Source organism: Cupressus sempervirens, chromosome 6 (assembly GCF_028749045.1).
Source record: "Cupressus sempervirens isolate cs-2001-9-10 chromosome 6, ASM2874904v1, whole genome shotgun sequence".
In the NCBI taxonomy this organism is placed as follows: Eukaryota; Viridiplantae; Streptophyta; class Pinopsida; order Cupressales; family Cupressaceae; genus Cupressus; species Cupressus sempervirens.
Genome location: NC_143123.1, coordinates 152,656,944 through 152,729,032, shown reverse-complemented (window position 1 = coordinate 152,729,032; position 72,089 = coordinate 152,656,944).

The following is a 72,089-nucleotide window of genomic DNA, read 5'->3' as shown; positions in this document are numbered from 1 at the left end:
TGGAAAATTCTTGCTAATATGACTAGTCTTCAAGCAACTAAAACATGTAGTTTGACTTAACCATCTGTTGTAGTTCCCTCTAAAATGTGTTCTTATGCAATTTTCAAGAATGTGTCCATATTCCTGATAGTAATGATAGCTATACTTGATGTTGTAATTCCAATTGTGATGATGACCATAGTTACCTTCCCTTTTTGCCTAATTTGATGTCCACATAGGCTTTGATCTACACTCAAAAGCTCTATGTCCATACTTCTTGCAATTGTAGCAGTGACCTTCAAATTTTGGAGTCCTAATAGTCCTACTCCTGTATTCATGTTCTTGATGTCCTTGCTTCTTGCACTTATGATAGTAGCTTGCATTCTTAGGCTTATCATGCTGATAGGAATTCTTGCTCCTACATACATTAGAAGTATGTCCCTTTTTAGCATAGAAATGACAAGTAGGTTTAGTGTTCTTACCTTTTTTACTCCTTCCTTCTATAGTCTTGGATGATTCTCCTTGTTCAGTGTTGGTGTAACCAAGTCCTGAAGTATCATTACTAGCCCTTGGTGATTTTAGTAGCTGCTCAAAGTATTTGATAGCCTCATTTGGTTTGTTGAAACTTTTTGCAACTTCCTTCTCTCTTTTTATGCCATTTTGTAGTTGTTCATTTTATATCTTCAGTGTAAAAATCTCAATGTCTTTTATATTCAACTCATGATGTGCATTCATCATCTGACTTAAGGTTTCTAGTTGCATTTTTGAGATTCTTTCAAACTCATTTTTTCTTCTCCTCCAATCTATTGTTAAGATTTCTCTTGTCATATTCTATCATGGCCTTTTCTTCAATAGCTCTTTTCTTTTGTTCAGTCACTGTACAAAGCATTATGGCTTGTGATTCTTGTTCAAGCTTGAGTATTCTAATTTCTTCTACTTGAGCTCTGTTATTCTTCATCAATTTTGCTATTGCTGCATCAAACTCTTTGGAATCTCCATTGGCAAACACTTTTGTGGTATCAATCTCCTTGTAGTGTGTGTCATTTCAGATATGGCTATATCCTTCCTTCTTTTCAAGGATTTTCTTAATTCTTCTTTGGCTTCCTCCAAGTTGTGTAGGGCGAAGTGTACATCAATCACTTGATTCTCTATGATCTTCCCAAGTTTGAAGACTTCCATCTTCAGATCTTTTCTCTAAGTTGTTAGGCTTCTCCTTGTGAGAACCTTTGCTCTTATACCAATTGTTGGAATAATCAAATGGGAAGAATACTTCTGAGAGGAGGGGTGAATCAAAAATATCACACTTTAACCTTAAAAACTTTTAATCTAAAAATAAACTTCATGCATGTAAACATATCAAATAAGCATAAAGAAAACACATGCATCACAACACATAACACCAAATTTGGTAACCTAAAAACCCTCCAAAATGAGAAGGTAAAATTGGGGTGGGGATGATACCCACAAAATCACTTCAGCAATAATGTTTGACCACTTTTGATGGTCTGCCCTATTAAAGGCCTGCCCTGTTAAAGGCTTTACATTGTATTAATAGTGACCTATTTAAAGGATTTACAAACACTTTACATGAAGTGCCACCTTGTTAAAGGATTTTATCACCTCTTCAAAGGATCTACAACCTATCTCTTAAGCTAACCTATCAACATAGGATTTTCCTTCTAATACAATTGCTAGAGAGTATTAGATTCATAAAACAAATTGATTACAATCTCAAATTGCTAATTTTAGGCACTAGTTCTGCTCATTCTGATCTTGATCCTCTGAGATCTAATATCTATTCAATATTTTGATACTTTGTTCTTCATCAACTAGATGCTACAATGCTGCTCTATTCCTCTAAGTCTTTTCACTCTTCTCATTGAATTTTTCTATAGTTTACCCATACACTTCATTCATCCATGCATACAATAAGGTTTTGTCCTCCTTTTAAAGATGTCAAAGACTTAGGGTTAGGTATGGATCTACAATCCATATTGAATCTTTATTTCCCACTCATTCCTTAAACTTTTCTTATTGGTTGCTTGCCTTCTCCATTTTTCTTATTGGCTGCATTTTGATTGCATAGGAAATATAAAAAATTCATTCTTATCTTTATTATCCTTCGAGATTCTTCTATGTTAGCCAAAAAAATGGTTTACAGCTGAGTTTGTGAAGGCACAAAATCATATGTTGATTCTGTGTTACTCAACACATACTGGATTACCAGTGCTTGGTACATCTATGATTCTAGTTTTCTCGACATCTATAGCATTTTGGCTTGCTCGACACATATAGAATTCTGGCTTGCTAGGCATCAACTGTGACTCAACACCTGAATATCACTCAGCTCATATGGTTCACTTGGCACCTGAAGTCACTTGGTACCTGTATCATGCTCAACACCTATTAGAATTTTGGCTCGACACATACTTTAGCTTGGCATATATAGTGTACTTTAGCTTCTATATATAGTGTACTTGAGCCTAGTTTATGTTTTTTAACATTGTTTGCCTGCAGGGTAATTGAAGTATGGATATTCGGCAATTAAAATCTCTTGACTGGGAATCCATCATGGGTTGAAAATTTGCAGTGTGATAGAGTATGCAGGATTGAACACTCATGCCAATTTTCATGGCTTGGTTACTTGATTGAGTTAGTTTTTATGGCCACCTGCGGGCCTTCAGACACAAATTTCACACTAGTGCGGAAATGATTTAAAATGAAAATTTAAATTGATTGTTTTACATCCAATCATTACAATGCTTCACTGTAGTCATTGCCATTATCTTAGTTCAATAAATGTATGAGATTGGACTTTTTCTCAATGATAAAAGAATCAAATAAATGCGAAGGGCTATTTGTTTTGACAATATAATGTTTTATCACAAGAAGAAAACTAAGAAAATGTGCAGATGCATTGAGCAAAATAGAGAGTTTTCATGCCATAACAGAGGCATCACCAGGAAAGGAGTCATTCATCCACAGGCAAGGAAGAAGGGAAGCACCAGCTAAGAGTCTCACGTTTTAAATAAGATAACCAGCAAGGAACTCCATGTGTTGGAGAAAATCACAGAGCAGCCCACGTTTTTGGGGCATCCATATGTTGCAGGGCATCCAAAGAGAAGAATAAAGCTTACAAAGGGAAATTCCACTATCTAAGGTAATAGGAACAGCAAAAGGCTCCACGTTTTGGCATAGGGACCATGAAAAATGCATCTCACACACTGAATGGAGCCCCACAATTAAAAGACAAGTCCATGGCAGCAAATAATGCAACAATGCACATTTTTGAGAGGGGCCATGTGAGGATAAGTTCAGGAATTTACACAATGGGGAGGCCCATCAGAGATGGCACATGATCCATGTATGAACAAGGGAGCTATTCACTACAGCAAAAAAGCATTGAAGTTTTTTTATCCCATATTCATTGTGGGAAAGAAGTTTTGATTATTTAAATACAAATCTTGATGCATTTGAAAAAACATTTGTAAGATATTTCTCCTTCAGCTGAAATAACTTGATCAGTGCCTAATCCATTGGGGTTCATAGTCTATAGCAAATTCTTAGATCTAATCTGTTGCCTTACAACAAATTCTATCAGCAATTCTTATTAGAACTTATCATTCAAAAATCCTTTTCAATACTTAAGGAATCTTATCGCATTCATCAAAGCCTTTATTTAATCCATTGAATTAATAGCAATGATAAATGGATATACAACCTAACTAGATTGCATTCAATTGCACAAGCTTTTAATCATACAACATCAAGGTAGCTAAGTATTAAAAAGGAGATAAAATTCAGAAAGAACTGATATGGGGACAGTTCATAATTTGTATTCATTTCTTTTGAAAATGGTATATCCTTTACAGTAGACTCGGAATGGCCTTCAGAAAGAAACACAGCTCATTCTATATTCATGTATTCTCAAAGAATTTGATAGAAAAATACATTACAAACTTGCTTTCAAAATTTGGACCAAAAACCAGACTAAGCACAATACTTAGGAGAAATAGAATCCGGACCCTTCTTTAGCCTTGGGATCTCACTTAAATAGTGTGAGATGCAACAAGCTTCAGGCTAAAGACAAATGACAGGTGTCCTTTTAAAAGGCACTCACATACACTTCTGTCAAAAGGACAAGAACAAAATAACAGAAAGGCTTATTACATCAAACAATTCTTTGGTGGGTCCCTTTCTGTTATGCTTCTCAGTTGTTGAGACAAGAAATATGATCTAATCTTACAATCATTCTTCATCCTCGGATTACATAGCCATGAGGTCTGAAAGTGATGTATCATCTTCAGTTACCTGCAAACTCACTTTAACCTGGGGATCTTCCATGTCTTCATTACTAACTACAAGGGTAACTGTTACTTTTGCATCTTCCTCCTCATCATCTCCTGACATCTGTTCCAAAAACTGATTTTTCCATTTATTAAAAGCATCATCATCTGGCCAATCAAAACTTAGAGCTTCTCTTTGTATCTTTATTAAAGAATTTGCACTTTCTTCTAAATCATCAAATTCTTTTGTCATAGCAGTATAAAATAACTGTATTTTTACTAGCTCTTCATTTGTCTTTGCCCAGAACCAGTGGCCAGTCTCACTCATGATGTTTATTATTCTTTCATTAAATAACTCATCCAACTCCCTTTTCCACTTTTCCTTTTCCTTTATTGTATCAACAGATTCTAAAGCACAAGGAAATAAAGTGAATTTTTCAGCCATATACTGGGAAAAATAGAGTGTTAATCTTCTCTATAAAGAATCTCTTTCATCATCAAAATTCTCTAGTTTATTTAATAAATCAAAAATCTTCTCAACTTGATGATAAGGCATTTGGACTGGAGATATACATATGATTGTAATATCATTATTTCTCTCCCTCCATTTCTGTGCAAGAAGAGTCAGTTTATCCCTATCTCTATTCAATTCAACCATGAGGGTTACAATTCTTGTCAACTGATCATAAAAAGTTGACCATTGTATTTTATCCCTCAAATATACCACACCCTGCTTCAATTTTTCTTCTTGTTGATTTCTAAATTCTATCTGCGACTCATGTAATTTGGTTTTTTCTGCTTCAAAGTCCTCTGCAGTATAGAATTGGGGTCTTTCAGGGGTATCGGGTATTTCAATGATAGGGGCTGATCCAACAAATGACTGTGGAGGGTATGCAATTCTAAGTGTACTAGATTCTCCCACCTTTCTTTTTCCAAGTATCTTCTCCAATTGAGATACCTTATTTTCTAGCTCAATTCTCTTTTTTACTTCTTGATTGTAGGCATCCACCACTATTTTATACTTACTCTGCATATTAGTCATTTCCTTTTCTTCTCTTTCTGCAATGGCCAAGGGAAATTTAGAATAGTCTACATTCATGTGGGCTGCCTGTACATGTGAAGTATCAGGACCCTCCTCACAATGATATTCCCTGTTAGTCCTGAATCATCAGGCTATAATGGAGTAGTCCTAGATCCTCTTCTTAATGACCACATAAAAAGGGTAGCTTGATCATTACTGAATGCTATTCCCAAGAATTCCTCTTTATCTGGATCCTGTAATCTAAATTATTTGACATAGAATTAAAAATTAAGGCATCAGCAATATCCCAATTGGGCAATAATAAAATATTTGCATTTTTCACCATCTGTCTACCCTCGTCAGGGGTTATATTCTGGAACTCTTGTATCATTTGTTCCTTTATTTGATTCTGAATGGAGGCTTCATCCATTTTTGGATGCTCTGTTTTCATATTCCTACATCTTTGTTCAAAAATGTGCATGTTTGCCCTCTATGCAAACTGATGGAAAGCCCTAGATTTTACAAAATTGTTATCAAACAAAAATTGCTGACTGGCTTGTTCCAAAACAGGGTCTAATTCCCTTCCTCTAAAATCTGCTACAATCAATTCAAAACTCGGCACAGGAGGCTCCTGGGGGTTCCCTTCATCAATTTCTACTTGAGTAACGAAAACTCCTCCTTGTGACCCCATTTGTTCAATTTGCTCATTGGTGAGCTGCTCTTCCTCAATTCTCATTGGAGTTTGGGAAGGTGAGTAACCTTCATCACGGGATTCCTCTTCCCTTATTATTTTTCTTCTTTTGGGAGACGGTTCAGGGGGTCTTTCTTCAAGGACAGTACTAGTAGATTCAATTATCTATTTTTCTTTGTTTACAATGGGCATCTGATCCTGAATAACAGTATATCCTGTCCTTTTTCGCACAACCAGTGGACCTACTCCTATGTTAGGGGTGAAACCCAATTTCCTCATAACTTCTCTGGCTTTATCTGGAAAAGAATCAATAAAATGTTGTTTCTTCTCATTCATTACCTCCATTATTTCTGAGAATGTACTCATGAGCTTACTTATTCTATCTGCATTAGTTGTAGCATTACTAAGAGGACTGTAATCTTTGTCAAAACAATTAATAAACTCCAAAACTTTTGAATAGGCTCTCCATTTCTCTTTCTTTTTTTCTTGCTCCTGGAGAGAATATTCATTCCTTATTATATCTTCAGGGAAATAGAATTCATGCTAACTTGGACGAAGCTTGATCCTATGTCTAAGAGTAGAATTAAAGAAACCTTCTATGTCACAAAAACGAGCATGAGATAATGCCATCTTATACTGATCCAAAAATTTGTAGAGGAAGATCCACCCTTCTTTAGTTATTACAAACTGGCAGGCTACAGTGCAAGTAGGGAAAATTGATCCTGTTCCCCTTTTGTGCAAAAAGGTCTCCTCCACTCCTCCCAACCGCCATAAAAATTCAGCTACTCCTACCTTTAAAGGCACCTAATAGGGTGGTACATGGGATGTCCCTTTGAATCCATAAATCCTAATGACAGTTGAGACTGGATATGGGATGATATCTCCCCAATTATGTGAAACTTTTAGACTATGGGGTCTGTCCATAGGCCTAATAAGGTGCATTAGTGCCTTAGGAATTCTGGGATTGTCACTTAATATGAGGCATCTTAATTTAGAAGCAAAGTGCCTATCAAATCTAACAAAACTAGCATTTTCTACTTCCCCAATCATGTCTGCACTCCATAATTGAACTGGTAGTGCTTCCCCCTCCTGTTCCCTGTTTAAAACCATTTCTTTACCAAAATATGTAACCCCTTTAAAAAGAAACATATGCATCAATAGGGAGTACTGACCCCAAACCTTTTCCACCTTGCCCTTTGCAAATCCCACCAATCCATTGTGAATCTCATTAGCCAGGTAAGATGCAAAATCAAAAATTATTTCTACACCAAAAGAGGAGATTTGGGTGATCATATACATGAAGCTCACAGGAATAAAATCTTCTTCACCCTCTCCGAAGACTCTGCACAGGGTCCTGTATATCTCTACTGCCCTGGCATTAAAGCATGATTTCTTAAAAGGTTCTTTAGAAGATGATGTTATTGCTGGTAGGTTTCCAATTCTGCCTATGTGGGCCTTCAGTGCACCTTGTCTAACTACATCCCTTTTGGACATATATTCTTTTTCTAACTCTATCAAATCAATGGGCACATGATACCTAGTGAGAGGTCCCAGACTGAAAACTTCCCTAATTTCTTCTGGACTGATGGTAATTAAAACCTCACCATCCATTCTTCTCACGACCTTAGTAGCCCAATCATAACTTTTTGCTATAGCTTCAAGAAGGTCATAATCCATAAACACACTAGAAACAACTAGCTTTCCAAGATCAAAATTCCATATATTGGCATGAGGGGCATATAATTTTCTCTCTGCAAACCACTTTTTGAACAAACTCAAACCAGTTTGAGAAGTTTGAGCATCCTGGACCCAATTACCCTTATCATACAATCCATCAGCTATCCTTAGCCTAGGGTTCAAAGAGGTTAACCTTTTAACTTGCACTATCTCTACAATAGACTCAGGAAGCAACTCAAGCAAATCATCATGCACATTTCTATCCAAATAGTTTATTTGACCTGAAAATCCCTTCTTCGGAGGCATCTTGGACTATTTTTTATAGAACTGAAAAGCCTACAAAGATTATGGTAGTACTACTTACTTGAATTCTATCTTTGTTTTCCTCTGTATTTCTGCAAACTTTCCGTGAATAGACAACTTCACAATTTCTACTAGACTTCGGCACACTTTCCTTCAGTAATTACTTCTGCACAAGAATGGCTCCAAATCTTTGCTCGCGTAAGATGAAGCTGATGAAATCTCTCTGTATTATACTCTATTTTTCTCATGGACGATGCTTTCATGTATAATTAATACAGAGAGTGGCACTACATTCTGTGTTTAAAACTGCACCGTCGATTTTCAAAGATCCTACGATCATGTGATACAGAGAGAACAACTAGGAGTTGCATTTGACACGTCGGTCAATTCATCCAATGAGAACTTACCACGTATATAATTCTTTCCTTGATGGCGCTTATATCCAGACCCACTGACAACTGAGGACACGTGTCAGCATGTCGCTACTTCGTTATGCATAAAGAACGAGCACCTTGCCATAGCGAAGCAACGACAACCGTCAATCTGATCCGAAATTGATCAAATGATATGTTACCGGGCTTGCTTAGAAAGAAGGCGATGGGCCCTATTCGCTATGTCTCTATAAGTATCTCCCTCGCAACTCTTCATAGCGAGAAGACGATGGCCATTGATCATATACTCAATCAAGGGTGAGGAAACTACACGGAGTCTTTTGATTCATATTCGCTATGTCGCATAGCTTAATAAGCATGCAAATTTTCAAAGCGAGGTAGCGAGGATTGTTGATTCCGTTCCAATCTGATGCTTAGGATATCTTTGTACATTTGATCAGAAGGGCATTGATGAAATACAGAATTCTGCATAGCTGGCGCCTGTCAAGATTTTACTGCAGTCCTAATTATCATCCCACGTCACCAAAGGTCCCACTGACTTTTCAATTTCACAGGGCCTCGCTACTTCGCTAACGGCGAAGTGTCTAATTTTTCCAATAGCAAGGTAGCAAACTCTGGCACTTTAATGAATTCATAAAACAAATTGATTACAATCTCAAATTGCTGATTTTAGGCACTAGTTCTGCTCATTCTAATCTTGACCCTCTGAGATCTAATATCTATTCAATATTTTGATACTTTGTTCTTCATCAACTAGATGCTACAATACCGCTCTATTCCTCTAAGTCTTTTCACTCTTCTCATTGAATTTTGCTATAGTTTACCCATACACTTCATTCATCCATGCATACAATAAGGTTTTGTCCTCCTTTTAAAGATATCAAAGACTTAGGGTTAGGTATGGATCTACAATCCATATTGAATCTTTATTTCCCACTCATTCCTTAAACTTTTCTTATTGGTTGCTTGCCTTCTCCATTTTTCTTATTGGCTGCATTTTGATTGCATAGGAAATATAAAAGATTTGTTCTTATCTTTATTATCCTTCGAGATTCTTCTATGTTAACCAAAAAAATGGTTTACAGCTGAGTTTGTGAAGGCACAAACTCATATGTTGATTCTATGTTACTCAACACATACTGGATTACCAGTGCTTGGTACATATATGATTCTAGTTTGCTTGGCATCTATAGCATTTTGGCTTGCTCAACACATATAGAATTCTGGCTTGCTAGGCATCAACTATGACTCAACACCTGAATATCACTCGGCTCATATGGTTCACTTGGCACCTAAAGTCACTTGGTACTTGTATCATGCTCAACACCTATTAGAATTTTGGCTCGACACATACTTTAGCTTGGCATATACAGTGTACTTAGCTTCTATATGAAAATTGGTTAAGTGTGTTGACACTCAGTTGTCAAAACCAATCTGAGACAAACATATTTTTATGAAATTGGTTTACAAATGAATTATCAAGTTTATGAAATAAATAAATAGAATAAGGTGTGTTGGGACTAAAAATTGCATGGTCAATTTTGAGAACCATTGAAAAAAATCAAGCCGTTAAATGCTTTTAAATGAGATTGTACTTGGTTGTCAATCTGAGGCCTAAGAGGTGTTTAATGTTTCTAACACTTTTCATTTGGTGTGTCTATGTGTTCTATGAAGTTAAACTGACATTTCAAACCATTCTGCGAAGTCCAATTTTGAGCTAGTGTCAAAATTTGCAATTCTGTCCAAGTCTCAAATAGCGATTAGAGGCCCAGTTTGAATTTGAATCCTTTTTACCTAGGAATGTGTCATGGATCACCACTTTGGTGATGTTTAGTATGCATATCAAAGAACCTATTTTTCAATTTTCAAGTCATTTTGAATCTGTTTGACTAGGTTTTACACCCCCCAAAGTTGGTCATTTACTGTTTTGTGCATTTGATTAGTTCACAATTCTGGGAAGCCCTGTTCGACCAATCATATCTTTGACCTAGTTGACCCAAATGAAAAAATTCTTTTTTCATTGTGTTCCAAGGGTCAAACACTTCATATGTTCCAATTTTGAGATCATGACGAATCCATTTGATCAATTTGGTAACATGATTAAAAACCCAGTTTATATTATTTTGTTACGGCTAAGGTATCTTGATTGATCCGTACCCCTGTTCGGCACGTTATAACTTTGATCTTGTGATTGGTAAGCCTAAGTGAATTGTACCATTATGTTGTGTCCTGAAAATCCTTGAAGCATGCCAGTTCTTAAGTCATGACGAATCCTTCTACATACTTTCACATGTCTGTACATTTGCTAAAAATTACTTTTTGACACATTTCTCAGTTAAAATTTCCAAGTGCCTGTTTTTGGAAATTCACCAAATATGCCCTGTGATTTTTCATGAGCCCAAAACATGGAATCATATTCTCTCCATGGCAAAGAACTTATATCCTAGTTTTCAAAACCCCAAGTGATCAATAACCCAGTTTATAGAGCCGAACTTGAGCCTAGTTTATGTTTTTTTAACATTGTTTGCCTGCAGGGTAATTGAAGTATGGATATTCGGTAATTAAAATCTCTTGACTGGGAATCCATCATGGGTTGAAAATTTGCAGTGTGATAAAGTATGCAGGATTGAACACTCATGCCAATTTTCATGGCCTGGTTACTTGATTGAGTTAGTTTTTAGGGCCACCTGGCGGGCCTTCAGAGACAAATTTCACACTAGTGCGAAAATGATTTAAAATGAAATTTTAAATTGATTGTTTTACATCCAATCATTACAATGCTTCACTGTAGTCATTGCCATTATCTTAGTTCACTAAATGTATGAGATTGGACTTTTTCTCAATGATAAAAGAATCAAATAAATGTGAAGGGCTATTTGTTTTGACAATATAATGTTTTATCACAAGAAGAAAACCAAGGAAATGTGCAGATGCATTGAGCAAAATAGAGGGTTTTCATGCCATAACAGAGGCATCACCAGGAAAGGAGTCATTCATCCACAGGCAAGGAAGAAGGGAAGCACCAACTGAGAGTCTCACGTTTTAAATAAGATAACCAGCAAGGAACTCCATGTGTTGGAGCAAATCATAAAGCAGCCCACGTTTTTGGGGCATCCATATGTTGCAGGGCGTCCAAAGAGAAAAATAAAGCTTACAAAGGGAAATGCCACTGTTTGAGGCAATAGAAACAACAAAAGGCTCCATGTTTTGGCATAGGGACCATGAAAAATGCATCTCACACACTGAATGGAGCCCCACAATTAAAAGGCAAGTCCATGGCAGCAAATAATGCAGCAATGCACGTTTTTGAGAGGGGCCATGTGAGGATAAGTGCAGGAATTTACACAATGGGGAGGCCCATCAGAGATGGCACATGATCCATGTATGAACAAGGGAGCTATTCACTACAGCAAAAAAGCATTGAAGTTGTTTTATCCCATATTCATTGTGGGAAAGAAGTTTTGATTATTTAAATACAAATCTTTACCAATGCTTACTGTCAACAAGACAAAGGCTTTTGTAAAGCCAAAGCTAGTGCATGTGGGCTCGTAGTTGGCCGGAGACAAGTAAAATTTTGAAGAAAAACATGCAGACAAAAGGATGACGTCAACAAATCCGGCAGGTCACTATGGCGCTTGCCGAAAAATCTCAAAAAATCTGGCTAGCGACTTGGCGACTTGCCAGAAAATTTCAAAATTCGGTGAAAGTCCAATGTGCAACGTGGGGCCCACTCAACGAATATGGGATTGACATTTGGCATGTGGCAGATTAAGGGGAAGTAGAAAATGATTTTAAAATCATATTTCATAATTTTTGAATGCTTGAGTTTTAGATTTGGAATATTTTTAAAGTTTTATATAGTTTGACTATATGAACTTTTTAAAGAAAAATTTCATTTTTTTAATGGCTTTGTTCTGTTTGGGAGGCAATTTTTCAAAGTGAGATTCAAGGGGTTTCCTGAAGGCCAAATATGCCTTATCATATACCGTCGGAATCGGGAAGAGTTGAACTTTCCAAATCTGGAGTTTGTTTTTGCACAAATGCTTCCTGGTTCATGTTGTAGGCCAGTTTGTGAAATTCAGGGTATTGGCAACAGAACAAGCAGATTTAATCTTTGAGCATCTGAATCAGTTATAGGGCAGTTTTGAAGACCATTTGGAACCCGAATGTGAAGAAAATCATCCTTAAGTAGTTTTCTTACATTCTAGAAGTTACATTGAACTAGATTTTCACTTTTACGGTGAATTCATTTTAGTATCAAGAATCAGTTACATCCTTTCATCATTACATTTTGAGATATTTTATGAGCCAAAATGAAAGGATTTAATTTTCAGTTACAGAGAGAAGGTAGAGAGAAGCTTTTAGTTATCTTGGGAAGGAATTCTGAGGGTACACTTGTCGACTGCAAATTCAATCCAAGAATTTCCCTCTCCATACATATTCTTTCTTCTTCTCTGAAACAGGTGGGTTGGTTTTTCATTTTTCAGTTCCTAGAGCTCTGCTCAGGCTATGAAAGCCACACACCCAACATTTCTCTTTTGTATTGAGCAGCATTTATTTTTCATGCAAATAGTTCTTGCACGTTAGATGATTTCATGAGTCATTTCTGTATATCTTTCATGTATTTGGTTTCAAAGAAAACAAATAAAGCGCAACAAAGGTTTAAGTTTAGTCTGAATCTTGTCTCCTGATTATGGATCTATTATTTCTTCTAATTTGTGATCAAAGAGCATGAATTAGGTTGCATTTCATTTTGGAATGTATGTGGTTAAAATGTCTTGCAGATGGAACAAAGAACCATGTAATTGCTTGGTGTTTATCACAGGGTTTGCAGATTTCATGATACGATGTTCTGAGTATGAGATTCATTCTGTAGCAGATGTTTGTTCACAAAGTGAAGGATAGATTAGGGATCTTGATGTAGGAATTATGTCACAAATTTCCAGAAGATGTATGGTTATAATTCATGTAATTGCCCAATGGATAAGGCACTAGTCAGAGAAAGGATCATTAAGTTCTGTTGCTCATACTTGGATCTTGCTGTCATCAACATAATTAAATCACTTTTCCCTTTAATGTTGAAAGCTATTCAATGTTAACCCGCACTTAGCTTGCTAGTTTCATGAAGTATGTTCTTAGCTATTTCATGCTTGTGATTCCTGGGTAAGTATAGAAGATTTAGGGGTTTTTATCTGCTTTACATTAGATTCAATGTATGCTTTGACAACTGGTACCATATAAGGAATCTATAGGTTCACCCGCCTAGGTTTTTCATAGCCTGAAGTGCAGAAGGAGTATAGCCTTATAGTTGGCCTAGTTTCTGAATGGGCATGTTGAAAATGGGAGTTAGCTTCCCCTAGATGTGCTTTGTTCTCATTAGGGTAATTGGAAATGGGTAACATTTTCAAACACCAACAAGGTGGCAAAGAGAAATACCATTACAAGGCTTTTTCATGGAAAGTTTAAGAAAATAACTTAGCTACAATCCTATGGTCATGAGCATAGTGACTACATAGAACTTGGAACGTATTATTATGTGTTACATGATCACCTTTACCATTATAAGTATTAAGATGAGGGATATTGTCTTGTAAAGGAGCATTAGTATGGATAATGTCAAAATACAAAGGACTACCCATATCACATGTAGGAACGTTGAGCTTAGATTGAGTTAAAGAAGCAAGTTGTTGTTGCAAAGAAGACATTGTCTAAGACAAACTAAGAATAGTAGAATCATTAGAAGGGAAAGATGGAGTAGACACATTCACACTCTAGGAAAGTGTATGAATTAAATGGAATGGAAGAAACTGTAGGAGTTGATGAAATCCAACTCCGTAGTCGCCAAGATCACCTACATGCAAATAGCTTGCTGAAGAGAAACCGAAAGAGCAAGAGCAAATATTTCACAATAGGAAAATGAGATTGCTATGTGAATGGAATAATTTACAATGAGAGAGAGACCGTTTAAAAAGGCCTCATGGAAGCTTGTAGAACAAGCTGGAAGGAGGTAGAGGACAAAAATGACAACTCAGCACATATCCTCAAAAAGTGGAATATGCTAAAAAAGGAGAAAACTCCCAAGTTGTCAACAACAACCACTACATGCATTAAATACTAAATATGCATTAACCTAAGTAAGCTTAAGTAATAGAATAAATAATTAATTATTAATTATTTACTCTAACACCCCCCCTTAAGTGCAACTTAGGGGAATGCCTTAAGCTCCTAAAACTAAGATGAAATGCAAAATGGGTCCTGGCAACGAGGCCATGTTAGGTACCCATGTACAATGCAACCTCTGTAAAATGGAGAAAGAGGGAAAACCCTGTGGGAAAAACCCTCCTCCAAAAAGAGGTGAAAAACAAAATGCTAAAAAAAACATGAAGTGAAGGAAGGAAGGAAGGCCTCAACCAATCCCCCCAAGGACAACTTCCGCCAGAAATGTTTCAAGAGACTCTCTCAAAACCATAAGTACAACCAGCCCCCCCAAGAGAATAGACACCAAGCCCCCCCCATAATGATGGAGCTCCTGTAGAAATGATCGAACCAATGAAACTCCAATTCGGAAGGAACAAAGGCACGAAACAAGGAAATCCCTGTGTGAGAGGAGCAATTGGAAAGCCTAGCTGATGTCCAAAAGAGAATGTATGAGGAACCGAAAAGGGCATCCCCAAGGCAGGTGTGATGACATTGTCATGAATGTCCACTGAAGTATCTGCAACAAGTGTACCTGGAGTCTCAATAAATGAAGTTGGAAGATTAGGTAGAGCAGAAGGAGAATCTTGTAGAGAGGAAAAGCCCTCATCTGGTTGTGGTGTGGCAGTCAAAATAGGGATCTCAGGAACAATACAAAGGTTCAAGTGTCCTGACTGCACCACACGATGCTCCTGCAAAAGTGAAGTAGTGTGCTCCAACAATGGAGATGGTGGACCAAAGTGGGAGAAGGTATAGAGATGAGTGGAAGGATCAACTGCCCCTGTAGCAATAAGATCTCCTGTAGCACGATCTCGAATGAAGACTGAATCAGTAGTGAACTCAACTGTCTTCCCTAATCCACTGCGTGTAATCTGAGAAATTGAGAGAAGGTTGGCAGACAAAGATGGAACATACAATACATCATTGAATATACCATCTTGGATGGGAACTGAACCTTTCCCACAGACTAGTAATGCAGTGTTATTCCCCATGAGAATGTGAGGAATAGGAGAAGCCTCAAGAGTGGAGAAGACACCTTGAGAAGATGTCATATGGTGAGAAGCACCTGAATCCAGTATCCAAGGAACCTGTGAAGAAGATGAAATGGAAGCCTGTAATGCATGACCCTTTCTAAGATCTGATGTAGATGTGGAAGAGGTGGAAGAAGCCTGAAAAGAAGACCCTTGTGAGGTAGAAGAGGATAGAGAGGAAATAGTGCTCTTTTGAAGGAGAGCGTGCAAATCAGCAATCTGTTTCTCATAGCCATCACATCTCTTCTGAAAACAACGTGCCTCATCATGAGATCCTTTCCCACAATAGGAACAGGTAGGAGTTGCGGTCTTCTTTTTCTCCTTCTTGTTAGAAGATGATGAACTAGTAGAAGAGGGATCTGATAGCTGCTTCAACTTCTGTTCCTGTGTAACCTTGGAAAGCAATGCCTGTGACTGAGAACTTGAAAGTGAATCCATTTGAGTAATCTTCGATTGTTCATGGGTTAACCGATTACAAAATATCTCAAATGAAGGCATCCTATGTCTATCACCCAAGGCATCCATAGTGGAGTAGAAAGTGGAAGAGAAGATCTGATACTGTCCCTTTAACTTTGAGAGTACCAAAAAGATACACTCATCATCTGTTTTGTTCTTCCCACAGCCCTGCAAAAGTGTACGTAGAGATTTGAACTTCATCAAGAAGTCCTCAATGGTGGGAAAGTGATCAGGTGTCAAAGAAGTCAATTCTGCATCTAGCTAAAGTGCCCGAAACTCATTCACTTGTCCAAACAAAGTCTGAAATCTTAGCCAATAAGCCCGTGGAGTAGTCAAACCATCCAAGTGAAACAACAAGCTATCTGAAATGTTGAGTGCAATAAGCCCCATGGCTTCATCCATCTTGTTCCTGTGTTGTAGAATCTCAAAAGGTCGTTGGAGATTAGGCTGATGCTCATCCAGACAAGACCATAGACCTCTTGACATTAGAAGTCTAGTCATTTGTGCCTTCCATGTGTGGTAGTTGTGTGGTGTGAGACGGGATATAGATGGATCCGCCATTGAGAGAAAGAAGAAGACGGAAGTAGAAGGGTCTTAACTGAAGTAAATTACAGAAAAGAAAGACACCCCCCCACAAACGTACAAAAATATCTCCCAAATACCACAAAAAAACAACTAAGGAGAGCAAAAAAAAATTGAAAGGAACCTGAATTTGTTGTGTAGAAAAAGTCTCTACTTTGACACCAAAAATGGAAGCTCAAATGAACTCAAAATCGTGCAAAACTAGCACTAATGTGTCTGTCTCTGAGTCAGCTTTCCGACGCTTCTTGTGGATCGAAAAAAGACTTCCGTATGCTCAAGTTATAGCCAAAAAACCGACTGCTGCTCAAAAAATACACTTGCTGGAAAATTAAAGACACGGGCATAAATTTGACGGCCGTATGCCCGTCACAAACCTGTCGCCGAAAAAAAAATCGTCATGGCAAGGTGATGTCACATGCCGAGAAAGTGACGTCAGCAGACCGAAAAATGACGTCAGCAAATCTGTCAGCAGCCACGTGGCGGTCAGTGGTTGGAGAGGCCGCAGGGCGGCGGAGCAGCGAAAACCGCCGGTGGCGGTGGCGCCCGGGAGGAAAACCCAGCGGCGCCGCTGTCTGCGGTGGCGGAGGCAGCTGCACCCGGGCGGCGGGTGTTTGGGGTGGTGCCGCGGCGGGGGCCGCTGGCGGAGCGGCCTGTCGGAGGCGCTGCGGCGGCCGAGAACAGGTGAATGACAGCGGATGCTCCTCTGGTGGCGTCGGGTTGGCCCGCTGGTGGTGCCCTGGCGGAGCGCCTTAAAGAAGCTTTTTTTTTTTAAATTTTAAAATCGCAAATCGTCCGTACAGTCCGTACGGAAGCTTCTGATGTAAAAAATTTTTGCCTTCCGGAGCTCTGTCTCCAAAAACAGAAAGTTTTATATGAATTTTGACTGTAAATGGCCTTCCGGATCCAATGATGATGTCCGTTTGGGCTGAAAGTGCTCCAAAAATTCGCTCTAGCCCTGATTTGAAGAAAAAATGCACAAACAAACTAGGGTTTGTGACTTCAAATCACGGCTTCAAAAATCCTTCAAACAAGAAGCAGCAGGGAGGCTCTGATACCATGTAGGAGTTGATGAAATCCAACTCCGCAGTCGCCAAGATCACCTACATGCAAATAGCTTGCTGAAGAGAAACCGAAAGAGCAAGAGCAAATATTTCACAATAGGAAAATGAGATTGCTATGTGAATGGAATAATTTACAATGAGAGAGAGACCGTTTAAAAAGGCCTCATGGAAGCTTGTAGAACAAGCTGGAAGGAGGTAGAGGACAAAAATGACAACTCAGCACATATCCTCAAAAAGTGGAATATGCTAAAAAAGGAGAAAACTCCCGAGTTGTCAACAACAACCACTACATGCATTAAATACTAAATATGCATTAACCTAAGTAAGCTTAAGTAATAGAATAAATAATTAATTATTAATTATTTACTCTAACAGAAACTACATGTGAGACATTAGGAGTGATAGTAGAAGGATTAGGATAAGTGAAAGGAACACTGTTATATGAAGGTTGTGAGGTTGGAAATATAATCGATACAACACTTACATGTAAAGAGGGAATAGGAAGACCACTAAGAGAATTAGATACTTGAAGAAAATTTTTCATGATAAGAGGAACATAAGTGGAAATGCTTGAGATAGGGACATAGATAGGAAAATCAAACTCAATAGTAGAAATGGGAGGAGGTAATCCAACTTCAAAAGAAGCTTTATTCAAAGGATTAACATGAGTATAGATAAGATGACTAAGACCACACAAAATATTATCACCATGTTCATCATTACAGATCACTTTCTTAATAGCATCAAAATAAGCAATAGTTTTAGTGTTGTGATTTTCTTGTAATAGCCAATGATGCATTTTATCAATCTCACTAGCAAGTTTATCAACTTGTTTAGGGGGAACTCTTAAAGCCTCATCCTCATCATGATATGAGTGGGAAGATTCATTCTCCTTAGAAGGGTTAGGATCATGGGAAACCATAGGGCCACTAAGGTTTTGAAGTGGAGAAGAAACATCTAGATTAATAAGATTCACGAGTCTACACTTCTCCTAAAGAGAATCTTATAAGTAGAATTGAAAGTAATAAAGCTCATACACCAAAAAAGGGAAAAAAAACCATTATGATATGAACTCCAAACTAATAGAATGTAAATCATGTAATGAATAGTAATGTAAAGTATGATCTAACACCAAAAAAGAAAGAGTTGACATAGTCGGGTTCACCAATAAAATGTGGTGTAGGAAATGTGAATCAAGGATATAAAGCCTAAGTTCATCACATAGTCCTACAAATGGATTTTGTTTTTCTTGTTTTCTTATTTGTGAGTATGTGATTTAAAAAAGAAGATAATGAAATAGGAACCTTTCAACCCTAATTCCAAAGGACTAGGCCTAGCAAGAATAATGCTAACCTATTGAACAAGGAGCATCAATACAAAACTAGATCTAGGAATAAAATAGGGGAAAGATGACCAAGAATCCTTAAGATCCACAATATTTGTGTATGATAAATAAAGATGTACTAAATTAACAAGGAATGGATAAGGAATTACCTTTTGAAATCTATTTTCAACTTGCTATAATGATTAGAATGAGAGAAAACCTTTAGATTCTTGACATGAAACTATAGGATAGAAAAAGCCCACAAATATTTTGATGATCTATTAAGGGAAAACTAGTGCATCAAGGATATAGTGCAACCTTGATTGACTATCTCCAATGTTGATTCTATTTTTCATTTCATAGAAGTCCAAAAAGGGTATCTAGATCTACAACCTATTTGTCAATTTAGAATTTTCAACCTCCAATAAAAAATGGTTTTTTTTTTATTGATGGGGGGTTAGCCTTGGTCAAACCCTAGTTTAGGAATTAATCTTAAACTAAAATAGTTAAAATGACATGAATATAAAGTAAATGTACAAATTCACCTTACAAAGTTGGATCTCTTGAATCAAATGCAATGTATTTTCTCTACCAATGGATTTGGACTAAGAAGATGAATATGAATGGATGTGGGAGATGTATCAAAGGACCTTGAAGAAGATATTTCTAGATAAACTCCTTCAATTTCTTGAACTCTCAAATCCTTGATATTTAATGGAGTGCTTGAATGGATGCTTGAAGGCTTGAACTTGAATGCAAGAGCACTTGAGAGCTAGAGCTTGTAGATGCTTGAGAATTTGATGAGTAGATATGAAAAGTGGAGGAAATGGAAGAGATAAAATAGAGATCAAAATGGGGCCAAAATAGGGCTCAATCAAGGGTGGAGTGTTCCCTAATGCATCAAGGGCACAATGATGCATTAGGTGTGCAATGTTCCTCTAATTTCAAGGTGCACAATGCCTGGGGATAATCTAGGGACCCGAAAATAGGTCTTAGAATATGGAAACCATGCCCAAATTCAGAGGAAACCCTATTTTAGTGCTAAGAGTGGATTCCAAGTGGAAAGGTGGATGGAAAGGAAGGATCTAGGGGAAAATTGATCCTACCTCAAGCTTATCACCATGAAAATAGAAACTTTAAAGGAGATCTATTAGCTTTTACCCAATTCCACCTAAGAAAAAGGATAGAGAAGAGATAAAGAAATGAAAGAAGGGGATAAGATGATGAACTTGCATTAAATAGGTGCTAAATATTCATTAAGTTTTATTTCTTCCGATTTAAGATGGTACAATACTTAAATAATTCATTAACTTTACTCCAAATTATTCCTTGCATTATCAACTGACAGTAAAATTCTAGTTATTACCTAGTGATATCTTAGTTATTACCAAGTTGTAGTAAATTGAAAAATGCGTAAAATAACTTACAAAAAAAATAACATTAACCCAATTAACACCATGACTCTAACATAGAAACCCTATTAAGAGAAAAAAAACACTTGGGACTGAAAAATTTCACTCTTTTGAAGTGATCTCTACTAGGAAACAACCTTGTTAAAGGTTACATACACTTTGTTAAAGTGGCCTTGTTGGAGGATTTCACCAAAAGATCATCTAGAACTTATCTCCCCATGTCCTTCACTAAAATGATTGGCCTAATTTAAAGGACTTACAAACACCACTAATCAATGTTACCATATAGGATTTCATAGACTTGTTAGGTCCACTTGACATTTTCAATATTTTCTACTACAATGATTAAATAATAATAGTAAAAGTGACCTGTTAAGAATAGAAACTACCTTTTCTTTTTTAGATTTTTTTTTTTGGGCTCATTCACTATCTAATCTCTTTCTTGTATCTTCCTTCACTCTATATTTTAACTTAGTTGTATAACTCCTTCTCTTTCTCATTTCACTACTCGGTTGACCTGGTTTAGCAATCTCCTTTTACCTACTTCACCTTCGCACTTTGATCTTATCTTAGAAATATGATTAGTAGAAACTCAATAGCATCAACCATCAACCTAAAACTATCATGTTCTCCTTCTTAAATAGTTTTCTCAATGCTTCATAATCCTTTCATATTTTTCCACTTAATCAACATTGTCGATCTTAGGTTTATAACAAAATTCCTTCATACAATGAATTTATACATATAGAATATATAACTTGCACATAAATTTATGTCTATCCTTATCCTCCTTTAATTTACTTCATCATATCCTTCTTGAATTTTCTTAGTTGTAGATCTTGTAATGAACTCTGCCTCGTGTCGTAGACCTTCTGAAACTTTCCAAATTTCCATCAAAATTTGGCCTCAGATTATAATTTTCCAAACTTGTTGATCTAGTTGTCTCTCGATAAATATAAAATTTACTTGGGAAATATAAGACTTGGTTAGTACTGAATCACTCAGGTAACATTGCATTTTCCTTCTTCCTTTACCAATCATTTAGGCAATACTATAGTCACTAGGTGAATATAGTGTCCCTTCAATAACCTTGTGACATAGTTAAGTTTGTGTTCTCTGATATATTACAATAAAACATGATTTTAAAACAATCAAACCAATAATACATTATCATTTTCTATCTCATTCAAGTACCCATTGAATATCTTACGTATCACTTTTGTCTTCATACTTTTTTCAAATCCTCATCATCAATCTAATGATATGGTACTTTAGTAAGTTGGCATAATGTCTAGCCTATTGGAAATAATCAAGACTAGCTAGGTTACTGAGAGGGGAGGGGTGAATCAGTAACTTCAAAAACTTTAAATCAATTTAGTACTTAATAATATAAATCATTCACCATTCATTCATCTAATCTATTGCATGCATGAGAAAAATAAACATTCATAACACATGAACACAGTATTTTGGTGACCCAGAAACCTTCCAAATAGAAAGTAAACTTGGGGTGGGGATGATACCCATAAAACTTCACTATTGCAGTATAAAGTTGGCATGTTAGGGCTTACATTGACCATTTCTGATGATCTTCCCTGTTAAGAGCAATTTGGACTGCTAGATCCACCTTGTTAGAGGTTATACAAACATACAATGAAGTATGCACTCTGTTAGGAGATTTAGACAAAGACTGTTAAGTCTACCTTGTTAAAGGATTTGGAAATTGATTCACCTATTAGGATGAAATAGTAGATCTAACTTACAAATTGATTTTTGAATAGATCTTTGAAGTACAAATCACCTCTTCTGATTGATATGTCTTTGCTACTCCTTGTAGACCTTGTTGAATGCTCTGCTCTATTGCTGATTCACATTCACTCTTCTCAAAATATTACATTCATAGCTTGATCCTCTCATACATACATTGCAAATGATACAATACATTCCATATATACCATTCCAATATTTACAATTACAAAGTCGGCTAATACACAAGTAAATTAAATATTATTGAGTTGGCCAAACGGTAGAAACTCGAGTTCTGAGAGCTAACTTGGTGAACTTCTGATACTTGACATCCACTGCATTACTCGACATCATCATGCACTTAGTAGAAGTAGAAGCTCAATCCATACTAATCACACAATGTAGCTTCGAACTCGGTAACCATTGGAGACTTGATAGATATAATGTCACTCGGTAGATACTAAATCCTTCATTAACCTTACTTTCACTTGGTAAATACTACACATCCATCACTTGGTAGACACTAGCTTCACATTACACAAACTGATGACATGGTAGAAACTGTGAAGCTCAGTGACCACTATTTGCTTGGTGATAACTGTCTGTTTGGTAAACACTGTTGGACTGCACACTCACTCGGTAGTTCAAGAATGCTCGGTGTGAATTGCTTAACTAATAAACTAACTTGGCAACCATTGAACACTTGATATAAATTGTAGACTGAGTGATGATCTTGGTAACCATTTAGAATTGAATAAGTGTTGTCACTAATGAAAAATACAACATAATGCCAACATAGCCAACTAAGATTTTGACATCAATAATCATATAACAATTGATATTAATCTTTTACATACATTCATAGAGTCATCACCTTACAATATCCCACTATTAATTACATTATCAGTTGGGACTAACACATAACCCCTTCCTCAACATCTCTCTACTGAAGAAAGAGTAGCATTAAAATTTCCTACCAAGATTATAGTTTCTTGGGATGGGAATTGATAATATCTAAGATCTCATTCCATATCTTCCTCTTGTGACAAAATTTAATTGTCCTATAAATATTGATCAAGAATCCAGAGCAATTTATAGTGTATGAAGAGAAACCAATAAATTGCAAATATCTTGATTTGGATATTGGTGACATAACAACTATTTGAGGATTCCAAAGGATTCATAACCCCCTAGGAGCACCAACAACATCTACAAATAAGCATGACCATTTTTTCCAAACTCAAAGAATTTAGTTTCCTTATCGATTTCAAGCTTAGTCTCCTGGATGCAAATGATGTCTACTCTCACTTGATTAAAACCTTTTTTGGTTAGGAAAGCTTTGTTAGGGACATTTTAGCCTCTAAAATTCCATGCAAGAAGATTCATGGCTACTTGGGAGAGATGACATCTCTACCTAAATGGATTTTTAGCTAACCTTTCATGTTGCGAACATCTACCAACATGCATTGTGTAGATTTCCTTCCTGTAGCTTTTAGGTTTCTAGCTTTGGATTTGGAGGGCTTGGCTTCCATTTGAGATATAGTTCTTGTCTCCATAATACCAATCTCCTTTGAAAGTTGAAGCTCATATCCCTTGCCACAATATTCACTAGCAATGCCTTCCTCCCCTTCCAATGACCTCGAGTTAAGCATCCCTGATGACACTTGATCTCAAGGATTAAGGGCCTTATCAAACAAATCAATCTTCATTTCCTCAACAGAGGAGTCACAAAGGTCCCTATAGAAATTCACAATTACCTAAGATAAGTGAGTCTTTAGAGTGATGAAGGGATCACCCAAGAAATTATGATTGAATAACTATAGATGTAGGGAAGTTCCAAGATGATTTGAAGTTTTGGATATGGTATTTGGTTCATCTTGATTTACACTTGGATATGAAGCATTCACTACTGGGGGAAGGGGGGTAGGGGGATCACACAAAATATTAGAATCCAAATTCATCATATCATTTAAATATTCATCAACCAAGATTCTATCTTCAAGAGTTGTAGCTTCCATCCCCTTCCCTTTCTTAGCCTTAATACATTCTACTTTTAAATGTCTCTAATCTTTATACTCTTTAGATTGTTCAATGATTTATTCCACTTGGATCTCTTGTCATCATATTCCTTTAGCCGATCTAATCTCAATTGATTTTGGTAAGATGGGATGGGAGCTCCAAATAATGAAAAGGCACATGTACATGATGAAATCCACTTTAGCAATGGCTTCATCATATTTGATGAATTTCCCCAACTTATCCCCAATTTATTTGAAATTTTTCTCATTCTAGTATTTGTGCAGGAGATTGTAATGCCAATTATGTGAGTGATTTCCATGAGCTTGAGTTGGAAGAAGATATGGATGAGATTGAAGAGATGTTGTTTGAATAAGGAAACCAACTAGGTGAGTGAGCCTACCTAAGTGAGATTCTAGAGCTATTCCATGGTCTTCTAGCATGATGATTAAGAAGATTTTTGTGTGTGTTTATTGTAAATATTTTGTGTTTGGTTGCAATTATTTGTAGGTAGTTATTTTTTGAGGGGTTTGAAGCTAATGTTTTATAATTTTTTAAGATATTGCCAATTTGACTCTATTTTTTGCATTTGGAATAAGGAATTGGTATTTATTAATTCATTATGGTTTGTACCTAATAAGAGTTGGTGGATTTCATTATCATACTCAAGTGCACTATTTATTTGATTCATAGAACAAAAGAGGCCATTAACATCACATAAAAATAATTCATAGAGTGGAATTATCTAATAAAGGGATCTTGGAAGCCTCCCCAAGCCTTTACATGGAGCAACAAAATGGTGTAGCAAAAAAACATTGTCAAGTAGATTGACCCCCCCACCCCCCATCTAAAAAAATCCTTCTACACTAATAGAAAAGGGTCCCACCTGTATAGGATCGTAAAAGGAGATCAATAAAAAGGGGAGCCAAGTGAAAATCCAGCCCATGTGAAAAATGACCGTAGTAAGGAAAAGCCCACATAAGGTTAATAAGCTCCTTTTTCCACAAAGTAAGTCTTCACCTCCAAAGAAGATTCTTCCACTTCCATAGGAACCATGAAAGAGGAAGAAACAAATATAATTTTCCAAGATCATAGCCAAAAAAAAATCCAACACCTTAGTAGGAAGGAGTAGAATCCTAAAATATACTTCAACCCTTAACAAAAAATAACCACAGTCCATAAAAATCCCCTTGAAAGCTACTAGAAAGAAAAAGAAACTAAAGAAAATAAGAGCAATGTTCTTACCTACTAAAATAGAAAATCTAATTGAAAAGAGAAAAAGAAACCTGAAAGTATCAACAAATTCCATTAAGACTTATTCCCAAATGGGAAAAAAAATCTAATAGGGAAAGTGTGATACTGTGAAGTGGGGGGGGGGATGAATTAGGATCTATAATAATTCTTACACTTGAAACATGAAACATATTTGATATCATGACATAAATCCTCATTTGAATATTAACCTTATATCAATGTAAACATTTACATCAACATAATATCAAATCTAGTTTCTAATTGCATGAATGAAAACTCATAAACACATAAAACGTTAACACATATATTTGGTAATGTGGAAACCCTCCAAGGTGAAGGTAAAACTACAATAGGGATGCCACCCACAAAATATTCACTATTGGAGCAATAAAGTGTGTATGTTAAGTCTACAATGTTTGATCACTTTTTATGATCTATCCTATGAGGGGTCTTTCCTATTAAAGGCTAAAAGAACTACCAAGTTATACCTTGGTTAAAGGATTTAAACCCTGAAATACCTCTTAGAATATTCAATACTTGATCCTTCAGTGTGCACTTATAAAGTTGATATCATATCTCCTCTACGTATTATAAAATCACCTTATTATGATTGATCTTCTCTATCTCTGCTTAAAACTATTCACTACACTACTCATTCTCTACTATCCTTAACACTCTGATTCACCTCCAAAACTTAACATGGAACCAAATTCTTCATTCATACACTCACACACACAAACTAGGTCATTTGACCCTCCTTAAATAGTTGTTTGGCTGAACCTTCTAGATCCAAATCAATGATCTAGATTTATTTATTTTGTCTCTTAGTCCTTGCAATTTTTTGATTGGTGGATTGCCTCACATAAGAAATGAATAATATAAGTTGTCATTGATTTATCTATGCTTATTTATAATTATCACTGAGAAGACTTGGTCTCTTTCCTAGGATATAAATATTTGATAATGAAATGAATGGGTCCATGATCATCAATAAGAAAGATTCAGATTGGTGTGATGAAAAATGGAGAAGAAATCCATTTTGAAAATAATGGCGAATGGTTTATTTTTGGTATTTTTCTTCTCCAAGGAGTATGAGGAATGGATCACTGTAAGTAGAACACATCTTATTTATGGAAACATTTTTTTATCTACAGAATTAAATCTATTGGTTCCTCAAATTGTTGGTTGAAAACCTATGAGTCTTGCCTACTCAATGCTAGCTAATTCAACACAATTTGGCCAATAATGAAGATTGATACTAAATGATCAAATCCTCTATTATTTAGGCTTTGCCAACCTAGGTTGGTGTACCTTATGCATCAACCCTTTTATAGTACATTTTATGTATGATGCTCTTGAAAACAAAAAGTAATTTTCAAGGATAAATAAAAACTTTTAAAAATTGAATATTTAATTGCCTTATCAAAATATTTTGTGTTGTAAGTGTCTAGTTTTGGTCTCTTATTTTCCAAAGTCTCCTTTTTGAGGAAGATTACTTACTTTGATGACTATGTGTCATTTTTGGCCTTGATTTGTAATAGCCAACACCATTTTAAGGTGTTGTTGATTTATTGAAAAATATTAGGTTTTGTTTATGTAAGAGTAAACACCCTTATTGTGTTATTGATTTTGACTAAAAAACACATGGTCCTAATCATCATTATGAAAATTAAATTCCATCTCCACTATACATAGAAGGTCCTAATATGTAATTGTCCCTTCCTAGGGTTGCATGCCTCTTTCATGTGAATTTCTATCAATACAATAGTTTTTGTAAAAAGGCCTAACCATAGGAAGATTACTTACTTTGATGACTATGTGCCATTTTTGGCCTTGATTTGTAATAGCCACCACAATTTTAAGGTGTTGATTTATTGAAAAAAATTAGGTTTTGTTTGTGTAAGAGTAAACACGCTTATTGTGTTATTGATTTTGATTAAAAAACACATGGTCCTAGTCATCATTATGAAAATTAAATTCCATCTCCATTATACATCGAATTTCCTAATATGTAATTGTCCCTTCCTAGGGTCGCATTCCTCTTTCATGTGAATTTATATTAATACAATAGTTTGTGTAAAAAGGCCTAACCATATGTCATCTACATGTAAAAACTATGGGAAGATTGAGACTGGAGCTTGTATGGTGTAGACACAAATTATCATATGGTGGGAAAATTGAACATATGTTATACGGTATTGGTTATGTTAGTATGATAGGAGAAAGTGTCCATACGAGTTGGAGGTGTATGGTGAGAAGTCATATGGTGTCCAGTGTTGTTGTACTATGTAGAAAGGGAGTAGAATGGTTTTTAAGAGGGTTGTGTGCTGGTGAAAACAAACTTGTATAGTGGTTACGTACAAAAACTGTATGATAGTTTTTATGCCCATTAAAGTCATTGCGTGGAGTTGGAAAATATGTGAGTTCCCAAAAATAGGATTAATGTGAGGTTTCAATATTTATTTATAAATTCATAGAAACATCCATTTGATAAAGTGCACAAAATGAATGTTGAACAAAATTTTTTTGGGAACTTTTCATTTGAGATCCATATTATACCCATAAACAATGATGATTCTCAATTTTGCTAGATCCAAGAAAAGTGAACCCAGAAGAGTAGGGAATGTGAGGTAACCCATAAAATTACATGAGATAAATAGGGAAGATCTTTTACTTCCAAAATGACGATAATATAAACTACAACTAGAATTCATAATACAAAATAAAATCATATGGATCCCTACAACCTCCAACCCAATGGATGTATATACCCTGTTAAAGGCAAAATCCCAAGGAAGAAACAAGGTACTAACACATGACATGAACACCAACTACAAATTATTTAAAATAGAAATGGGTCTTGATATATACTAATACAATTGGTCTCACATACAAATCTTTGATATTTTATTTATTTTAAAATGGGGATATTACAGTCCTCCCATCCCCAAATTTACTTATCCTCAAGAAAATATAGTGCCAGATGCTCTAAAAATGATTTACCCTCCCAACTGACATCATCAAGAAGAAGATATTTCCAATATACCAAGATCCCTCATTGGCATAGTTTCTCAGTTTCCTCTCTTGGGCATCAAGGATTTTGGAAGGTTCCAATACTAGTTTCCCTTCTTCATTGAGAGGTTGTAGGTTAGATGATATAATGTTATTTTTTTCTGTGGATTTTTTAGGTAGGATATATGGAAGACATTATGGATATGGATTCCCTCTAAAAGATCAAGTTCATAGGAAGATTTTCATGTGCATAGAGTTACATAGTTAGGACCATAAAAGAACAGACTTAAGTTTTCTTTGCCACCTACCTTTATGGATGAATTTCTATGTAGATGAACTCAGAGATATACTAAATAACATACCTCAAAAAATTTCTCAATTTGATGTTCTTCAACATACATCTTTTTTTGATTTCTATATTTTCCTTTAGGAACCTCAAAATGGCTTGTCCTTCTTATAGCTAGTTTTTTCATTTAGTACATGATTGTCACCCAAAGAAATGTCCACAAAGGAGGGGTGTTCATATCCATAAATGATTTGAAAGGTTTCATCCCAATTGACATGTGGTAACTAGTGTTTTAGTATTACTTCCCCAGATGCAACCATGTCACCCACACCCTTTGTTGTGCTAAAACCTAGTTATAGAGGTATCCCTCTAGCCACTTGTTCACAATTGCTATTCAGTCTCGAGGTCATGGCTAGCACTTGGAAATAATTCCACCCCTTTTAGATAAATTTTTATATCTATAAGGTGCTAAGAAAATGGTTGTCCCGATCACTCACTATGTGTTGCGACAACCTACATAGGTAGAAAACCTCCTTTAAAATAAGTCTGCCACTTATGTAGCCTAGAACTTGGTGGAGATGGTGAAGAAATGTGCATACTTCACCAGCCTATAAACCACCACAAAAATACAATACCTTCCATTTACCTTTGAAATACTTGCAATGAATTCCATGGAAATGCTATCCCACTTTTGTTCACATATTAGCAATGGTTGTAACAATCTTGCTGGTAATGTTTGTTTGAATTTCTTTTGTTGACATGTCACATATTCTTGAATGTATTGAAATAAATCATTCATAAGTCTCTTTCAATAAAAATATCTCCCTGATCTATCTATAGGTCTAGAGGTATCCCAGGTGTTTGGCTAATGGAGAGGCATGCATTTCTTTCAAAATTTTCTATTTCATTATGGATTTTGGTACTAAGTATATCTTTTCCATATAGGAGATGATTTCATCAATTAACTTTTACCAATCATCTTTAATGTCTCCATTTGTTATCTTACATGCAAATGTGTTCTTCGAGTATTCAACCAATGAGTACGCCTTCCAATCAGTTGAAATCTAGGACAGTGAATAGATGAAAGGTTTCTTTGACAAAGCATTTGCCATGACATTATTCTTTCCATTCACATATTCAATATCAAAATTAAAGGCATAAATATTACTTACCCATTTCTATTGTCTCTCATTCAAATCCCTTTATTCCAAAAAGTATCTCAAGCTATTGCGATTGGTATGGACCATGAACTTGACACCCACTAGATATTGTTAAAACTTGGTCAAGGCATGCACAATGGCCAAAATCTTTTTTTCATAGATGGAATATAAATTTTGACCTTGTGTGATTTTTTGACTTTGAAAAGCTATTTGATGTTGATCCTACATCAATGTTGTGTCGATGCCCTCACCAAAGGAATCACGCTCTAAGATGAATTTTTGAGTAAAATATGGTAATGAAAGAATCAAACAAGTACTTGTTGATTCCTTTAATTTATTGAAAGTGTGTTGTGCATGTTCACTCTACTAAAAAGATCCCTTCTTAGTAAAATTCATCAATGGTGCATTAAGATAAGAGAAGTAGTTTATAAACTTGCTATAGTACTTGTAAAATAAAAACAATCCTCGTAACTTTGAGAGATGTTTTAGTGGTAGTCAATCAAGAATAGCTCAAATATTTTCTTGGTCAATCTGAACTCTATATCTACTGATGACATATCCCATGTATAATATTTTTGTCATCTAAACTCGCACTTTGACTACTTGGTAAACAATAATTGTTCCTTCATGATTTAGAGGAATTCATCCAAATACGTCAAATGATCTTCCCATATTTTACTATAAATAAGAATGCAATTAAAAAATAACAATAGTGACTTACATAATTTTTTGTTGAATATGTGGTTTATGCAAGACTAGAATGTAGCTAGCGCATTTGATAACCTTAATGGCATGACCAAAAACTCATATTGTTTTTAGTGACATCATAAAGAGATATTTTCCACATCTCAATCTCTTAAACATATTTTATGATATTCAAAATGAAGATCTATTTTAGAAAATAAAAACTGCACCTTGCAACTTATCTAGCAATCCATCGATCCTAGGAATAGGGTATTTGTTCTTGATTTTCTTCTTTTTTAATGCATGATATTCTACACACATTTGTAATGTCCCATCCTTCTTTTTTACTATTACCATTAACGATGCACAAGGACTAGGATTGGGTTAGATCCATCTCTTGTCAAACAGTTCTTGAATTGTATTTTTAATCTCATCTTTAGGCTTCTTGGGATGATGGTATGGTGTAGTGATGACTGGCATGATGCCAACTTCTAATTAAATGGTATAATCAAAAACTCAGCGAGGAGGTGTGCTAGATATAATGCCAATAAAAATTGTATCATGTTTAACTCATCTTGATAGTATATATGTTTCCCTTTTTTAGGTTCCTGTCAAAATGAAAAAATGTGTTGCCTAGTAAACATCATCGTATTGGAAGATGGACTCCATCTATCATGTTAAAACCTCCTTCGATCCCTCCTTCACCACCCCTCTCAAGACAAACTTATTTTCATCAATGACATGATAATTTTATATGCTTGAAGATTTGTGCATAATCATCCAAATTTTCCATCCACTAGATGTCCATAATGACCCCCATGTCATCAAGATCCATTATAAATAAGTCCTCCATCACTATGTGATTTTCCATGGTAATTCTCATTTGGAGAACTAGGTGAGTGCATGATAGGAGTGTTCATCTAGCCACCTTGACTTGGAATCCTATGTGTTCCTCTATATGTGAACCCCTTTTCTTTACAAGTTCAATAAAATTGTGAAATTAAGTGTGGATCCACTTTCTAACATTACTATGACCCTCTATCCTTGGAGGGTTCCCTATACCCTAAAAATTATGCACCTCAAGTCAAAAAGAGAGATGGTGCCTTCATGTTGTACCAGTGTGGTGATCCTTGTTACAAGCCAGAGTTGTTGTTGCACCAAAAGATCGACCTATTAATGCTTGATACAACCACTAGACTTATAAAACATAGGAGTCGGTTAAGCCATGTCACAAATCTTGAAGGGGAACATTGGTGGTTAGTCCAACAATCCCCCCCTCAGCATTACCTAAGGAGATTTGAACCTGTGACCAAGCTCCAATGCCACTTGTTACAAGATAGAGTTGTTGTTGTACCAAAAGATCAATTTGTCAATGCCCGATGCAACCACTAGACTTATAGAACATAGGAGGTGATTAAGAGATGTCATGAATCTTGAAGGGGAACATTGGAAATTAGTCCAACAATCATCTCTATATAGGTTACGTTAACCTCCCTGGTAACTTCATGTCAATTATATCCTTTAGTTGTCAAATCCCCATGTTCTTCATCATCGTCTAACATGACCTCAATGTAGTCTACTTTTTCTTTTCCAAATAATTTGCACCCTGATTCCCATGTATCCTTATAGTTCAAACATAGTTTTCTCCTCTCGATTTCCTTTCTAGAAGCTTCATCTAATGAGGGCTTCTTTGGCAGGGTTTTTTGGTCTTTTTCCTTTAGAGCCAATGGTGGTTTGGTGTATGAATAACTTTGAAAATGTGAGATTGATGATGATTCCATACTTAAAGCCATCTTGATAGCCTCTAAAAGAGTGATGGTATTGAAACCCTTTACCCATCCATTCAGTAGTTCTATTAGACCATCCATCAATAAAATGATATGTTGTCTCCCTGAGATGTTAGGAACCAATATAGAGAGCCTTTGAAACTTAGTATTGTAATTTTCAACTGATCTAATTGGCCTAAATTGTGCCAATTCTTTAAAATTGAGCACCATATATTTTCCATCAAACCAATCTATAAGCCTTTCTATAAAATCAAAATAAGTGTTTACTTGGTCATGTCCAAGAGTAACCATATTGTGATGCCACCATTCATGCACCACTCCTTCTAGGTGGAGTGCAATAAATTTAATTTCTTCCTCTTTGGGCATCTAATTGAGATAGAAGTAGGTGTCAACTTTCATTACCCACACCTATGAAGAGATTGATCTAGATCCATCAAACAATGATAGATTTACATTACTCAAGATCCTTTTGAGAATATCATTGAAATACTCATGGTTTCTACCAGTAGAGTACCTTATTCATAATTCAACATAGTCTTTCTAATATATAGTACCTTCTATATTTTCTTCCCTCCAATATTTTCATAATTCTTCTTGCATTTATTCAAAATTTGGTTCCCATCCTTTGTGAGATACCTCCATTCATGGAGGGAAGGTTGGCATAGAGGGTCAAGAATGTATAGGATGAGGATTTTCCTTTCCTATAATTGAGTCATCACTATGTTGATTTTAATCTTTGGATATTTTGCCTTCAACCAACTTTCATAACATTTCATCCATGAGACATTAAGTGTTACTGATCTATACCTAATTCCTGGTGATCTCTCTCAACAAATACATGGATTTGGCAATGGGATCTTAAGAATCTCCCATTCTTTTAACTAAGCGGTATAACCACCTTCACTTCTAGGTATAAACTTTCATTCACTGTCCATAGGCTAGAAGGACTATTGGGTTTGATACCACTGTAATGTTCCCTTCCTGGGGTTGTACATCCTCTTGTTTGTGAGTTATTGGTAACACAAAAAGTTGCATAAAAGGCTTAAATGTACATCTTGTGCATGTAAAAAATATGGAAAGATCGAGATTGGATTATGTACGAGATGGACCTAAATTATCATATAATGGGAAGATCTCATACAAGCCATATACTAATTGTGATGTATGTATCGTAGACATAGTTGCATGTACATGCTAGATGTGTATGGTGAGAAATTTTATGGTGGCCAATGTTGGCATACAATGCAAAGAGAATGTATGATGGTTTTCAAGAGGGTTGTGTAGTGGTAAAAAAAAAGGTTGTATAGTGGTTATGCAGAATCATAGGATAATTGTTACGCCCAATGAAATCACCATGTGATGATGGGAAATATGTGGGCAGCTAGAAATAAAAATAATTTGAGATTTTATTATTTATTTAGAAATTCATAGAACATCCAATGATATATAGATTTTCCATAATGAAGAAAATATACGTTGAACAAAAAAGATTTGGTAATTTGTCATTTGAGAACCATATTATTGTTGCAAACAATGATGACACTTAGATTTGCTAGATTCTAGCAAAGTGAACCAAGAAGAGTAGGGCAGGCATGGTAACCCACTAAAATTGCACAAGCCAAATAGGGAAGATCTTTCACTTCCAAAATGGTGACACTATGAAGTCCAAGTGGAATTAACAATATAGAGTAAAATTAAATGTATCCCTACTACCTCCAACCCAACAGACATAAATAGAAAGCTCCAGAGGGAGAAACAACATTCCAAAACATGAAACAACAAACACATACAAATTAATTAAAATAGAAATAAGCCCTGAGATATACTAAATCAATGGGCCCCACATACAAAGCTTTAATATTTTATTTATTTTCTTGCGATGATATTACGTATAAGCTTTTTTCAATCCACATTTTTTCAAATGCAACTACACTTAGTGGTAAATAGATTGTGTAGCTAAATTTGTATAATGAACATAATTTCCCACATAAGATGCAATCATGTCTATTAGACTAGATCACATGCTCAATCATGATCAAGCATATAAAAAGCTTATGATTTATTTATCCCAAAACTATTGTTGTTAATCTAATATCACTTCTTAGTCTTCAATTTTCTATCATTTAACATCTTGAATTATAATACGTTAACCATTTATAAATTAATAAATGAATTATAATCCATTTCAATTATTTTACACATTTATATCTAAGACTTGTCATTTTATTTCTTCTAATATATTAATTGAATTCAACTAAAATTACTTTATAATCAAATCATTTAATCATTTAAATCTAATTTGATTATTTAATTCTAAATAAATTATTTGTGTACATTATTTTCATATAATAACTAATCAAAGTAATACATGTCATCATCATGTCACCCATAATATCATATTCAAAAGTACACTAAAAACAAATCTACTACCATATTTGTTAGAATATTTGACACAACCACTTAACTAAAAAATATTTTATATTTTATTATATTATTCAATTTATAGTTGATTCATAAATTTGTTAGTATCCTTCTAGTTAAATTAAAAAATAATAATCTTATATCTTAATAAACTAATTTATAAAAAGGTACTAAGAGATCTTCTTAGTGTGTTAAATTTTTTACTCTCCTAAATAAAATAAAATAAATAATTTAGAAAATAAAATACAACATATTTTATTTACTTGTCACAATACACACAATTATTATTATTATATATTTTCTACATTATTTATGTACTTTAATATTTTTAATTGATGATATTGAAATATAATAAAAATTTTGTTATAAAGATTCTAAAAATTTACAAGTATTTGATTTAGGATAAAAGACATATTAGCATATACAATATCTTTGAAATTTTGTAAAGACAACATTTTGATTCTCTTAAAATGACCATATTCTCTTGACACTTAGGTGCACATTATTTTCCACTATATATTATATATCTGATGTGCTCCTTTGTGATTCCTTTTAATTTTTTTTTTTATAATATTGTTAAATGGAGCTTATATCACATCACATGTTTTTGTTTTTGGTATTGAATCAATACAAATAATATTACAAGAGAAAAAAATATGGAAGACATCACAAGCTACCAAAAGAAAGAGAAACCCTGGCACTAGATTACAAGCAACCCAGATTAAATAGGTGATACTAAGCATACCATTGTTGAGTAACTTGAAGCAGAATAATTGTTGAACTAGAAACAAAACTAGGTTACCACTTTAACTAATACTTTAATAGGATGGAATACCACAACATTTATAATACATATTATAGGGATCTTTTTTAATATCTTCTTCAACACTACCTATGAACACATCTATTGCACTCAACCAACTTTGATGTTCCTTCTAACTCTATTACTCATTGATTCGGGTGGGGCTTACATGATTGTTGTTTATGAATTTTAGGGTTACAACAATGGATTTTTTAGATATTTTATCTATAGTTTTATATTTGTGTAATATGTTAATTGCCAACTAGTTACTATTAATATATTGTTAATGCTCTCTTCAAAACTTAATGAAGCCAGATATATTCATATTATTTTGTCTACATAACCAACGCCCTTAGTTTGCTACTTTTAATATAAAAAACATAAAGATGACATCTTTTATTTTTTATTATAAAACTTTTCATCTTCCTCCTCTCTTATATTCCTCTAACCTTCACCACCAATAAAATAATTTAAAGAAGATTACCATTTCAATACACTAATAAAATACTAAATTTTTAGCTTAAGAAAGTCCAAACCTTAATCTCTTAGATTTAAAAAAAGGTACTACTTAACCACACCCACTAAATATTAATATAAAAAATAAATCATAAACCAACCATAAAGAAGAAATAACGTGTGAACTCCGGCTCCTAAAATCAATGTGAAAGGGTGGATGAGGATGACATTGATTTTGCCAACCACATGGAAATGGCTTCAATTTCCTCTCCTAGAAATTTTCTAAGATTAGAAAAGAGAAGCATTCAAAAGAAATACCGGGTCAAAATCTACGGTGATACGGAGATTTCTTAGCGTGATCCACCACGAATGGATAGCAAAAGATAATACACTAGTCATAATCAATACGGAGATATTAATGGCAAACATTAGCAATTGGAGGACCAGAATTATTTTAAGTTTTTCTTTGAATATCTAGAATAAAGCTATTTATTAGCATTGGATGTTTAAATAATAAATGGAATAATTAAGGGTCATCGATCTTGACTCTTTTAATAATATTGTAACTTTATATGCAATAAAAAATAATTATTTTATATTAAAAATATGAATAAATAAACGTAAAGAATTAAAAGTTATCATTTTCTACTATTTAGAGTAGAATCTTGACTTTCTTTTTTATAATCCAGTCTACTTGATTGTTGTTTTCTAGGATAATTTAATAGATTAGTTTGACAACTTAGATCTTAGCTCAAGACCTTGAGAGTTTCCCTTGTATCAACACGTTGAGTTGTAGGCTAACTCTGATTAAGCCTTTACTCATCTAAACCTAGCCGCAAGAGTTGAATCTTAGACTTAGAAGATAAGAATCTTGGACCTAGAATGAAATTTAATGTACACTAAGTTATTTTTAATCTATTCAATTATTTTCTATATAGGAAACTCATTACGAACAACTCAACGACCAGGATCTTCATTCAAGACTGGGAGAGCCTCCCCCATATCGCCACATCAGACTTTAGAAGCTGATCAAGTTACTACCCATTAAACCTAGTCAACGAGAGTCTTTAACCTACATAAAAAGAATTCAAATCAAAGCAATGAAATCTAGGGACTCACACCCCTCTCAAAACCTCGAAGTACCCGTCCCCAAAATATCCCTACACTAAGTACTTGGAGTACCTAAGTACCCCCACCTCTACCATTCTACAACCATGTCACCACTGGGATGGGTACTTGAATTTCTATTTGATTTTGATTTTCGAATGTTACTATGGAGTATGTAGTCGATTACTATGTTGAATATTCAATAGTTCTAGTTTGTGTTGCAATTTTGCTATGTTCAAGTAATTTGGTATGTTATATAAAAAACATTATTTAATAACTAACATTTCAAGTTCTATACATAAAGTAAACAAAATACCTCCCTATTCCACCATCCTCTGATCGTCCCTCCACCATCCCAAAACTGAGACCCATTGTTTTCCCATCCTAAAAACTTGTTCTACTACACCGACTACCTAGTACTCATGTTACATTGAATCAAAGTCCTGGTACAACTTATCAACCATTTAGACTAAAAACACAAAAACAAAAAAATCTTGAAAAAAAACCTATAAAAAACCCATTTCTAACTAGATACCAAATATGTTGTTATTATCCCCTTTCATAGTCAAGAAAGGAAGGGAATTTCCCTCCATGGTGGGGTGTGCAAACGTGAAATTGTTGATAATACCATGTGAAGTAATGATAACGTGTACTCGACCTTTGTTTACACGAATTAATATATATAGGAAAATGAAGGAGCGGGTATGGACCCAACATACTAACTTGTTGAACTGCCCATCTAGATATATTATATAATTATGCTCACGCCATGCATCATCACGGGAAAAGTACTTTGAGAAATCAATATATAATATCATGCTTAGGATGGAATTCCTTATTCGTAGTTTTAAATTTCATAATAAATGGCTTTTCTTTATTATTTTGGTTAAATTGACCTTAATGGCATAATACTCTATTATAGATTTTTGATGGTATAATTCATTGTTCTTATTAGATTTCATTGTTCTTATTAGATTTTTGATGGTATAATTCATTGTCTTTACGTGTCCCATTTGAAAATGATAATTGTTAATTAACTCATTAGTTTTCTTAGGTTGTAGATACAAATGATGTAATGCACTTAATGATAGTCTCCAATGTCATGCTTTACTACTTGGAGTTTATTATTTCCATTATTAACGTCATAATGGTTCTAGTGTCATAAAAAAAGAAAGTCATTATGGTCTTTTAAGTTGTTTTAGGTGCAAGGAAAAATAATAAGATTAAAATGATGGGGTTTTCATGCTAACAAGGTGATCGTATATTGGGGGATGATTTGAAATGTGTGATTTTATGATAAAATACATTATAACTTTATTGAGATTTTTTATTTTTAAAATATTTTTGTTATATTTTAAAAAATAATTAATTTGATATTATATATTTATTTTCTTAATTTATATATAATATTTGGTTATTTTTGAGTTTACTTAAATATAAATAAGTATTTCAAGAGTCATGTATAAGCAAAATTGTAAGACATCTTGGATAAATCTCAAATTTAATTAGATTGTAAGTCTTATTATTTGCAATTCTAAAAAATAAATATTTAATACAATCCAATTCAATACAAATTACAAATCTTGTTGATATAGATTTTCATGTTTACAAAAGCAACTCCTAAGCGATGAGTGGGAAAGGGAGTGGGTTTGGAGTTTTCAAATTGAGGGTTTTCTGTAGATGTGGGAGTGTTGCAGGGGTGTCTAAGATTGGTGAGGGGGAAGATAATGATGATGATGAGGATGATGAGGCGCTTGGCAATGAGGGAGTTTGTTTTTGTGAGCTTTTGGTGGACTTTTCCCTGTTGGATCCAACTGTCTTATTGTCCCAGTGCTCTCTGTTTGTTGGTCTGAAGGCAAGGGTTTTTGAGACACATCATCTTGCTCTTGTGTGGTGCAGTTCATCTGGAAGTTTTTTCCATTGAGTTGGAACTCATGTTGGCTGTGGCCTTCATTGTTTGAGAAGGATGTGCAGAGATTGGGGTCTGGTCTTCGGTACCATTCCTGTTGGTGACAGTGTTGATGGGTTCCTCCAGGGTGTCGCTCTTTGCTGGGGGCAGCTTCCTTTTGAGGGTTGTTGTCTGATTTTTGTGAAGATTGGCTTCGCCCTTCTACGACTATGGGGAGAGAGGTTTTCCCCCAGATTCATAGCTGGTTGTGATGGTAACATGGGCAAGGGTGGGGGTATTGGATTTCAAAGCTTGTTCCAAGGCTCTCATTCTCCTTAGTTCATCTTACCTTGGAATGACATTATTTGGATCAAGTCTTTTGGATCCTGTGTCTTCCCAAGCTTTGGTGCGAAGTTTAGCTATCTGCATGGTACTCCTCGCTTTTATGCTGGTAAAGACTGGGTTGGGATGGTTCCTCACCCCCTCCCTATGCTGGATGTCATGATGGGGTGCTACCTATGGGGCAATCTTGGGTTGTGGAGGCTCATGCGGCTTGTCTCTCTTGGACACTACTGGTTTCAAGCATTAGGTTCTTGTGCCTTTATGCTAGTTTATCAAGCTTGGGTTCCCCCACTAGTGGGTGGTTGGTTCTTTGTTGAGAAGGCTCTACATTGTCTTCTCATCATGAGTAAAATGCTATAACAGAGGTGGTGAGCTTGGATTTTTGTCTCCGCTCCTTCTCCCATGGCTTCTATGGAGGTGAAGCTATCTCCTATTGAGGTGGAGATCTGGTGTGAGTTGCTAGTTGTGGGGGTGACTCTTATTGAGGGGGACATTCTCAAGGCTACTACTTTTGATAGGTTTGGGGGTTGGTGGTTCCATCTTCCTAACCTTAATGTTTGGTTCCTTGTTGGGAGGGCTCTCCATTGTCCTCTCATTATGAGTGAAATGTTGTTATAGAGGTGGTGGACTTGGATTTTTGTTGCCACTCCTTCTTGCATGACTTCTATGGAGGTGAAGCTATCTCCTATTGAGGTGGAGATCTGGTGTGAGTTGTTGGAGACTCCTATTGAGGGGGACATTTTCAAGGTTGTTGCTTGTGATAGGTTGGGGGGTTGATGGCTCCACCTTCCTAACCTTGATGTTTTGATCTTCTCTCCCCCTGTTTCTATTATGGGGGACCCTTTCACTATTGAGGTGGGAAAGGAGACTATTGTGAGGTGGAAGATCTTTGAAAGTGTTGGCCTAAGAAAGGGGCCAAGATGGTTATGGATCTCTAGTTCTAATAGAGAAGAAATGATAGGCAGGTTGCTACCTTGTTTAGTTGTTCAATTTTTATGGTGATGAAAGGACCTCTTCCTTCCTGGTTCTTGTCTTCTTGTGATTGGATGTATGCTGGAAGTTTTAAAGGGCTCATCCAAGTCCTTGGTTCTTGTTTTTTGTTATGCTTCATAGCTTGCATAGGGGCTTGTCCCAAGGTGTGTCATTCTTAGACCTTTGTCTTTGACAAAGGTAAGTCTATATTGTAGATCCTTGGTGATCCTAGATTTGGCATTAGGTGCTGTTAATTCTATTTAACAGTATCTAGTGTGAGTTGTTTTGTACCACAGGTTAGCATCCTCTTGCTCCTTTTCTTAATAAAAAACAAATCTTGTTGATTTCTACCCCAAGAAAAAAGGAACTCAATAAGCGAATATTGAAAATGGACTAGAGGACATGATTTTTACTTCTCCCCTCCATTTGTTGATTGCCATGGCATAGGTAGGCAATGAAAAGTAAGAGCTCAAAATTTTAAGAAAAAGTGATACAAACATTCACTTGTGTTTTAGAATAACAACAAATATTATAAGTAAAAATGTAGTTATGATTCCATTTCTAGAATTGATTTCAATCCAATGCCTATGATATCTTAACATATTCCACATATACATTTTTACTTCTATGCATTACATGACTAGATTTCTTAGAGATAAGAGAACACAAATATTTTATGTAAAATCCTTTCAATTGGTCAAATTCATTAGTCTCTTACAAAAATGTTTCATAGATATTACTAAGTACTAGGCACTTACCAAATTTTGATTTCATGTCAAATGGTTATGGTTAAATGGTTGTATATGCTTGGAAAAAAATTGGAGGAATCTTCTATATATTAGATGACTAGTTCTCTTAAGACAATACTAAATAACAATATTGAAGAAAAAATATTCAAATTAGCCAAATGCATTAAAGCAGCTTACAAAAATATACTATATAATATTACTAACTACTAGGTACTTACCAAATTTTGATTTCATGTCAAATGGCTATGCTTCAATGCTTTAGTATGTTTGGAGAAGATCTTGAGTTTTACTTTATGAAGATAATTCAATATCATTTTATACTTTCACCTGATAGTGTTAAGCTTCCATAAAAAAGGTCACCCCTAGAACTAGATCTATGACTTAAGGGTTTACTCCTAGTAACCATGCATATGTATCCTCTTATGGAAGTCAAATATTTTATAATTCACACTCAAATGGAGTAAATAATCTTTCCTCCTAATGAGATCTATTATATCTCTTTAAACATTGAATATTAATTAAGTATATCAATTAACTTAGTTTTTCCACAATAAAATATGTCAATTTCCATCAATTATTGGTCCCATACACATTACTACAAACCATTAGTTTTACCAACTTACACATTTGAACATAGGTCATATTATACATCACACACGTAGTGATTTTCTTTGGCATACATCAATAATACACAAAGGACTAGCTCATACACATAATAGGTACACAAATTATCTAGTCTATATGCATCATAGTTGTACACGTTGGCTATCTTTGACATACATCACATGCATAATGAGTGACTCTAACATACATAAAAAAGGAAATAGTAATTGGATCTTACATAAAAAGACAATAGCGATTGGCTCTTACATGAATCACAAAGGCAATAGCTCATATAGACATCACAAATAAATAGTGTATGGACTATATATAATGGCTAATTGCCCCTCGTCCATAGTCAATCCTCATGAGAAAATAAATGTCAAGACATTTTACACTACATTGTGGGTCTCATTCATTCTCACAATCTTTTTGACTAGTGGATAATTGGGAGTAGGAATCAATGTATCCCATACTACATTGTTGGTTTTCCCTCAACCCAACATGGTCAAGAACACCATCAGATAATTGGGAAGAGGATTTAGTGTATCTCATACTGTACTATGGGTTCATCCTAAATTCAAAGAATTTATAAAATTAATGCACTAACCTAGATTGATGAATTTTTACTTTAATCACCTATAAGACATCGACAATATGTCTACAAAAATAGGAAGAAATGGCTTTTTCATATATGTTGCTTGGTAATCTTAGTGAAACTACCATGTATCTTCTTCTTAATCCCTAGTTTCACATGGAATCAATCACCTCGTGTTATAGGTGGATGATAGTGAACCCTCTTGATATGACAATTATCTATGGTTATTGTTGTCTACATGGTAAAGTAACTATTTATGCAACCATTATCTTATTGAATCCTAGATAGATTCTAGCAATCCTTCACCTCCATGAGCAAGGTGAATGTGAGTTAATCCCTTGTACTATCCAAAATATCAATCGTTTTCATGGTCAAATGATTACATATCACTCTATAAATATTCTAGGGTTATCCCAACATACTCACTTAACTATTTTTTGCCAAACTTGACATTGAAATCAACATTTTACGCCAAATCTCCATTTTTGAGCACTCAAAGTTATTGAATTATTGAAAATATCAAGATGAAGAAAAATATTAATTTGTAAGATTTTCTTTGTAGATTCTAAATATAGTTTTCTAAATAAATTTTTAAAAAAATTACATAACTTTTTTTTAGTTTACACACTTTTTTAGAAGTGATATGTATGATGTAATGCATAATATTTTTTATAAAATAGAATAAAATGATAATTCTGAGGATATAGGTTTCCTACACAAATATTTGGTGTATGAAAACCATTTATAATTTTATTTTTCATATATTTTCTTTAGTTAATTTATAAATTCAGAGTGATTAGAATGAGGACAAATATGTATGTCATAATTTAGAACTATTTTTGTGTGTATTTGAATAAACTTATTTTTGTGTTTAAATAAGGATATTAATTATTTTTTTGTTGTAATTTTAAAATATTTTTGACCTTAATGTTTGATTTTAAACCCTACATTTACAAGGAATAAAAAGGAAATGCATATATGAAATTTGATATATTAAAAAAATTACTTTTTTGAAAGATTGTAATAACTAACAAGAATTACAAACTTATAAAATATATCTTCTAGAAGTGTTCATTACACCCCCCAAAAGGTAAACTAAAAGTGAATTTTCTCTAGCCTTTTGACAAGTTTAGTTGAAGTTTAGAAGAGACTCCACTGCATGTGTGACTTAAGACTAGAGAAGTTCTAACCAATAAGGTTTGATCTAAGAAAAAAAATTATCTAACCATTTTCAATTGATTCCATTAAATGAGATCTCTTGGAGATGAATTTTTTATATTTTTTTAAAAGTATGTTATTTTGACCAAAATTAGGATGTCTGGAGTTTTTAACCCATTATCATGCACAATATGATTGAAAATTCACACTTGTAAGGTCATCATATATAGAAAGATTCACACTACTAAACCAAAGCATAAGTATAATACAATCAATTGATTTAGGAGTTTATGCATAGATTTCTATAGGTCTAGGGTTAAGTTTTACAAGCACTTAAAAATCACATAGAACCAACACAAGATGTCCTCAACTCACCATGTGCCTTAAAAAACTAATTATAAGGTAGTTAACACATTCACTTCTTTATAAATCCACACCGTCACTCTGATATTGTTGAGTGCATTGTCAGCAACAATGCACTCTAATTCTAGGATTCCTCTTTCAGAATTTGAATTGGCTGGGTCACTGGTAGGCGAGAATCTGGTCAGAGAGAATCTGGCAGGAGGAACTGACCCTCCAAACACTAGATGGGGTTCTGAGATGAATGGTGGGACTGAATCCTTGGCCGACGTGGAAAATGGAAAGATCTTGTGTGCATCTGATTCTTTTTGTGCTCAATCAAAATTTGAAATATCTGGTTCATAGGCAGGCGAGAAACTGGTCAGAGAGAATCTGGAAGGATGTTCTGTCCTTGGAGGATCTGTTGGGGGTTCTGAGAAGAATTTCAAGTCAAATTCTCTAGCCGAAGTGGATATTGGAAAGAAGTTGCACGAACCTGGTCCTTTTTGTGGGGTAGGAGGGAATCTGGTTGGAGAGTATCTGGCAGGAGGAATTGACTCTCCAGGAACTGGAAGGGGTTCTGAAAAGAATGCTGGGATAGAATCCTTGGCCGTTGTGGATAATGGAAAGATCTTGTGTGATTCTGATCCTTCTTGTGCTCAATCAAAATTTAAAATTTTTGGTTCACAGGCAAGCAGGAAATTGGTCAGAGAGAATCTGGAAAGATGTTCTATCCTTGGAGGATCTATTGGGGGTTCTGAGAAGAATTTTGGGTTAGACTCTCTGGTCGATGTGGATATTGGAAAGATGTTGTGTGAATCTAGTCCTTTTTGTGGGGTTTTTGTCCCCCCTTTGGATTCTATTCGTGGGTCGGGGCAGGATCTTGGGAAGGAGAAAGATGTTGCTGACTCTAACAAGGAAATGTCTTCTGAAGGACTGAAACCCTCATCTTCTCTTTTTGGAAAGAAACCTATAGGAAAACCTCTTTTCCCGTCAGTGACTACTAAGTCTTGCTAGGAGAAAGGCGAGTTTCAAGTTTTTATTCCAGATCCTTTAGTTGATTTTTCTGTGTCCTCCTTAGATTTCACCCTAGTGGGTAAATTTTTAGGAGCAAGACCAATTCTTGAATCTCTTAGAAAAATGGTTAAAAGGAAATGGATTATTTGAGGAGAAGTTGATATTGCCCCAATGTTGAATGGTTTCTTCTCTTTTGTTTTCAATTGCATTGAAGATATGAATATGGTTCTTTGTGGGGGACCATGGTCTTTTGGTAAATGCTCTCTCACAATTAAAAAATGGGAGCCTAACATGGATCTTTCAAATTCTTTTTTCTTAACCACCCCCATTTGGGCTAGACTTCCTGGTCTTCCTTTAGAATTCTGGCATGAGGACATTTTCAAAGGTATTGCCAATTCTTTTGGTGAATTAGTGGCACTGGATAATGCTACAGTTTCCAGAACCAAACTTCAAAGTGCTAGACTTTATGTTAAAGTGGCTGACCTGAATCATCTCCTAGACAAGGTGGAACTAATTTCCAAACTTGGTAAAAAGACTCAAGAAATTATTTTTGAAGATCTGCCTAACTCTTGCTATGCTTGCGAGAAACAGGGGCATCTGGTTAAATACTATCCTTCCAAAAGTAGAAAGCATCCGAACAGTGTTCCGGATTGGAAAAAGACCAAGATCTAGGAAAAGAAAGTATGGAAACCCAAAGAAGATTCTAAATCATCACATGCAAAGGTGGATAAAGAGCCCTCATTTGAGAAAGAAATCTTTGAGGAAGAAGGACATGGTTTTCAATCTAATACCATAATGCCTAAGCAAAGAATAGATGATCTGGCTGATTTATCAAAACAAATTGTTATTTATCAAATGATAGAAGATCAAAGGAGAGAGTTAGATGATAAATCCATGCTAGAGGAAGGTGAATTCTTGGTTGAAGATGGAAATCAATTAGAGATGGGCAATCTTCCTATTTCTCAGTCTAGGGAGTTCCAAATTTTATCTCAGACTGATTATGACCTTCCTTTGGATGAACCTCCCCCCTTAGATGCTGCGATTGAAAAAGGAGATAACTCAAATCATAAACCAAACCAAAGAAAAAGAGCTAATATTAAGAACATCACTAAAGGGGTAGAGACTAGAAGTAGCAAAATGGTCCAGCAAACCAAGATAAATTCTCTTGCTTCTACTCTAGATAAATCTAGAAAAAGAGCAAAACAGTAGTCCAAGGTGAAACCAGACGTTGGTCATCGAGAAAAATCTGGAAGAAGAACCACTAAGAAAACCAGAGAGTTAGAAAGTATGCAGAATATTGCTGATGGCAGGCAGGCTACTATTCTAGATTTTACCCCTAAAAAATAGATATGAAAATCATTACTTGGTATATTAGGGGGCTAAATAGTATTCATAATCTGGATATTGTTAGGATTTTGTTAGATAACAAAAGTCCGAGTTTCTCCTGCTTCAAGATAAGTGCTGGAGAAAGAACATTTCTAAGGAATTTGTAACTAGAAGAACAAATTTGATCAACAATCCTTGGTGATTTTCCTAGTCTGGGAGGCTTCTTAGGTCACCTCGCTTTCCAATCTATTTTTCTAGGTTCTAGTATCCTCGCTGGTTTCTCTTTCTGATCACTTCTGTTGGTTTCAAGTCCTTGCTTGACCTGGTTTAATTGTATTGCTAGTTTTAGGTCCACTCAAAACCTGGTAGAGCTTCATGGTATATCTTTCTTTTTGGCATAAAGGGTTTCGGGGCCCCTTCATAACCTGTTTTTACCTTAATCTAAAACACATTCACTTCTTTTTTTTCATTGATTAGAAGCACATTATGCCTTAAATGAAAATTATAAGCATTTTTTAACTCTTTCATAACCTTGAGATGCCTAATTAAATCTCATATAAGCCTATGTAGAGGGAAGTTTAAAGGAGTTTGAAGAAAACCCACATTCCATGAGTTATCACCCACCTTGTAGACCCTCTACTTATGGACTTAGAATTGAAAGGGTGTCCTTCACTCAATAAATGCCTACAAACCCACTTCCTAATGTTTCCAAGTCAGGTGTAGTTCTCCTTCTCACATATCACTCAGGGTGCCTACAAAAAAATCCTATAATCATAGTGTCATAAATGAATATGTATTACTCCAATAGAGTTCCTTTTAATAGTTATCAAGATATAATAGTGATTAATTTCAAGCACAAAACTTTGATATCATTTTCCATTTAGAAACCCTAAACTATAATACTTCTATCTAAGGACACTGTGACCCCATATAAACATTGTTACCTTTATCATTCATAATGCAACATGAGTATTCTAAGATTTCTTATAAGGTCTAATAATAGACACAAAGGGATAAGATTGACTTCCTTTAAAATAAATTTATTTTGTTTATAGACACCATACTTATCAGTCATATAAGATACTAGGACATGAAGTTGCATTACTATAATCATAATTAAAATGTTTAAAAAGTATATCTTAAGGAAAGGCCATGTTGGTTTTATTTTTCTTACTCATAAGAGTCAAAAATTGTCTTAGGAACAATTTGTAGGTTTAGGATCCCTTACCACTCTAGATAACAATATCTAAGTACAAAGTTTTTAACTAAACTTGATTCCTTCTATGAATGAAACATAATTAAATTATATAAATACATTTAAAGTGTTATTTGTATACTTTCATACTATCTTAATTTGGAAGCACCCTAATTTAATGAATTTTTAATACCTATTTAATGCGAGATCATCAATCTCCTATTTTCTTTCATCTCTTCTTCCCTTTTCCATCCTTTCGCTAAGGTGGAATTGGGGTAAAACCTAATAGATCATCTTTAAAGCTCCTAGTTTCAGAGTGACAAGCTCAAGGTAGGATCTATTTCCCCTAGGTGCCACATTTTCATGTAGCCATCCACTTGAAATTTTCTCCTCATAGTAAAATAGGATTTCCATAGATTCTAGACATGATTTTGAGGTTCTGAGACCTACTTTGGAGCCTTAAGACAACCTCAGGGGTTTCTTCTCCTAATAATCAAAAAAATGAAGTTTTCCCCTGATGGACCAATCAAGGGTGTATTTTTTCCATGATAGGGCCCTATTTTGGCTCATCCCTTTGGATCTCATGTTCCAATATGTTTGGGTGTTAATTCCCAAGTTGATTGACCTATAAGAGTTAGTCTATTCTGAGCTCTATTTAAACGCTTCTACTTGCACCATTTTTCATAATATAACAAGAGATCATATCATATAAAAAAAAATTGTTCTCAAGTGCTCAACCGTCCACAAGTTCAAGCTTTTAAGTGCCCTAGCATTCAATCCTTTAAGCATCTATCATTACAACATTTGGGTTCAATTTGTGATGACGATGCAATTTGTAGTGATTTTTGTGTTTTTTTGCAATTGTTCCCAACATCGTCGCAATACCAATGTTGGCATCATAATTTTGACACCCACGTGAGCATAAAAAAAAAACATGACATTAGTCATTCCCCATTTGTTTTGATTGTGGAGAACTGCGCAGGAAAGAGGGTACAGAGCTCTGAACATTGTCATGCCCTTGTAATTGGTGCATTTCATTGTTGTGATCTCTGCATTTCATTGTCTTTCCCTTGCTTTATGATTTATTTTTTGTGCTCTTGTGATCTTTGTCTTTTGTTTTCGTTCCCTTTCTTTGTGATTTTGTTGTTGTACCCTTTCTCTACGATTTTGTTACCATGTCATGTCCTTGTGATCCTACCCTTGCTCTGCAATTTTATTACCGTGTTGTACCCTTGTTCTGCAATTTTGTTGTCATGTCTTTGCTCTATGATTTTATTCAAGGGCTATGTAAATGTTCATTTCTTTTCCTTCTAAACAAGTATCTCTTTATATTTCCTTCTAAACATGTATATCTTAGAGATCTTTTTAAAGGTTCTTATTACATCTTAGTACAATAAAAAAATTGATCTAGTTGCATACATATTCTAGAATCCAAATAATAAAACAATAAAAGTCACTCAACCCATGCTAAGTGACTCACCTCAAGATCTTGCACAAAAATAATGCAGAGCAGTAAAGATGGCTAGATTTTGCAGGAAAATTTTACAAAAACATATTATAGCAGATATTTTTAGAAAGAAACTAGCCATAACCCAGTTAGATGGGTCTAGTTGTTGATTAGTTGGGCTGATTACAAATTCTTGTAGAACTATCATTAGATTAGGTACAATAAAATGAATAATCAACTATTCCCAACTAGTAGGATCAAATATAGTTTTCCAAGGTGATAAAATTACATATGCAAGGAATTGAAGAATACCTTTAGTGAAGAGTCAAGTGTAAGGAGTTGAAGAAGTAAGTTCTACTTCTATGTAAATGTCATAATCAAGAGGCTCATTCCCTTGTAGAAGCCTCTGCCACAATGGCATTACCTCTAAGCCATGTAAAGGATGTTGAAGTGGTTCCCAACCTTGAAACACTCTTATAAGCATTTGATACTTGGGATCATTACAAGGAGACTATGCCAATACTTGGATCACTCTTATAAAAAAATGTAGATGCAATACATGATAAATTGCACAACTCGTAGTCCTCCTGATATTTGGACTATAAATTCTTAAAGACACTTGCAAGTGAATCCAATGTCATAGTAGCTACCACAACACTTTCTTTAATTCTATCTAGTGGTTCCCATAATATCCTCTATGTTGTCTAATTGTTATTTCTTTCATGCAATCTCTTTCTAAAGCCACTCCTTCTCCTTTGATCTCGTGCCTTAAATTTTGATTATCAAAATTTTGAATATCGACCTCTACCTTATCTAAACTCAACTTCACATTGTGTTGTAACTCTGGCATAGGTGTTTGATCACCGATAACTTTCATTTCAACATTCAAGTTTTCAAGATTGGTCAACACCCTCACTTGCAAACCTCTCATGTCAAGCACTTTCTATATTGTTTAAACACCATGTTCTTGCTTCTAAGCTAACAATTCTTTAGGTGTGTTTCTTGTAAAATATTAATTTTGTTTAACAATAGTAAACTCTTAGAAAGTGCATTATTTTTTTCAAGTATATATATATATATCTATGTATATATATGTATCTATGTATATATACATATATACATATATATATGTATATATACATATCTATGTATATACATATCTATATATACATATCTATATATATACATATCTATATATACATATCTATATATATACATATATGTATATATACACATATGTATATATACATATACATATATATGTATACATATACATATATATATGTATATATATGTATACATATATGTATATATATATATGTATATATATGTATACATATATATGTATATATATATGTATATATATGTATACATATATATGTATATATATATATATATATATGTATATATATATGTATATATGTATGCATATATATACAGAGAGATCTTGTGGATTGCGGGATTATAAACAAAAAAGAAAAGAAAAAATGACATTAATCATTCCCCCTTTTTTTGATTGATTGTGGAGAGTTGTGCATGAAAGAGGGTGGAGAGCTTCGAATGAGGGTGGAGATTAGTGGAGATCTAACATTTTGTTGTCATTTCCTTGTGATTGTTGAATTTCATTGTCATGTCGTGCCCTTGCTGTATGATTTTATTCAAGGGGAGAAGAGGTAACTATGTAAATGTTCTTTTTTTTCTTTTTTCCTTCTAAACATGTATCTATTGTTCATATATAAAAACTTTGGTCAAATTCAAGGATAACGGATTATGATGATTGTATGCATATGTGAATGTATGTATGTATATCAGCTCACTATGTGAACTATTTTACAATGCATACATACAAACTTTCATAGTACTTGTGCAAAATTAAATTAATCATTCATGTCTTGAATTCACACAAGCAATTATTCTTGCATTCAATTTAAACTATTCATACCAAACTAAGTGTGCAAAAGTCTGTATTATCTCTTGGTTATTGAGTAAAGATCTCGTACATAATATTGTCTAGGTAATGATCAGATGCATTACATTGATTCATAATAGGATCGAGCAGATGATCCATTTATGTTACTTCATACTTGTTTTATTGAAAATTTTGTTTAACATAATTAGTAACACTAGAATTATACAGCTATAACTAGTACTCTTGTTTATTTTATTTAACCATATACATTTAAGACTATTATTTTTCTTAAAATTAGACTGTATATTTTTAATAGGCCATATGGAGAACTGTGTAAAATAAAAGACCATATGTAGGTTAGCAAATACTGCCTGTGTAATTCATGTCCATATTTGACCATATGCACATTAGAGAACAAGGGTTGCATGCAACTCTAATCCCTGCTTATGGTGGGGTAGAAGGAAGGTGTGTATGGATAGATTTGGGAAAGTAAATATGACAATAATGTCTAGAGGAATGAAATGATAGAGGGTAATGTCCAAAAATAAATGCAAGAAATTCTAATCAATCATTGTTCATATATTTGAAAAAAAAATGTAAATAACTATAGACCTAAATTTTACTAACATAAAATGTGCTCCATGTCCCAAAAAAGTAAAGGGCTTTTACAGATGGTGTACAGCTTCTCACTCAAGGGAGAATACTTGCTCTAGTGGTAGAAGCAACTTCTGTAACTAGGGGGTTTTTTGAAAAGTGTATGATACACATGAATATCTTTGGCCTATGATGATTAGATATGAATCCAAGTTGTTTACAAAAAACATCACAATAATTTTATTCAAATCTCATCTCAGGCTTTTATCTTCTAAGTGAGTATGTATTCTAAGTGAGTAGGAATATTATAATATTGATAGTGGAGATATTAGTTGGTCTTCAAGAATGACACACAAGCTAGAAGTATATCTCTATGGTTCCATTATAATGTCATCTTATTGGTAAAGTAGTATTAATTCCAAATAGTTCACAAGTTTGAATATCTCTCACAGTATGAGCTTTCTATATGAGTGTAATTTATTATTTAGATAAATCTCTAGAACAAATATGTAGTTTGATAAAATGATAATGATGAATAGAGTGTGTTAATTGAAAGGTGATATTTGGATTACTCAATTGTTCAATTTCTTGAGTTCATCTTTGACATAATTCTAATAATGTATAAGAGGATTATATGCTTCTTCATTGTTTCCAATATCTATGTTCATTCTAAATATATACTCTTTCTTGTTTTTAGCACATTATTCGACAACAATTTACTTTTCGACTGTTGTTAGGACCTAAGCTTCAGAATCACTGGTAGTTGATTTACATGGTAGCATAATTTCTTGAATTTATCAATACAATGCTAAGTGGAATCCAAAAAAAAATATTTGAAACATAATCATATTTTATTCCTTAATATTGGATGCAATAATGAGGGTTTTAGCTTAGGTCATGGGAGAGCATTTGAGTTGTGAACATAAAATTGGGAACATTTGAGCTAGAAACAACATCTCATCTCTTGAAAGTCTCTCTCCTCTAAAGACCCAATACAAATATCCATTATCATCATGAGTAAACTCACTCTCCTTAGATGAATTCAATCAAAACTATTCATACCAAACTAAGTATGCATAAATTTGTACTTATAGATTATATTATCTCTTAGTGATTGAGTAAAGATCAAATACAATTTTCCAAATTCATAAAATTGCATATGTAGATGTATATTTATGTATGTATGTATGTATATATGTATGTTCATATGTATATATATGTATGTATATATGCATCTCTTCATCTCTACTTTTGTTTTCGTGCCCTTGTGATCTATGTATATGTATGTATGTATAGATACATATGTATATCTATATATATGTGTGTGTCTATGTATGGATGTATGTATATAAACAAAGAGATCTATATATATACATACATACATAGACACACACACACCTATGTGTGTGTGTGTATGTATATATACACATACATATACATAAAGAGAAGCTATTCTAATCACCTACTAAGGGGAAATATAAAGAGATACATGTTTAGAAGGAAATGAAAAGAATATTTACATAGGTACCTCTTCTCCCATTGAAGAAAATTGCAGAGCAAGGGCACAAAGATCACAAGAGAACAACACAACAATGAAATCGTAGAGCAAGGGCATGACACAACAACAAAATTTTAGAGCAAGGGTACATAGATCACAAGGGCATGACAATGAAATGAAGAGATCATAAGGGAATGAAAAAGAAATGTAGCAATCACAAGGGCATGAAAATGAAATCCTAGATCTCCACTGATCTCCACCAAGGGTACAATAATGGAATGCATAGATCATAAGGGCATGACAACAAAATTTAGTGATCACAAGGGCATGATAATGAAATCTCCATCAATGTTCAAATCTCTCCACCCTCATTCAAAGCTCTCCACTATCTTTCGCACACAACTCTCCACAATCAAAAAAATTGGGAATGATTTATGTTGTGTTTTTTTTTGTTTAAAAAATAAATCTAAAATCAACTTCACATTGTGTTGTAACTCTGGCATAGGTGTTTGATCCTCGATAGCTTTTATTTCAACATTTCAACATTGAAGTTTTCAAGCTTCCTCTTCATTATACATTTGGTTTATCAATTATTTCCTCTAATTTGATTACATTTCATCTCAACTAACTACTCCAACAATGCAATCACCTATCTAAACCATGCAAAGCATATTGAAGTGGTTCCCAACCTTGAAAAACTCTTATAAGAAATGACAAAGCAAATGTAGATGCAATACATGACAAATTGCATAACTTGTAGTCTTTATATATACTGAGAGATCTTTTTTAAGGTTCTTATTACATATTAGCACAAAAAAAATTGATCCAAATAAAACTCATTCAACCTATGCAAAGTAACTTAAATCAAGATCTTACACAAAAATAATGTAGACTAGGAAAAATGGGTAGAGTTTGCAAGACATTTTACAAAAACATATCATAGTAGATTTTTTAGAAAGAAATAAGACATAACTTAGTTAAATTGGTCTAGTTGTTAATTAGTTGGGTTGATTAAAAATTCTTGTGGAACTATTATCAGAATAGGTACAATAAAATGAATTAGCATCTATTCCTAGCTAGTAGGATCAAATTAAATTTTCCAAGGTGATAAAATTGCATATGCAGCTACATTACTTGCATGCTAGACATGAAGCATATTCCCCAACTTATAACAAGTGGTTGGATATAAAGGCTCCATACATTGGCCCAAAAATGGATGGCAAGGATGTAACCATGCATGTATTGGCATAGTCTATGTATGAGGATCCCAAGTATCTATTGCTGCTATTAATTTGGGCATCACTATATGATCTGAACTATTATGAAGTATTGAATCTGGTAGTAACTTCTCCCATGTCTGAAGAAAATATAGCATAGGTTTAGGGTCCCTTGGCTCTTAGGAATTTGTAGCAGCTATTTTTACTACTAGAAGAAGCAAAATCTACTTCTGTGTAAATGCCATAATCATGAGGCTCATTACTTTACAAAATCATTTGCCACAATGACATTACCTCTCAACCATGCAAAGGATGTTGAAGTGGTTCCCTAACTTGAAACACTATTATAAGAAATGGCAAAGGAAATGCAGGTGCAATACATACATACATACATACATACATACATACATACATACATACATACATACATACATACATACATACATACATACATACATATATATATATATATACATACATACATACATACATACATACATACATACATACATACATACACATATGTGTGTGTGCCTATGTATGTATATATATAAAGAGATCTTGACACACCAGAAAAATTGATCTAGTTGCATACAGATTCTAGAATCTAAATAATAAAGAAATAAAACTCAATCAACCCATGCTAAGTGACTTACCTCATGATCTTGAACAAAAATAATGTAGACCACGAGAAATGGGTAGAGTTCACAAGAAATTTTATAAAAACATATCACAACAGGAACAATCAGTAATTCCCAGTTAGCAGGATCAAGTACAATTTTTTAAGGTGATAAAATTGCATATGAAAATGTATGTATGTGTATATGTATATTTATATATGTATTTATATGTATGTATGCATATATGTATGTATGTATGTGTGTATATGCATATATATATACATATGTATATGTATATATATGTATATATATATATATACACACACCTATGTGTGTGTTTATGTATGTATATATATATATATATATATATATATATATATATATATATATATATATATATATATATATATATATATATATATATATATATATATATATATAGATATATATTTAGAGAGAGAGAGAGAGATCTTGTGGATTGTAGAGATCGGTAGAGATCTATGATTTCATTGTCATGCCCTTGTGATCTATGTATGTATGTATGTATATATATATATATATATATATATATATATATATATATATATATATATATATATATATATATATATATTCATACACACACATATGTGTGTGTCTAGGTATGTATGTATGTATATAAATAGAGAGATCTTGGCACACCATAAAATAATAAAACTCACTCAACAGGTAGCATGGCCATAGATGTGATGGAAACACCTATTGGTAAGTCGATTCCTCTTTTTCTCTCTCATCTTTCATGTGTTTATTTCACTTGAACTATTATTTATTATGGGGCATTTTGTAATATTGGATACATATTATGCAGGATGAGATGTGATGAATTGGTCATGAGCAATGAAGATGAACTTCCCCTAAGAGTAGCAGAAGGCAATGAGGACATTCCAGGTACTTTAAAGATTGATCATTTCTTAAAGATTTTAGATCTTAATAGGGAATTTAGATGTTGTAGGGATGGGGCCAAATGAGCTTCCACCTTCACATCGTTGGCCTTGATTAGTAGAGAATATTAAACTATTCTCAAAACTAAGTGTAGCTCAACATTAACCTATGATTGTATGACAACTAATTGTGTGAATCTCTTAGTTTTAGGAAATGCAGAAGGACACCATAGTTCAATATGTGATCTCAATTCATATGCATACAACATCAGGTGGAGCTGAATAATAAAATAGGTTTTCATTTTTGTTATAAGTCTTTAATTAGTTATTTTAAGTTATAGACCATCATACAAGGTATTTGGTATGTAATTTACCTGATTAATGACCAACTAGGAATCTCCATAGGCTTATATTGCCTTTAATTTCTATTCCAAAGCTATTTTAAGGCCAAGAAATAAAGCCTCATATTTGGCCATGTTGTTTTTGCATGGGAAAATTAGTTAATATGACTTTGGAATGGTGACACCGAGAGGTGTAGTGAATAGAATTTAGGCACCTAAGTCATGATGTGTATATGAACTATGAAAGTAGAACTTCCACATGACTGGCTCTATCTGAAGGATGTGTGTGTCTAGAGAATCTGCTAAGATGGTATTGGAGCTTTCTTGAAGTGCATCCACCATCTAATGTACAATGGCTTGCCCTTTTATGGCCTTTCTATCAACATGCTCTATGTCAAATTTACTTATAATCATTACCCATTAGGACAATCTCCCTGTTAATGCAGTCTTACTTAAAGGATACTTGAGAGGATCTATTTCGGATATGTGTTTTACTTTGTGGGTTAGGAGGTAGTGACATAGTTTTTGGGAAGTAAAAACTATTTCCATAGTTTTTGGGAAGTAAAAACTATTGCCAGACATGCCTTACCAATGAAAGTGTAGTTGAGCTCATAGTTAACCAAGGTTTGACTAACATAGTAGATAGTTCATTCCTTTTCTTGGTCATTTACATGTGCCAAGAGGGCTCCTATTGATTTTTATTTTAGGGAAATATACAAAAATAAAGGTTTGTGTGGCATAGGAGGCACCGGGATAGGTGGATTCATTAGATAATTCTTGAGAGGATCAAAAGTTGTTTGACACTAATTGTCCCACTTAAAAGCTATATCTTTGTGGAGGAGTTGGGTGAAAGTCACACATTTCTCAGTGAATTGAGATATGAATCTTTGAATTGACTAAAGTCTCCCTTGGAGGGAACATAGCTACCTAAGATTCTTGGGACATTTCATCTTGACAATAGCTTGTACATTTTTGGAAGCTACCACTATCCCTTTGGCAAAGACAATATAGCCCAGGACCTTTCTAGATTGTACACAAAAAGCACACTTCTTAGGATTTAGTCTAACTTTGAAAACTTCTAGACATGTGAATATCTTGTCTAGAATTGGAAGATGGTCTTCATGGTATGAGACTTTTCTAGAAGGTAATATACATAGTCTTCATAAATGTGTGCATCATTTCATGAAATATTGTAGTCATAGCCCATTGATATGTAGCCCTTGTGTTCTTGAGACCGAAGGAAATGACATTCCAATAAAATGTCCCCCATGCACAAGTGAAGGTTATTTTCTCTTGTTCTTCAAGTGCTATCCTAATTTTTTTATAACCAAAGAAACCATCTATAAGGGAGAACATAGAGTGTCCTATTGTTAGGTCTACAATGGTGTCAATCCTTGGTAAGGAAATGTCATCTTTGGGACATGCTTTGTTGACATCATGGAAATCTATGTAGATCCATATACTACCATCTTTATTTGAAATAGGCACAATGTTGGAGATCCATGAAGCATAGGCCAATAACTTGATAAATTTTATATGAAGTAACCTCTCCAACTCTACTTTGACTAATAATGCTATATGCGGATGCATTTTTCTAAGTTTCTATTTGACTGGCTTGGCTTCTAGAGCAATGTTTAGATGATGAAGGATCAGATTAGGGTCTAGACCTGGCATGTTACCTAAGGACCATGCAAAATTAGTTTTACTTTCTTCAAAGAAGTGAATGAATTCACTTCTTTCATCTAAAGTTAATGAATGTGATAGGTGAATGATTTTGGGTTCTGCTTCTATCCTGATGTTGACCTTCTTCATTGGCTTGATTAGAGTATATGAACTCTCTTATAAATATTCAAGAAAGGTATCAATTGTCTCATCATTGGGTGCCACAATTGGGTTCACCCTTAGATGTGCCACTTCTATTTCTTTCTAATTTTTTATCAAGACCTTCCACAACATGGTTTGGGCCACTAGATCTTTGATATATTTGACCCCTTTTTGTGTGACTAAGATAATTGATACTTGGTTCTAGTCTAGAAGATGGTTCAACTATATTGAGGTATACAAAGATGTCTCAGTCAGTATCAAAGTTGGGAATGTTACGAGGCTCAGTTGAATCCCAGCTAATAAGATTGGGGTGGACCAAGGAATAGGTTTGATGACATGACCTTGTTTGATGACTCATACAACATATTTGGAAAATCTATGACATGTACTTCTTCTAAATTATCTAAGAAACTAGAGTCTTCAAGTTTCTCACTATCCTCATTTTCAATTTCCCCTAGGAAGAAATCTAGAAATAGGGTCTGGAACTAGAGTCCTTTGTTAGGTTCATCATCCCTATATGTTATGAGATCATGCTTTTGTGCTATACCTACTCCTAAACCATTATGACATGAGTTGGCTCCTTGTAGTGAAGTGAGGTTTGAGCTAGAAGTAGATTCTTGTTATGTGGCAATGCTTTGTGTAGGAATGTGAACAACATCACATTCTTTATCTTTATGTAGATTCCTTAGATAATGAGTCAAATTCCCACTTTGTAGAATCATCATCATCTTCATGATTAATTCCATCCATGAATGGTTCTTCTACAAGGTGTAGATAAGGGACAAATGGGTTCACACTCTTTGTATTAGCTCCTCTTTGATCTATGATGTCTTTTTCTTTTGCTACCCAAACCAAAGTGGAGGAAGAGGACTCTTTGTATTTAGATCGAGACTTATCAAGATGTGGTGGCTTAGGGAAGGGTGAAAAAAATTCATTTTCTTGTTCTAAATAACCTAATATTCAATTTATTAGGTTTGAAATGTGTTTCTAATGGTTCTACAATACCTTTTCCCTTTCCCAAAGGATCTTCCCTTGTGTAACCAATTTTCTTCATTAAATCATAACACTTACCAAAAAGGTGGAGGGAAATGTCAACATTTTGTATCCTCTTGTATTCTTCTTTTGTAGTGCTTGGAGTTATGTTGCTTCCTTTAACAAATTTTTTGTTGTAGGGTCTAGGAAGAGCAGTTGAAGTTGGTCTTCCATGAGATTTAGGAGATAGTGGTGGGTCAAACAATGAGACTAAATAGTCACCTACCCCCTTGCATTACAATTTGTAATTTCATTCAAACTCTTTCATTAAACAACTTATTTCTTCATAATGCTTTTGTTTAGAATCAATTGGTAGTAGTGGGGATGAGATGGAAGAATTGGAACAACCCACTTTATCTTTTCCCTTAGCCATTGAGGAAAAGAAATTATTTTCTTAACTTGTGGAGGTCAATGCCTCTGCTGATGTAGATTGGTTGACATTACTTGTTGAGACAGTGATTTCCTCCTTATTATAAGGAATAAGGGAATTGCAATATTGCATTTAGTTTTGGTCCTTGGGTATGGTTACCTCTTGACCCATATATGGAAATTTCGAACATTGATGATAAGTAAAGGGAACAACTTGCATATTGTGGATCCACGACCTACTTAATAGGATGTTGCAAGTTAGCTTTAGGTCTAGAAAATTACAGATGTTTTTTTTCATAACCAGGCTAGCCCTTGTTGGTAAAATGACCATGCCCTTGGAGGATCTTTCCTCATCATCATAAGCCTTAATTGTAATTTTTTTCTTAAGATCAACAACTTGTTCTTTGTACCCTAGGGCTTTTACTAGGTTTAAAGTGTAGATGTTTAGACTAGCCCTGTCGTCAACCAAAGCTCTCTTTACTCTATTCTTGTGTATAAAGACTTCAATATGTAATCAAGAGTTTTTTGGATGAGTGAAGGACATGTCATCTTGCATTGAGAAGGACACATAGTGAGGGGAAATGAGGTTTCTTACCATGTCTTGGAATCTATTGACATCAAGATCATTTGGTACTAAGGCTTTGGTGAGTATCTCTTTGTCCTCCAGATATATTTGTTACAATTCAAAGATGGATATATGGGTAGGATTTTTTAATAGGTGGTTAACTAGACTATATTTGGATATGGTGGAGCTTGTGGTTTCTTTCTCTAAACTAGTGGTTTCCCCTAGTAGAACCACTTTGGAGTCTTGACCTTAGGTAATGACATTCAAGAGTTTTTTCTTGTGCTTGTCTTTGATAATGATGACATTAAAAACATTGTCAAATCCCAAGATCATGTTGATCATATTGTCATAATTGTGGGCATAATTGACTTGTCATTAAAGGATGTGGCATGGTTATTTTTTGAAAAATTCTCCCTTCTCATGGCTCATGAAGGTATTTTAAAGGACATGTGGTCCTTGTTATTACAAAGATTGTTTACTTAAATGGTCCCATTATCAATCAATTTTTGCATAACCCCCTTAAGGGCATAGAGATTGTTGTAGGAAAAAAAATGTTTGTCACTCCACCAAGAAGGTTTAACTTGTGGTCCATAGGGTTTGGCTTTTGGTAATACAATAAGATCATCTACTAAGAGTATTTGTAATGCTCTTTCATATGTTTCACCTATGGGAGTGTACATGTTAGGTGGGTTAACAAAATCATATCCTATTGGGGGAGGGGCTTGGTTATATGCCACCTGTTGGTTAGGGATATTTTGTGCTAGAGGAGTGGTTATGTTCCACTAATAAAATTAATGAGCATGATCTTGCCTTTGTGCATCCTAGTGAGCAGGCACATTGGTGTTGTTGATAGTGGGATATTGTTGATTAGAAGAGGGGTGAAGTTGTGGTTTAAAATTATTTGCTTCTACCACCCCATCATTTACCATATTTTTATTGTTATTTCTCCACTACGATTTATATTTATTGTTTGACCAATTAGATGAATTGTGTAATTGTGGGGAGTTATTGGAGAAACCTTTGCCATCTTTTGATAGCTTAATAAAATCATTTCTTAGCAAGGTTTCTTCCACTTTGGTTTCATTTTCCAATGTGGTTTTAAATTTTTTAGGACCTTGAAGTTGTAGCCAATCATTCATATGTTTGGAAAGGCTATTGATGAATATATCAATTTTCTCTTTGTCTAGTATATCCTGATGGTATTTGGCGAAGGTATGCCTCCATCTTTGTAAGAATACATTTAAAGAATCCCCTAGGAGTTGTTTTGTGTTGCATAAGTCAACTATAGTGACCTCTCTCTCGATTTTATATAAGTACTATGCAATGAAGATAAAAGCTAGTTGATCAAATGACTTAATATTGGAGGGGAGCTTTATGAACCACTCCATGGTTTGTCCTCCCAAACTTCTAGGGAATAGATGCATAAGGTAGGTTGTATCATGCACAGACTCCATACTAAGTATAGAATTCATGAAGATGATCTTGGGGATCAAATGTACCAAAATATTTGTCATATTTTGGGGAAAGGGTGTTAAGCTGGCACTTCTATCAAAAGGGAGAGAGCATATCCTCTCTAGACTAAATTTGGCCAATTGGACTTTCCCTCCTTTCCATCCTTTCCATTTCCATTTGTAGGTCTTAAATTTTTTGGGTAACGACCTCTAAAGGTAAATCTTCTTGATCCCTTTTGAGATTAGATATATTGAAATCCACAACTAGTTTGGCACCTTATTTTGCCAATAATAACAAGTAGCGTTCTTTGTGTCATTCTAGTAATCTCTCCATTATATCAACTAGTTTTGGGTTTTGTTGAAAGTCTTCAATCTTTGACTTGAGACTATTCTTTCCCTAGGCTTGAGATGAACCCATTTATTTAGTGGGTCCTAAGTTATGTTGTTCAAATAGGGGTGGTTCTTCGGCAATGATGGCAGACAAGAAATTAGTGGTTGTTATAGGATTAATGGTGCTCGAGAGTTTTGAAAATTTTGTGGTCAATTTTTCCATTCTGGCACTCATTTGTATGAGTGATCTTTTCAATTCCTTTTGTTTAGCACTTACACTAGTTTTGTGCAGTGGCATGAGAGGTGAATAAAAATCCTTTAATCATTATGTGATTTCATGTTATAAGGATGTTTTTTTATTTTAGACCAAGTTATGATGAAGTATCAAGCTAGATTTTGAATAGTTTCTAGCAATAACAATGATGATAGGATCTATCTCCATGAAATTTGGTGATGAAAGGATGTGTGTGTCCTTTTGTATTTGACTTGATATACAAGGTTAGAGTGATAATGTTGGTCAGATAAAGTTTCTAGGTAGGATTGTTTGAATGACAAGGATGATGAAAAATTGTTGCTTGATCTTAAAGATATTGGCCATTTTTAGAGTTCCTTGGATTTGCAGAGTATTGAAGGAGGAAAAGGGTATCTAGATATGATTTTTATTTATGGATATTCTATTTATAGATAGCCACTATTTCAAAAATTCTCTCAAATGTGTTGTAGAAGTGTTCAAATGCACTATTGCATTACGTAGATGCATTATTTTATGTTATGCTAGGTACTCTTCTATAGTGTGAAAGCATTATTTTAAATGTAGATGACCTATTAAAGTGTTCAAATGTGTTACTTTATCTATCAAAATTGCTATTTCAGATTTCAAGTGTGTTAAATTAGAAAGCATATGCATTATTTTGTGTTTTAAATGAACTATTCCAATGTATGTTGTCATGTTTGTGTCTAGTCCTGGGTTGGTTTGCAATTGTGTTTGAATTTTCTCGAAAGTGTTGTAATTTGAAGTTCTTTATCATGCATTAAAATAGGCACATTCAAGAACAAAAAAAGTAGAAATGATAATGAAATATTCATGCACACACCTAGAATGTAAAAAAATGGCTTCCTGACAATGGCTTGCTAAGGTTGGTGACTAAGGGTTTTAGTGTTCATCCAATTATGTTTGAATTTACCTCTCTGTAAAAGAGAGATTCCCTCTAATATGAGGGAGATTTGGCACAATCTCTTTAATGAATACTAGAGGAAGGCTATGTTTTGAACACAGTCATCTTGCATTCAATTAGGAATGCAAGTTGGAAGGCTTTTCCTCTCACCAACCTTGCTAAGAAAAATATTGAGAGGTATACCTTTCTACAGTTGAGTACACTACCTATGGAAAAGCATGCAAAATAGAAATTGAAATAAAGTTAGGGAATTTTATCACCATAAAAGAGTGAGAGCATATTCATACTACTCTAACTTCTCAAAAACAAGCAAGATGTTCAATTACGAGCCTTTAAACTAGGAGGACAAGAGGCTCCTATTTAATCTATGTGTTTGTTCATTCCTGAATTGATTTGTATTGACCCTTTTAGAAGGTTTGGCATTATGATCAACTCAAAGAGTTGATAAAACAGGCCTATTTCCAAGTAGGACAAAGAAGTCAATTCCTTACATAAACTAGGTTGTGAACTTTGAAAAGGCACAGTTTAATTGACAAGGGTTTTAGGCCTACCTAATTCAATGCTAGCAAAAGCTAGGCACATTTTTAATTGTCTTCATTCCCTTTCTAAAACCTTAGTGACCTGGGAGTTTCTATTTGATTTAGAAGAAACATGTAAGGACCCAAAAACTACATCTACAAGTCAAATATGATAGTTTATAGCTATGATCAAATGCATTACAGAACTGTTCATATGCATTACAGTGTTACTCAAATGCATTATAATATCTTTTAAAAGCACCATAATAACATGTAAATGTGTTAAAAGATCTTGTAAATGTGCTATTAAATGATGAAAATTTGTTACAAAACACTTCAAATGCATAATGAAAAAAATTTGAAGCATTGAAACAGTGTTCAAAAGTGCTAGAACATCAAAAAAATCTCAGATCTAATATTTGTGAGTTTGGGATCATCCTTGAAAAGTTTTTGTTTCTATTATGAGTTCTCTCAAATGTTGCTAAGCCTACAACAAGTTAGATTTGCACAAGGAATAAGAGTAACACATAGATCTACACAAAGATTCAAAAATTAGAATGGAAAGTTAAAGAACAATGATGCTTTAAAACAAAGCTCCGTGGTTGGCACCAATTTATACATGGTGGAATTGTGTATTCATGAGACCTTAGTATAGAGTTCAATCAGAATTATAATGAACTATTCTAGACCCAATAAATCACTACTAAATAATGACTCTACAACCATCTCATGTTTCCCTAACTACAACTATTAAAATAGCTCTCAAACTAGCATCATAGTGATAGATCTAGATTAGGACTATGCTATTAGTGTAGATCTATAAAATTCTATATGAGATCTATGTGAAATGCATATTATATGAAGATAATAACATGAAACTTTTTAGACTTTTGTACGTATGAGATCTAAACAATGCTAAGTAATGCTAAATACTATTAAAATGATGCTAAAATGACACTAAATCTCTATAACAATGATGCCAAATGAATGATAAAATGATAGCTCTAATATACCTATAGTATAGATGCATAAAAATTGGGTCCCTTTGCTCTTGATTTTACCTCCTATTTATAGGATTTTAGAAGGCGTTTTGGTATGGATCTAGATTTTGCTTTTCACTAGGGGTAAGAGTGAAACTGAAACTATCTCACAAAACCCCAAGAGGAATAGTCCAATAGACTTGATTTGTGAGGATAAATCGGGGTTTTCAATTCTTTTAAATTCCAAAAGGGTGGGTTTCACTTTTGAGATGATAAATGATTTTGTTGATTTATTAAATGTTGCATTTACTTTCAACTTTTGTCTTTACCTTTTTCCTTTTTAAATTTTTTTTTAATGATTTTGTGAATTGATTTTACTCTTTAAAAGTGACTTTGATCTTTTTGACTTTGATAGGTGATTAATTAATTAACTGCTTAAAATATTTGATGTTGCAATTGATTTGAAAGTCCATTATTTTCCTCATTTATTTGATTTTTTCTTTAATTTTTGTTGTTTGATTGAAATTCACATTGTTTTAGGTCTTTGCCAATTTTAGGGGGTTTACACTTAGAAGATGTCAGTAGCTATTTGAAAATAAAATTTGAGAATGTAGGTGAAGATACATATGAAAGGAATTTAACAACATTTGCAATCAAGATATGAGATACAAACAAGGATTTTAGTATCTAAAGGATAATGACATAATCAAGTTTCTTTTCTACTATGAGTTTGACAATGACAAATGGACCAAGATGATCTTAAGTAGAATTCATGATGAAAATTTTTGGTTAGGAGATAATGTGGTAGAGATATTTTCTAAGCTAACTCATGAGGTTACTAGACTGTGTAATGAAGACAACATACCATTTAATGAGAAGAATGTCAAGAAGTTGGTGTTGGATAATACCAAGTCAGTCTATAAGGGTAGAGGGATTTTCATAAGTTAAATTAAGAAACACGATGTCAGATTCTTGAGAATAATCATAGTTGCAAGAATTTATTACAATTCCAGAGATGATGACATGACAACTGGCTTTATACAATAAGCATATAAGATTTGTGTTGACAAGGAGAAGGTCAATTCATGTGAGATACTAAGAGTGCAATTAATGGAGAACTTGGATAAGATAAAGAAGACAAAGAATGGTAAATTCATATTCCAATATTTTATAAAAATATTTCCATTTATACAAACTTATATAATAGTAAACAATGAAAAAAGCATAATGGAAAATATTTTAGAAGTGTATAACAAACATCTTATTTAAAAAGTCAATGACAGTGCAGATTTGATCATGAAGACCAATTAGAAAGAGATGAGGGAAAGATCCAGAATCCCACCCTCCATGAAAAATAAGTATAAAGAGGATATTTATTTTATGATAGATACAAACTTCACCTACATTGAAGAAGTTGAAGAAAGGATGTTTTATGTTGAACCCTTGGGATATGAGATAACTAATGCAGAAATAGAAGGATATGCCCAAGCAATCCTTGAAGTAGTTGAAGATTAATAATTTGAAATATTGGGAACATATGAGGAGCTGATGCAATCAACTAGTCAAGCACAGTTGGATAAATCTACCAAGAAGAAAGTGGAAGCAATTATTAAGAAATCTTTGGAGCAAGCTGAAATGCCAGTCGAGGAAGAAAGTGTAGTAAGGAAAACCATCACTTGGATGAAGCAAATAAATCAACAAGGCATGGCGTATATTTTAGCCTTAGCATCTATTGGACCTAATAATGGAAAGGCAGTGGTCATATCTTCTATTGTAACACCTATTTCTCCCTATACAACCTTATCACAACAATAGGAACCCATTATACTTGTCATTCCATTCACCAAGGAGTCAAAGGATAAAGAAGTAGTTGAAACCAAGAGGAATTAGATAGACTTGAAAAGATAAAGAAAGAATCACCTAATTCTCCAAGGAAAAGAGAAAGAAGGCTATGGTTACATGTCCTGGTAAGAGACATAAGGAAATCATGCCAAGCTTGCCAAGCAAGAAGATGTAAGGTTAGGTAGGGCCTTAGAAGACCACTGAGAAGGAACTAAAGAGTGCACAAACAAGAAGGAATGTTTGGAAGCCTAGAATAGAAAAGGTAAAAAACACAATCATAAATGAAAGAAATTTGGTTCAATTGAATAAATTTTATCATTTGTATACTAGTAATGATTGGCTAGAGTTGGAGATTTTGGTCATAAGACATATCATTTGGTCCAATAAGAAGTTTGAGGATGTAATAGAATAAATTACTAAAGACCTCTAAGAGAGGCTAAAAAATAGAAGACAAATATTTTCTTAGGAAGACAAAAATATCAGACAAAATCAAGTTAGCAAACTATGCCAAATTGATAGTAATGAGCATATGGCTAGCTTGATGAAAAGTCTAGAACCATATTTGAGAAACAAGAAGAGAGCCATACTGATAATGGGAGGCAACTATCAAGAAGTTAATGAGGAAACTAAAAGGAAATTGTGTAGATGATGGGATATCTAAATAAGGTAGCAACAACAACACCCCAGATCACAATTACGACTAGCACCATCAAATTAGTGCCACCAAGGTTAGCGTTAACATTGCAAAAGATCCTTTCAAGGATCTTGGGCCAAACATTGTTGGAAATATCTCTAGTGATTCATCTCTAAAGAATAAGTAAACAAGGAAGAGGATAAAAGAAAGCAAGAAGAAGAGAAGAAATAGAAGGAGGGAATGAGAAAAAGAAGAAGGAAAAACAAAGAAATAAGAAATAGGAAGAGGAGGAGAAAAATAAAGAGGAGGAAGAGATGAAGAAGAAAGAAGAGAAGAGAAAGAAAGAGGAAGATGAAAAGAAAAAAGAGGATGAGCATAAGAGTAAGGAAGAGGATGAGAAGAAGAAGAAGGAAGGGGATGAGAAGGAGGAGGAGGAGGAGGATGAGAAGAAGCAAAAGGAAAAAGAAGAGAAAATGAAGAAAGAAGAGCAAGAGAAAAAGAAGAAGCAAGAAGATGAAGAAAAGAGAACAAAAGAAGAGGAGGAAAAGAAGAAGAACGAAGAGTAGGATAAGAAGACAAGTGCACCAAGAAAATCTCTTACCCTTGAAGTTCTAATAGGCTTAGATAATGATGATTAGATAGAGTTGATATCATCTCTAAATAAGATAACTAACAAGAATAAATAGGTGAAGAGTTTATAGAAAACTCTTTTGGATATAATTGAAAATTTACAAGGGACACTAACAATAAAATCATCAAGTCCAGATCTAGAAGATAGAGCTAAAGTAGTGATTCATGAATTTGATGATTAATTTATCAACCTATTAGAGATGATAACAACTTATATGTAAGAAAGCACGATGCTTAGATGTTTGACATTGTATGTCAAAACATCAAGAATGACTTGGGAGCTCTTAATACCTGCATCAAAGAGTTGAGAAGATGTGAGCTTTACGGAAAGACATTGTATGAAAAATGCACCATGTCCTTAAATTTCATCAAGGAAATTGATGAGGAGCTAAGAAGAAAGCATGATGAATTCAAAGCATTGGAAGATCAACTCAACCGACCTTGTATTATAATTGAAGAGATTGAAAGATAGGTTAGCGAGACTTATGATGAAATAAGCCTAATGGAAATTAGCAAAGAATGGATTACAAAAAGGTTCTTACTTCTGAGAAAACATCTATTAGTGAAGATAAGAACACTTGAGAAATAGGTAGAGGAATGTTTATCATCAAAGACATCCTTTGATAAATTTAGTTACTCAGACTTAAATACCATAGAAATTGCTTCTTATGGGTTATGTGCTCTCCTCGACATATTAGAGGGAACAAAAAACACATGGGAGAAGAACCTAAAGAGTCTGAAAATAAGTTTTGAAAACCGTATCTCTCTACTAATAACCTAGAGAAAGAGGTAATGAACCAAAATTTTGAAATGTATATAAGTTTTGACACCTTTGTCATTGATGTCAAAGAGGAACATAAGTATAGGAAAATTGTATCCAATTTGTATGGAGATATAATGTAAGGGGGAGTAATAGCAATATAATAATGGGGAGTAGTATTATACATTATTAGGAGATATAAGGAATGTGGTTATAAATGTAATGATCCACATGTTTTGAATTTTGAAGATTTTGTAAACAATTGAAGGTCAATTTTGAAGGAAGTCTTGTACAACATTTTGGGACTTAGCCAATTTTCCCATATGTTTCCATCAATGCAAAAGGGGTAGATTGTTGGAAATATGGATAATTAGGAAAAAATATATTTTTCATTTATGGAAACATATATCTCAGGATGAGAAGGCACTATGTATAGACAAAGATCCCATAGTTGGATGCAAAAAATTGTCGCAGTGATAGATAGTTTCACTAGTAGAACATGAACAATTTTGTTGAGTATAGATGAAAAAGTAACATTTAGGATGTGTGTAGTTAAGGATAGCTAGTAAAAAGTGTCACAATGGTGTGGCTAAGTATGCAAGTACGTATGTATTATATAGAAGAAGTTATGCAATAAGCACCTATAAAGGCAATGAACAGAGCTGCACATAGCATAATAGTAAAAGGAAAGTTACAGGTTAAGGAATTAATTTGGTTACAAAATAATTTCTTAACTAATTAGGGACAACATATATATGTTAATGCTAAGAGGGAAAAAGTTTTTTTTGTATTATGCCAAGTGTGTGAATTCTTGAAGGCTAATAGGGAAAGTTTTGCAGAAAGAAAAGGTATAAATAGAAGATCAAAATATGTTAAGTAAGCGATGTGAGATAGATGATATGCAAAGTATTATGCAAACTATATGATGTGAAATATAATGTATGATCAAAATATTGTGAGGTACCATAGACAAAAACAAGAGGTTCTTGTATCTATCTTTTTGTATAAAGGAATTATATTATACAATTGCATGTTTGGGAAATGGGATTTTCTTGCATACATTTGTATTTGTATTACCTAATCCTAACATGGTTAAACAAACTCCCAATAGGTTTGAAGCTTTTAATAGGGCCTAGTCCTCTAACAAGGACTGAAACACTATATGTACTTCATAGACTCTTCACAAGGTCAATATCCTTAACAAGATTCTTTTGTGGGTACCATTTCTACCAGGGTTTTCCCTTGGCTAGGGTTTCCCTAGCAAACAAAATATGGTGTTATGAGTTCTCTCTATGTATGAATTTGTTTACTTTTCAACATTGTTGGTTTAATTTCATATTCATGTTATAAAGTAAATAGAAATATTCACTTGTGGGCAAAGGTTTGTAGAATACGGATTCACCCCCCTTCTCAGTATTATCTATTTATAACAAGAAGCATTGGGTTTGGAAAGATACCAGAGGGGGTTACTTGGATGACTTAGACCAAATTAAGATTATAAAGACCTAAACGGTCTCAAATCAATATAATGTGGTTAATTAGTGCCTAACAAATATAAATGGAGTCATGAAAGGTTTATGTTTACATTGTTGACATGATAAGGAAAATGACCCTACAAGGTCACTATTTAATAGGTTGAGGGTGTGTGGTATTTGAAAGGTTTAGAGGGAGCGAAAGTGTGTAATAAGGGCACTATTGGTCATTCAAGGATGTAAAATAATATCTTTATTGTATAATGGGATCAATAATATCTAGTTGTTAATAAGGCCTATAAGGGCTAAGATGTAAGTCAACAGTGATTCAATTATTTTGAAAGAACATGAAATAAGGCCATCAACAAAAGTCTTAGTAAATTATAATGTGAAAATTTTCATACCTTTTATGTTGTTAACTTGAAAATATTATATGTTTTGGTTAGTGGCTATTCAATAGTTTACAGGAAGTTAAGAGACCATAGTTAGTACAGGGTGGGCATGGATGTTCTATTGACCCAATAACCAGAATGAGGTTGTTACTATGGTTCACTCACCCATTTGAAGCTAATGGAGTAGATGAAATTATTCCATAATGCATGGTTTGAAATATATGCACTCTGACATCATTCTACTAACCCCTATTGCAAGTTTTGACATCAAGCAAGATTATTGTGCCAAATGTAAATGAATTTGAATCTCCCAAAACTAAGAGTGAATTGTAGAACTCAAAAACATAGTGCTATAGGATTTGATAGTTTTTCAATATCCCTTGCGAGCTTTGAGATATGGTTCTCTAAAGATCATTTCCTAATATTTCTTATGACACCTTGGGTACACTTCCATTTAGGGTGGGCATGGATGTTTTATTGACTCAGTTGCCAAAATGAGGTTGCCACTAGGACTTACCTATCCATCTAGAGATAATAGAGTAGATGAATTGATGCCATGATGGATGGCTTGAAAGATATATAGTGAGACATAGTTTAACTAATCTCCAATGCAAGTTTTGGCATCAAAAAAGATTTTTGTGCCAAACGTAAACAAATTTGAATATCCCAAAATTAAGAGATGTCATTATAGACCTTGAAAACATTGTCATGTATCATTTAACATTTTTTCAATACCCCACATGATCTCTTGATTTATAACCCTCTAAAAATTACTATCCAATATTTCTTAAGACACCTTGGGTATACTTTTGTCCAGGTGGGCACAGAGGTTCTATCAACTCAATGGACACAATGGGGTTTTTTCTTGGGTTTACACATCCATATAGAGCTAATAGAGTAGAAAAATTGATGTCATAGTGCATGGTTTGAAATATATGCATTGCAACACCATTCAATAGATTTATACTATAATTTTTGGCATCAAGAGAGAGTGTTGGGCAAAAGTGTAAAAAAAATTGAATATCCAAAAATTGAGAGAGGTCTTTTTAGACCTTGGCAGAATGGTCCTTTAGCATCTTATAGTTTTCCAATACCCCTCACAATCTCTAAGATATGCCCCTCAGAAGATCTTTTCCCAATATTTCTTAGGGCACCTTGGGTACACTTTAGTCTAGGGTGGACATGGACATTTTATCGACACTAATAATTGAAATAGGATTGCAATAAGGGTTAAATTTCCCAATCTAGATCTAATAGAGAAGACAAATTGATGTCGTGATGCATGGTTTGAAAGATATGTACTATGACACCATTAAAATGATCTCCACTATAACTTTTGGCATCAAGAAATATTGTTGTACCAAATGTAAATGATATTTATTCTCCCAAAATTGAGAGAGGTTATTGTAGACCTCAAAAACATGACCATGTAGAATCTTATAGTTTTTTAATACCCCTTAGGATCTCTAAGCTATGACCCTTTGAAGATCATTGCACAATATTGCTTAGGGCATGTTGGGTACACTTCAAACTAGGATGGGTGCAGACATTCTATTGACTTAGTGGTTGAAATTGGGTTTTCACTTGGGTTCACTTACCCATAAGGAGCTAATGGAGTAGTTTGAGATATATACCCTATAACACCATTCAACTGACCTCTACTACAAGTTTTGGCATCAAGTGATATTATTCTGCCAAATGTAAATGAATTTGAATCTCCCAAAATTGAGACCAATTATTGTAGAAATTTACAACAAGATCCTATAGAATATGAAAGTTTTCCAATACTCATCATGAGCTCTGAGTTATGGCCCTCTAAAGATCACTTCCTAATATTACTTAGGGTACCTTGGGTACATTTTGGTCAAGAATGGGCACATACATTATATCAACTCAATAGCCAAAATGAGGTTTTCACTAGCGTTTACCTACCCATCTAGAGATAATGAAGTAGAGTAATAGATGCCATGATGCATGGTTTTAAATATATGTACTATAATACTACTCAATTGACCTCCACTGCAAGTTTTGGCATCAAGCAAGATTGTTATGCCAAATGTAAATGAATTTGAATTTCCCAAAATTGATAAAGGTTATTATATACCTTCAAAAAACAACCCTATAACATCTATAAAAATTTCAATACCCCTCACGGTCTCTAAGTTATGGCCCTCTCATGACCACTACACAATGTTGCTTAAGGCACCTTGTGTATACTTTAGTCCAGGGTAAACATAGATGTTC